This window comes from Vitis vinifera, chromosome 13 (assembly GCF_030704535.1).
Source record: "Vitis vinifera cultivar Pinot Noir 40024 chromosome 13, ASM3070453v1".
In the NCBI taxonomy this organism is placed as follows: Eukaryota; Viridiplantae; Streptophyta; class Magnoliopsida; order Vitales; family Vitaceae; genus Vitis; species Vitis vinifera.
In genome coordinates, this window is record NC_081817.1 from 21,350,347 (window position 1) to 21,422,435 (window position 72,089).

At 30.3% G+C, this 72,089-nt stretch overlaps 3 protein-coding genes across 3 annotated transcripts; 2 read left to right on the plus strand and 1 right to left on the minus strand.

Annotated features, from left to right (window-relative positions):
- The first annotated feature begins 10,749 nt into the window (after positions 1-10,749).
- LOC100267765 (65-kDa microtubule-associated protein 5) lies at positions 10,750-30,992 on the plus strand. The gene is made up of 11 exons (XM_010660754.3): positions 10,750-10,916; positions 12,060-12,263; positions 12,525-12,773; positions 12,872-13,087; positions 18,775-18,930; positions 19,067-19,226; positions 19,836-19,987; positions 25,483-25,570; positions 29,245-29,318; positions 29,402-29,476; positions 30,588-30,992. The coding sequence occupies exons 1-11, from the start codon at positions 10,845-10,847 to the stop codon at positions 30,828-30,830; spliced, it is 1,689 nt and encodes a 562-aa protein (XP_010659056.1). The 5' UTR covers positions 10,750-10,844; the 3' UTR covers positions 30,831-30,992.
- A 14,867-nt stretch (positions 30,993-45,859) lies between these two features.
- LOC100266045 (WAT1-related protein At5g07050) lies at positions 45,860-48,157 on the minus strand. Its single transcript, XM_002267335.5, has 7 exons — positions 47,836-48,157; positions 47,677-47,739; positions 47,438-47,554; positions 47,062-47,308; positions 46,786-46,947; positions 46,540-46,691; positions 45,860-46,299 (listed from the first exon to the last, which is right to left on the minus strand). The coding sequence occupies exons 1-7, from the start codon at positions 48,036-48,038 to the stop codon at positions 46,032-46,034; spliced, it is 1,212 nt and encodes a 403-aa protein (XP_002267371.1). The 5' UTR covers positions 48,039-48,157; the 3' UTR covers positions 45,860-46,031.
- Positions 48,158-66,511: 18,354 nt separating this feature from the next.
- On the plus strand, positions 66,512-67,504 carry LOC104881272 (uncharacterized). Its single transcript, XM_019224084.1, has 2 exons — positions 66,512-66,604; positions 66,983-67,504. The coding sequence occupies exons 1-2, from the start codon at positions 66,512-66,514 to the stop codon at positions 67,502-67,504; spliced, it is 615 nt and encodes a 204-aa protein (XP_019079629.1).
- Positions 67,505-72,089: the final 4,585 nt, after the last annotated feature.

Genomic DNA, 72,089 nt, shown 5'->3' on the forward strand with positions numbered 1-72,089 from the left:
AGGGTCCTTAATATGTTAATTGGGTTAAAAGGTGATAACTACTACTCAAAAGTGTTTAAAAGAGTTAATTAAAAGCTATGAAATAGCACTTTTTGAGTAGTAATCAAGGGAACATCCCTTTTTTTAGTGAAATATGTGTACAAATGGAAAAAAAATTGAAATATTGGAAGACTATTCCATCACTTTATTGTTTAGCTGCTTGTATAGATTCAAGGGTTAAGGTTGAAGATGTAGAAAATATTTTAAATTTCATAGCTATTTGTATGAACCAACCATCTCAATCAGAGGGTAAGATATACAAACAATTAAACAACTTATATAAATATTATGAGAATAAATACGGTATTGTCTCTTCAAATACTATAACTCCATCTAGATTTGGAAATTATCCATTCTTTAGACAATTAGCTAAGGGAAAACAATAAGTTGGTCCTTCAAGTAGGTGTGATCTTTCACAATATTTAGATACTGATTATTATTCATACCTATCCCCTAATGAAGTAAAAAAAATTGATATTATGAAGTGGTGGAAATCTCATGAATCCACTTTTCCTATGTTATCTAAAATGGAACATAATCTATTAATCCCACTGGTATTTACTATAGCATCGGAATCTGCTTTTTTTATAGTTGCAAATATAATAAGAGACAGGAAGACAACTCTTACAATAGAGATGCTAGAAGCTTTAACATGTTTGAAGGATTGAGAAGATGGACGCATGGGACTTCAAACTTTAGAGGATGAATTTAAAGAAGCCTTCGAGAACTTGGATCTCAATGCAAATAATGATGTTCAAGAGATTGATGATGATTGAAGATGAAAAAAGAAGAATAAAGATTGAATAAGAAGACAAAAGTGAATATGATAATTGAAGAATTATATGTTATTCGTTTATTTTAAATCTATTAAATGTAGCTAATTTTTAAAGGTTGAGTAATGCATGTGATTGATAGTTGGGTGGGTGCCAACCTAGTTGGGATGTACTCAAACTATAGTAATGCAATTCTCACCATTTTTTTTCTCCTTATTTTTTCATGTAATTTGTTGAAATATTGAATAAAAGAATTATTTTTTTATATTTCATTTCCTTTTATATTCTATTATTTTAAATTTATTGTTATTTTCATAAAAAAAAAAAATAAAACAAATTCAAATATAATTTTTTTTACTATTTTAAAAACAAAAAACTAACATTTCTATAAATTTTACAATTACAAACTCAATAAATATAAATATAAAAAATAAAAAGTACAATTATTAGAAATGTCTAAAAAATAAAAATAAAAATATAATTATTAGAGGTGTTTAAAGTAATAAAAATAAATTTTATTTAATAATGAAAAAACTTAAGACAAAATGACTTTAAAAAATTAAATTAAATTTTTAACAAAGAGAGTAGTCCATGGGCCACGGTCCGTCGGTACGGCATTGCCCTGCACGATTAGCTCGCGGGCTTAGGGGTCGTGTCAGGCCACCTATTTGGCTTTGAGGGGCCAGCCCAACTTGACATGATTTTTAAGTGGGCCATGTTGGCCTGGCATGTTGGCTCGGTCAACATCAGGTCATGCCAACCCGGCCCAACCCATTGGACACCTCTAGTCTAATGCACCATGTTTTTTGTCACATTATTCAACATGTCTTCTAAGATGACATGTGTCATCACTAGCTTTGCAACTATATGTTTTTTTTGCAATATTTACATTTTGTTAGATTTTCTACCTCTTCTCTTGAATTTTGTCTATTTATTATAGTGAAGCGATTCCATACTATAGATGTGCATTTACTAGCCCTAGGTATTTTGCCTGTGGGATTGGGTTGGGAAAGGTTAGTGGGAGGGACACTAAAGGAGGTAGGGGTCTCGTCATCTTCAAAAGGATTAAATTCATTACATGCATCAATACCAAAGTCAAGATTTTCAACATCTAGGTGATGAGGATCCATTTTTATTTTTAAAGGAAAAAAAATAGGAAGATAACAATTAAATGAAATATATAGAATTAAAATAAATAAATGAAATAACGAAATATAAATACCTCAACCTTGTAATGATGACCACTTGTAGAATTAGTAGATATCTTTAGCACTTGTAAAGTTAGTAGATATCTTTAGCACTTGTAGAGAATTTTAACTTAGAGAACTGTGGAAAGAAGAATTAGAGAGAATTGTAAACAATATAAAGAGAGAGAATGGAGAATTGTGTGAGAAAGAATTAAAATGAAGGGTATTTATAAAGAATTATTAGTGAGTCAATTACTTATTTACCCTTAAAATTAATCGTTATATAGTTGTTGAGAGGGGTATTATATATATTTGATATAAAAAATATTAATAGTGAGTGATTTACTTATTTATCCTTTAAACTAGTTATTATATAATTGTTGAAGGTGGTATTATAGGCATTTGATATGTCATAAAAAGGAAAAAGTAAAAAGTGAAAGTGAAATTTAAAAAGGCATGGTGGACCGACACGATGAGCCAACAATTGTTTTCTTTGGCCTAGCACGGCTTGCTCCTTTGAGCTGTGCCAGCCCAGTTCGCTACAATACTAGGTCGTGCCGGCTTGGCCCAGTCTTTTGGCGTGTCGAGCCACGGGCCAAAATGGGCGGCCCAACCCATTGGACACCTCTAGTCCTTCGGAGATTGGGTTTTTTTAATGGTGTCTTTTTTAAAGCCCGTACTAGACATCTATACCTGTTTCTTGCTTCTTATGTTAAAGATAAAAAATATTATGATAATTTTTATATAAAATGTAATAACTATTATAAAAAAAGGTATTCCTTTTAGTATTTATTTTTGACATTATGTATTCCACAGGGAATTTCTTCTTCCATAGTTTAAAAGAGGCCCTAATCTTGAGGATCCCTTTGAACTGATTGAGATAACTAAGCCTCAAACTCTGATCTTTTGAAGTTGACTTCGAACCACTTCTATGGATGTTTCGAAAGTTTGAGCTTGTTTAGGGTTTTTTGAAAATGGTTCCTGAATTTCAAATATACTTCTTCCAAATCTAACTCATTATTGATAGCAAAGACCATATCATCAACATAACGAGCATATTAAAAAGATAATAATTTTAAGGGTTTCTTTCATTGATCTCTCTTAAGGTTTTGACTATGTATACCTAACCCTTATTGGTTTGAAATTTCATTCAATACTTCTTATACCCTTCTTATTTATCATTTTCACTCACCTACTCTTCAATTCAAAATAATGGAAGTGTTTGATGAATTTTCTAAACCAATGGTGATTAGTTGTATTTATCCAAAACTTGAAGAAATGTGAGTGAAATTAACCTTAATTTTAAAAAAACATAAAAAAAGTTTATTTTTTTAAATCGATTTTTAAAGAAAGTTTTTATTTCTTACATGAAACTTGTTATTTTTTATTTTTAAAAATAAAAAATAAGAAGTTTATCAAGATGAACACTTAACTTCTCACTTTATCTTTGTAATGATATTTTTATTTTTAATGGTATTATGATATCTTACGTTGAATGGAGGAAAAACTTATTAGTACTGTATATGTATAGGCTTCTCTTAACTATGTAAGCATATTTTAAAGTCATGAGGACCCTTTGGGCTTAGAGTAAATAATATTTACACAGTTGAAAGTAGGTTGTTATAAGTAGTATTAAAGCATTAGGTTATAATCTTATTAGAACTTTGATTTAGTTTAGGTTGGGGATAAATGAGTTATACATTAGTTTAAGTTTTAACTTCATCTCATATAAATTTCAATTCTTTCTGTTATTCTAAATTATCTAATTAGTTTACTAGTGACTAATCTAGTTATATCTTATGCTTTATAGGATAACATGCCACCAAAAAGATGAACCTCCTCCATATGAGGTTTGTCTCTATGAATGCAAAAGGATTTTATAGATACCTTGGGACTTCAGTTGGTTTTGTTGAGCGTCAAGCTAGAGTTACTAAGAGCTAAGCTTAAGATCAATTCTTATTTTCTAAGGGTAGATTCTTTGATGACTTTAAGAAGTTAGGTTCTCTTTACTTTTAAAGAACTTCATATCCAATTGAGGTAGAGGCTTAGGTACTTAAGATTGAGAACTTCTTTGATGTTATTGTTAGAAAAATTAGGCTAATCCAACCTATGGTAATCATCCTAGAGAAAGAGAGGGGAGGGGGGTGAATAGGGTGATGGTCTCTTTTTGAAAATTTAAACTATGTGAATGTAAGAGACAATTATATGCAAGTATATAACAAGCAATATAAAGACAATTACATATAAATTAAAAGAGTAGGGAAAAGAAAATGCAAACACAAGATTTTATAATGGTTCAGCGCAACCCAGCCTACATCCACTCTCCTCTAGCTTCAATCCCAAGCTTGAGGTTCCACTAATTCAAGGCTTCCAAACCAAGCCTTTGAGCAATACAATTAGATTATGGTTCCAATTCACCCTCTTGGACTTTTGGCTCCAAGCATCCTTTACACTTTTCAAGAGATATCCCACTCTTGAACAACCCCTCAAGTGATACCCCACACTTGAGAAACTTTCTCTCAAAGATTTACAAATAAATGATTTCACAAAATCCTAATACAAAAACTTTAAGCTCAAATGATACAAGAAAACTAGGATTGAATGGTGCACTAAAGATATGCAAGTTTTAGAACAATGGTGCACTCAAAAACACTATTCCAAGGCTCAAATATATTCAAGAAAGGTTTGGGAAGGTTAAGCTCTTTGAAACAATGAAGATTGAAGCCTTTTTATAGAAGAGAAAAGCCAAACTAGCTGTTTGGGGGTTCGACTGGTCGAGTTAAGGGTCGACCGGTTGACTAGCTGTTAGCATTTAATGCTTGGCAGGTGACCGTTAGGCCTCAACTGGACCTCAACCAGTTGAGGTTCAACCTCGACCGGTTGAACAACCGTTCTAGAAGAAAGATAGAGTTTTTTTGCAACATCGACCGATTGAGCTGGGGGCCTACCCAGACCTGGACCGGTTGAGCTAGGGGTCGACCTGGACCTCGACCGGTTGAGCTGGGGGTCGACCTGGACCTCGACCGATTGAGCTGGCGGTCAACCGGTTCCTCATCCGATTCAACCGGTTGAGCCATTTTTTGTCTCAACAACCAACTTTTTCAACTTAAAACCTTTTAAAACAAATTTGAAAAACATTTAACATAAGGTTTTAGTTGAAAACATGAAATCACCCAAATTTTTAAATATTTAAAACAAAATAACTCTTGGATGATTTTGGTGCATAAGTAAAGAATGTAATGCGTGAAAATCTTATTGCACCAACAACCTTACAAAGAGATCTTATGAAGCTTGGGTCTTGAAAAACACTTCTCTTTGAGGTGGTCTTCTTCTTCATGATTTCTCATTGGCTTGATTTGTCTTTGTGATTGCCACTTTGGAAATAATCTTGTCTAATCACACTTGAAATATAATCATTAGTTCTAAACCTTGTTTTGTTATCATCAAAATCAAGATTAACCAAACCTTGGTTTCACAGTTATGGATTGTTTTGAAGAGTAGAAAGCCTTTTATGCAATATTTATGTTGGATAAAGACACAAATCATTGGTGGCATGTGATTAAGAGGCTTTTAGAGGTTGAAGACCTATAATTTGTGAACAATTCAAGGGAACTTTCTACAAGAAGTATTTCCTTGACAATATTAGAAGACATAAAGTGTTAGAGTTTATTCATTTGGAATAGGGGGATATGATTGTGGCCTAATCTAAGGTTGAATTAACAATGTTGTCGCGTTTTGTCCCGTAATTTATTGTTATAAAGGAGGAAAATACATTTACATTTTTGGATGGATTAAAACCCTACTTGAAGAACAAGATACCAATTCTAAAGCTTAATGCTCATTTAAAGGTTGTGGATGGAGAACTTGTTGCAGAAAATGATAATAACAAGCTTCAACAGTACAAGGAATGACAAAAAAGATGAGTAAGAGTGATAGTTCTCATAGTAGCCAAACATATAAAAGGTTTAGTTCAATTGGGAATTGGAATAAAAAGAAAATAATACAAAAGTCAGACATAATTTGTTTTACTAATGGAAAGAAGCATGGGGATAGTGTAAGGAATCCCGAATCACTCGGTTCCCTACCCCATTATTAGATTAGGTACATGATTTTATTTTTGGGGCTCTATATCCTAGCAACAAAAGCAAAAGATACATTTTTAAACAATACGAATCTAGATTAAAGTGCAATAGAAAATGTTACCTTGATTTGGATGTTCCCAAGTCAAATCTAGATGGTGAAAATGAAGTTTAAAGTCTTTAGAGGTCTCGAACACCCAAGATTTTTCACCCAAATACTCTTAACTTGATCTTGGCACTTCAAAGGTAGGACTTTGAAAGAGAGGAGGTTATGACTTCCTTCTTTCTAAATAGTAGGAAAAAGACTAACTTGAAAACTTTAACCCCTAAGGGGGTATTTATAGGGTTCCTTAATTGGCCTTTAGTCAAGAGCTTGAGTCACTTAATATAGCTCCAAATGGGTTATAATTGATTCATTAACCTAATAGTGTCATATAATTAATCAATTAGTCTAATCAAAAGGCTTTTTTCACTAACCCCTATGCAACCTTTAGCAATTACTAAAATACCCTTATGTACAAAAGTAAACCAAGAGTCAATCCAACCCTTATAAACCATGTCATCAAGGACCACTGAGATCCATATGACAATATTAGCTCCCTCACTATTCAATCCTGAAGTTGATTTAACATCCTACTATAGCAAATTAATTGCACTCCAATACCATATGTAAATAACAACAAAACACTAACTGCTTGAGTTAATGACCTATTATCCATTGCATTCAGTCTCCTTATGGAATGGTGTTTGTAGTCTAACAAGGTGAAATCTATTAGCCTTTCAAGACTACCTTTACGATCCTTAAGTTATAGATCCTCCTATTTTATGTTCAACTAACATATCTTAGTTTTTTAAGAACTTATGTCAAGTTCCACTTAAGGAACTATTATGGTCATATTTTATATGAACTTACTGTTAGGAAACCTCGGATTGCTTCGTTCCTAAGCCTTAGATCATTAGGGTCCATGAAATCATATCCTAGGCTTTCTAGATCTAAGCACAATGGAAATAATGACATTCAAGAACCAAAATAATATCATAGCTTCAAAGAAAAATGTCATACCTATAATCCAAATATTCCCATATCGATTCCTATTGATGTAGAAAACTCCAATACCGTAAATGATCTTGTAAAAGCAAGGATCTTCTACCCAATGACTCATCTTTGAGTCTAGGCACTAAGATGGTGGCAATCTTAAGGTCAAAGGCTAAGTTCTCTCTCTAAACTATAGGAAAAGAGTGGTAAGACTTAAGCCCAAACCTCCAAAAAGAGGTATTTATAAGCCCACTAGGCTTAAGTGACTTGACCCCACCGTAGGCTTGCATCACTTAACTTGCCCAAAAAGATTACTAATTAATTAATTAACTCAACATGAATCCCATTAATAATTAGCTCGGTCCAGAGGTATCGCTTACTTACCCTTATCCAACCTTCCGTTGTTACGAAAATGCCCTTATACACATAAGTGAACTAAAAACTCATCCAACTTTTACAAACCATGCCATTAATGAATGTGAGCTCGATGGGGAAACATTGGATAGGATAGTACTAGCTCCCTTAGAATCCAATTCTGAAATTGACTCAATATCCCACTATAGAAGTCAACTACACTTTAGTACTCTATGTATATTACTATGAGACACTAAGTGCTCAGGTCATGACCTGTTATCCACTGTATATAGTCTTCCCATGCATTGGCTATCTATAGTCAATAAGGTAAAAGCTATCAATATTTCAAGACTACCTCTACAATCCTTAAGTTACAAATCCTCCTATTATGTGATCAAATGACATACTCTAACTCACTAAGAGTATATATTAAATTCCACTAAAGGAATTACATGAGACTCATAGATTTCATGGTTACACGTCCTTAGGATCCCCTAATGGGACACACTATCTCAAAGTCCATGAGATATCATGGTCCCATTTTTTAAAATACCTATTGTTACCGTCTTCTATCAATAACAACCTAATTCATAGGGAATATATGATTACTTTAAGATCTCACTCATAGGTTAAAACCACTGTTAACTTTTGTACAAAGCTTAATATTTTCTCAAGATTGAGAGATAATATAATGTGACAGTTTGGTGAAGTCATGACTACCCGATAACCTTATGTCATGACTTACCTTAGGTCTTATCCAATATGTAACCATAAACATTAGTGCAGTCATTATTAGAGCCATAAATTATACTGTAATGGCACATATAAGAATGAATTATGCAAATCTAAAGGCTCAATCCACCCAACTTAACTTGAATTGTTGTTAAGTTGTTTACTTTTTATATGATAAAAAACAACATCAAAATGTACCCAGAAAAATAATTTTTATATTAATTTTTATTTGACCAAAAAGTAATTTAACAAATTTTTAAAAAGCTTATCTTTGAAAAAATAATCATAATTTTTAATTTTATTTTATATAATTAAAATAAAAGGTTTTAAAATTAAATGTGGTTATGTCATTGTTGTGTAAGTGAAATGAAAGTGGTGGTAGGTGGGATGTTGATAAGTAGTCATGGTGGTAATGGCAATAGCAGCATGATGTTAAAACACAAAGCACTAGGATGGGATGAGACAAGGGATGAGTATTGATATCAAGTTTTGCTGGGTTAAGGATTATGGACGAATAAGCTACTTTTTGCATTAAAAAAAAGTCAAATATTTTGGTTTTTCCTAAGTCTAAAGCAAATTACTTTCGACAATAAGTTAAAAAAACAAACAACACCTAATTCTCATTATTGTTCTTGGAATGGCCTAATATTGATTATCAATCATTGGGAAAGTGTTTTTAATACATCTTTGTTGAAAATATTGCATACCCATTTGTACATCATTAAAACTTAGTTTTTTTTGTATTCCATTGTGCCAAATTATATATTAGAAGTTATATTCTTATCGAATTTATTCATGCATCTTGTGAGGTGGGCTCCAATGTAAGGTGATATTTAGGGTTTTCAAGTATAATGTAGTACTTGGGGATTCAATATTTGTTCTCTTGAGGTATATGTAGAGGACCTTGAACCATAATCCAAGAGTGTGATTGAAGTCATAAGTCCAAGAGGGTTCATTGGAACTATAATATGATTATAATATTGGAGGTTTGGATTGAAATATTCGAATAGTGGACCTCTCACTAGGTTAGGAGCTTGAGAAAAGTGAATATAGGCTAGGTTGCACTAGACCACTACAAAAAAAAATATATATATATATATTGAATTTGCAATTTCTCTATTTTTCTCTCTCTTTATTTTCTATGCAATTTCTCTTCTATTATTTTATTATTATTATTATTATTATTATTGCTTAAATTGTCTCTTACATTCATCATAGTTTATATTTGCTAAATTTGTAAGAAGTGATCATCATCCTATTCACCCACCTAAGTTGATTATCTTAGGTTGATTAGGTCATAAACCTAACTTTGGACCTTCAATTTCAATTTTTCTTTCTATTTCTATTTGTTTTAAAGATTTAAATTTTCTATTAATCTTTTAAATTTTTGACACTTCAATTTTTTTCTAGGAAGATGCACATTAAATTATGGTTTTGATATACGTTTAGTTTTTGTGCATTTTTCCTCTTATATTGACATTATTTCTAGTCTCAGATTCTTTTGAGTTCACATGCTAGTAGTTTTTTTTTCTTAAAAGATTATCCTTATCTAATTTTAAATGTTTCTATTTTTTTTTCTAAAGTTTTTTCCATGGTAACAATATTCCCTTTCAAAAAGGACTTTTGTGTAATTTTGCAAACTTTGTTTTGAATTATTAATTATTTTCATTTCTTTTATTTGTTGAAAAAACTTTAATACTTTTACTTTTTTTTTTTTTAAAGAATGTTTAAGTTTTTATTTTCAAATTTTCAAACCATGATTTTGATGAAAAATATGTTTGATTATTCACATACTATATTTTGAATTATTATTATTATTATTATTTTGGGTTATATCAATTGTTATATTTTGTTTATTAGACTATGATTATAATGAGATGGACAATTTTTGTATTAGAAAAGAATTCATTTTAGTGGATCAAATATGCATAATTTGTCAATTATTTTATAAATTATACACATATATAAAATTTTCTACCACACTATTAAAAAGAAAATGAAAAAGAATAATGAACAAAGGTAACTTGTGTGTTGTTTAGATACACTTTTTTTTTGTTTTAAAAAATAGAAAACAATAGTAACTCTTGCATTAAATTTTTTTTTTAAAATAATAAAATAGATCCAGATAAAATTAAATATTTAATTTTTTTTCCATCTTAAATATATTTTAATAGTTAAATATTATACATTTTTTATTTAATAAAATTTATTATATTAGTATATTTATATTTATCATTATTATTAAATTTGATATATCAAATATATATAAAAAATATTATTAAATTTTTTAATAATATATAAATTATATATTTATTATATGATCGATTTTTCAACCGTCGGTGGATTAGTAAATAGTAAATTGTGAACCAATAAATTTTTTGGTTTAAAGATTTTTCGGATTTTGAAAAGATTGATAAGGAGAATCCTAATTTTCTAAAAAAGAAAAAAGAAAAAGAAAGTGTAAAAGAAAAGTCAAACTTTTTATTTTTTTAATCAAAAAACAAAAAAATCAAAATGATTTGGCGCCAAAGCCAAGGGCGTAGAAAACTTCTAAAAGGACGTTGGGTTCTCTCTATTCCCAAAATGGAACATAATGGAATGTAGATCAAAATCACGCTGTTGCTGATTTCTAGGTTTTCGAGAAATGACGACCATTAGAACGCCGCCGTTTTCACCCTCCCAAACCACTTGCGGATCTCTCCTTGTCGAGTTGCAGGTTCTCTCTCGCACTTTTGGTTATTCATGGACATTTGGTAACTTGTTTTCTGTTTGGTTACTGGGAAACTGTTGGAAAATAAGGGATTTTTGGAAATTTGGAAAAGTGGTTTTGGGAGAATGAGGAACTCGAGTTTACTTAATCTTCTGAACCTTTGATCATTGATGGATCTCTCGTCTAAATTCCGTTAATTGTCTTTTGTTTGGTCACTGAGAAAATGGTGGGATAATATAAATTTTATAATTTTAAGTGGTGGTTTTGGGCTTCCAGCATATCGCGGACTTGAGTTAACTTTATCTTCTGCACCTTTGATCATTGATGGGTCTCCTGGTACAAATTTTATTTCTTGTTTTCCACGTGGTTACTGAGAAAATGCTGGAAAGAAGGGAATTTTGGGGATCTGAAGTAGTTGTTTCGAGTTTTGAGAGAATCAAAAACTTGTGTTAATCCTGCACTTTTGACCATTAATGGATCTCTCCTGGAAATTTCATTTCTTGTTTTCAGTTTGCTTACTGGGAAAGTGGTTGGGACAGAAGGAGATTTTGGAAATTTGAAGCAGTGTTTTGGGTTTTCATAGCATTGAAAACTCCAGTCAACTTGGTCTTTTGTGACTGTTGGGTTAAACGCTGTGAATTTTCATTCTTCGGAACTAAGCAGCGGAAAATGAATGACTCAGAATTTGTTTTTTTAATTTAATTTTTTTTCTTTATTTTCTGGGTAATCAAACACAGGCATCTTGTTTCCTCACCTGGTTATTGTTTTCTTTTGGTTTTGTTATTTATAATTTGATTGAAGATATGCCTTTTTTTTTTTGTTTAAATACACTGATCAGTCTAAGGTTTCTTCTCAAATCATGTTTTATTCTACATTTTAATTAAATCGAATTTTTAGTGAAAATTGTTTTGTTTTTGGTTTTTGTTTTATCTATTTATTTGTCTATTTTTACCATTTTTCTCACCTGTGATGGAAAATAAAATGTGATAATGAAAATGATGGAACCTATTTTTGTTCTCTTGCTCTCAACAGCACTCAGTATTTTCACTTGATTGGATGTTCTTCTGTTTTCCCTTTTTTTTTTCTTTCTGTTTTTCTTTTTTTAATAATTGTATATAGTTCTAATTCTTTCTTGTAATTGGTTTTTAGAAAATATGGGATGAAATTGGGGAGAGTGAAAGTGAAAGAGATAAGATGCTTCTGCAACTTGAGCAAGAATGCCTTGATATCTATAGAAGGAAGGTTGAAAAAACTAAGAAGCACAGGGCTGATCTGTGTCAAACACTCAATGAAGCTGAAACTGAAGTTTCTAGCCTTGTTTCTGCTCTAGGTGAACATGCGAACTTTGTTCAGGTCGAGTCCTTTTTGCATTGTTGTTTTTGTTGTTATTGTTATTATTATTTACTATTGTGAAGAATGCTTTTAAGAAGATTCACATAGAAATCCAAAGTGAATTTTGTGGCATTGGAGTGTTTGAAATTAATGGAATGATCTTTGTCTTTTTCTTTTAATGAAAAGGAGAAAGGAATGGCATGGAAAAATCTTCTGTTCTTAACTTTATTATTTAACTTGCATATTATTTGTTCAGTTTGTTCCCTCTTTTGTTGTTTTCAGAAGGAAAAAGGCACTCTCCATGAGCAATTATCTGCCATAAAACCTGTATTGGAAGACTTGAGAATGAAGAAGCAAGAAAGAATGAAGGAATTTTCTGAAACCCAGTCTCAGATTGTTCGGATATGTGCAGAAATAGCAGGCAATATTCAGTCCATCAATTCTGTTAATGCACAAGTAAATGAGAGGGATTTGACAATGAAAAAGTTGGGTGGGCTGAAGTCATACCTACAAGAGCTTCAGAGTGAAAAGGTTTTCTTCAAAAATTTGATTCAGGATCAAAGTTAATATGAGAGCAATGGAAGTTTTAGTCATTTAATTTTGCCCATTCATTTGGTTTTGTTTTGTAGATTCTTCGTTTGCAGAAAGTCAATAGCCATGTTAATACCATTCATGAACTGTCAGTTGTAATGTCAATTGATTTTGTCAAGACAATAATTGAAGTTCATCCAACCCTGGTTGATCCTTCACATGGACAAATGAGGAGTATTAGCAATGACACCCTTGCTCGATTAACAGGCATGATTCATTCACTGAAGGAAGAGAAACTACAAAGGCTTCAAAAGGTGCATAATGACTGTTTGTTTTGCTCCTGCTATCTTTGTGTGCAAATTTCTTATCATTGATAAGTTTGTGTAGCAAATTACATACGAGTTTGATTAGTTGCTAATTGCTCAAGAGTCAAAATGGTAAGTTCGAGAGAAATTTTTTGGTGGAGGGGTTGAGATTGCCTAAGAGAGACCCTCAAACTGTAATCATAGTCACTTTGGTAATTGGTTTTGGAAATTTCCTAGAGAAGATGAATCAATGTGGTCCTTAAAACTAAAAAAGAAATGGGATTCGGGTTAGTAGTTAGGATTCTAACATGATTTGGAGGACTTCCATCTGTGCCCTTGGAAACTTTTATCCATGAGTACCTAGTTTCCTTTGTGATACAACATTTGTCATTGGTAAGGGATCTGTAGTTCCCTTTTGAGAGGACCCATATGGGATGCTCCATTTTGGGAGTACTTGCACTGTGATAGATTCTCCATTGTGAGAGGACCTATGAGAGGATACTCCCTTCATGATTTCTTTTCCCCGTCTTTTTAGTTTTGTTTGATAGATAGAGGTGTTGATTATCGAGTTTGTTAAATATTTTAATGGTATTTCTGCCTGGAATTTTTTCCTTTTTAAGAATCTTAATGATAGGGTTGAGCTATAATTTGATAGGTAATGGGCCAACAATGTATTTTAAGCTAACTTCTTTGAACCAAATCCCAAACATTGCCTCATTAGTAGTCTTCTCTAGGCTTTTAGGTGAAAATAAATAGGGTAATTAAATATTAATGAGGTTCAAATACATGATCTGTAAATCAAAACTTTGATACTATACATTAAACTACTTATTTGATAAAAAAAGCTTAAGTTGTTAACTTACATTGTATATCATGTCAACTTATTTGGGCCCAAGCCCTAACAAATATTGAGGTTAATTTTCTTATCTCCTTTCATCAATCTATGAAGGGCTCTAATCTTGCCTATCCTTCCCAAAAGAGCGAATCTAGTGTCTTGACAACAATTATTTTTTAAATTATTGGGCACATGTCCATATGGAAGGTGGTAGCTACATCGTCACAATTGGATTAAGTTAGGAAGGAGGTCGTTAAAATTGGGCACACTTACTTAAAAAGAATGCGAATCTTTACAGACAATTTCTTTGAATATTGAATGTTAGAGCTTTGATGAGGAAGAGAATTCTTAAGTCATGTGGAGCTCTATGTAGATTTTGCATTGGGAATAATCTTTTTGAGTTTGTTTTGATTGTTTTTTTCATTTTCTTTACCTTCTGATATAATTTTTCCCTATAATTTTCCTAGATGTCCTGTTTAGATCTAAATTACCTAATGCCTCTTTGAAGTCTCTCTTTCCATTGAAGAATCCTTTTGCTATGGTTTTTCATAGTCTCCATTTGTTCTAATGGAAATTAAAATCAAGATCAAAATAAATCATTATTGGGAGCATGCTTTAACTTCACGTGTTCTTAATTTTCTATTGATTATTTTGGTCTACGCATGTGATGTTCTCAATTTTTATTTATTTATTTTATTTATTTTATTTTTTAAAGTATCCAATGATGAGGAGATGGAGACTGGAGAGTGTTGTCGTTAAACAAATGTGCAATGTGTGTTTCAATATTTCTATAGAATCAATAGCACTATTGGGTAAAGGTAAAGTTTGTAAGACCTCTATAAGGCCTACAAGGTACAAAGGCTCAAATGAGGATGTTTAAGTGCATCATTTTCAAACAAAAAGGATAAAGTTATAGATATATATACTCATTAGAAGTCATAGCCAGCCCATTGAGAACATGGCATGACAAGTTTACAATGAGATGCTTATGTAATAAGGTTGTTTTCTTAGTGCAGGTTGTATTATGAAGTTATGATAATAAGGTTTGATTTCAATTAAAACAAAATTTTGTAATAATAGTAAGAAGTGATTTGGTTCTGAAGTCGAGTTAAGGTTATCCTATGACTTATGATTTAACAAAAATGGATTTGTGTAAGCTATCTAACAAGTTAGGGTGAAACTTTATTTAGCTGATTGAAACTATTATGATAAATTGGTAAAGTGAAATTTCTTACACAGTTGGTAAGTGTTTGCATTATGAAGTATGTTGCTTATGTTTTCAACATATAATATGACACGATTACAATAAAGCTTTTGTTCAGTTGGTTTGAAAATATTAAAATAAAATGGGAAGTGCACATAAATACTAAGTGTTTCCTTCATGAAACATGTTTATTTTTTCTTGTACATATGTTATTGCTTGATCTTCCAAGTTGTGTTGTTAGTTTGGTTTTGGCCAAATTTTATATCATTGTTTTGTGCTTGTAAAAAATGAATAGAAAAAATTATATGTTATTAAAAATTATAGAAAAAATATCATTGGCCAAATATTAAAATATTATATGTTATTCTTATACTAAGTTGTGTTGCTTGATTTTCCTTTTCTCATTTGAGAAGGTCTCTTCTTGCTCTTTAGTTAAGGTTTGGGAAAGTGAACCATAGAAAAAATTTACCAATTGCATAGTCTCAAATCCATTATGTGGGCATGCATGAATCAGTTCCTTACACCTTTGCCAAAATTGATAAAATCTCTCTCATCTTTTGGTGCAAAATTCATCATTTTCTTTTGAATGGTGGTTCTTCTAAGAAGAGGGAAGTGTCTTTCCAAAAATGTAACTTGCATCTCTTGCCATGTTCTTATGAAATGGGGAGACATCAGTGTTAGACCTTTGTCTTTTAATGGGAATGAAAACATTTTTAACTGAAATAATCTCAATGCTACAATTTTGGTCTTGGAATGTTGCAAATAGCTCCTTAAATTCTCAAAGACATACATAAGGATTTATGTTTTTTAAAACATGGAATTGAGGGAGTAGTTGTCTCATATTGGGTTTGAGATTAAAATTTTGAGCATTTAACTGGAGGAAGATACAAGAAGGGGCACTAGTCCATGGTGGTTGCAAATGGTCTCTTAAGTGTTTGGCCCGGTGGCTCTCTAGTATAATTGTAACATTCAATTGAAAAGAAAATATATCATATCATGTATTTAAGAGTGAATTAAAATTTTATTATTTAATTTTATTCACATTTAACAGTTATATATTCAATTATTTTATTATTTTAAAATTATTGTAATTTTTTAGCTATATAGTTTTCATTGTATTTATTATATTAGAAGTTAATATGTATAACATTTACTTTTATTCTAAAGTTTTATGAATAATATTATTTGGAACTTGGAGGCAAGTAGCTAACATAATCTTTATTAGTTTAAGTAATATAACGAAACAAAAGTGTGCTTAATAGTTGGCTCTCCTTTTTTTTTACAAGAAAGTTTTACCATCAAGTCCCCTCTAATTCTAGTCAAAAATAAATTTAAGAGCCAGCTCAGTTCTTTCAACATTAGCTTGGTTAATTGATCAAGCGGTTGGATCAGCGGGCCAGTTGGTTCGATGTTGTCCAACTTGATAAATGGCTCAGTAACCAAACTGAACGATAAAGTTAACCTTTTGAAAACGTTAATATGTGATGATGGAGCAAATTTCTATTTATTAAATTTTTTAGAAATACCATAATAATCTTTATCTTTAATAAATCATTTAAAAAAAAATATACAATTTCCAAACATAAAATTCAATTGCACCGCAATAATAATTATTTCTTCTTTTAATTCTAGTGTTAAATGCAGAAGTTAAACATTATCCCAAATAGGGCTATTGTATTGTAATTGATAGTGAAGAACTTTAAACTTCACCGACTATGTCATAGTGGCCATCCAATTAGCCTAACATGTCTTCACATAGTGATCTATGTTCAACTTTCTAATGAATTGTAAAGGAAGTGACTTAAAACAAATTGATTCAAAATGGTTATCATATTAGTGATTAAAAGAATACTCAAATTATACTTCAATTTGCTTCTCCTTTAGGAGAAAATCACTTAAACAAAAATTTTCTTCCATGGTGAATGATTCTTTGTAAAACAAATATGTGGCTTATGAGAATCAACCAAAGGTTGTGGAATAGTTGATGTGACTATGAATAGCCATTTATCATCCTCATCAAGGTATTCATCATAGGTTGGTGGAGAATCTAAGTCAGAGAAACTATTCTGATTATGGTTGCCTTCCAAAATCATCTTAGTCTTGCCTAATTTGTGACCTTTTTCCAGGGTTTTGGCTTTGAGATAGCTTGGCATAGCAAGCATGCAATACAACACATTGAGTAGCAACAAAATGCATCATCTTCTACAACTTGTTGATTTTCTTAGGGAAAATACTAAGAACTAGCCACCTAAATCCTTGTTGATTCCATTGAATTAAAAAAAGAAAAAAAGAAAAAGAAAAAAGAAACAAGAACAAAGAAGGCTGCCTTTTTGCTTTGATAAAATTCTTATGAAATTTTGAAAACTAATTTTATTGATAGAAAGTAATAATAATCTCCCCTAAGCCCTAACTAAAAACAATGTAAGAATAAGAAAAATAAATTGTAATTATAATGACCTGGTGTAAAGATGATATGAAAATAAATCAGAAACCTATAAGGTTAATGTTAACCTAATATACATTGTGGGGCTATATCCAAACGGATTAAGTTTTAGGAAAGTTGATGGATTAACATGTTGTCAGAGCTATGGTTAAATAGAGGTTGAGTTCTACTCTATGGTACTGTTTATTCTTCCATCTACTTATCTGTGATCTGTAAATGCTGCTAACAGAACTTTTCATATGCAGATGTGGGGTCACATGGAAGGAAGGGTGTTAGCCTGATATACATTTTAAGTTCATATCTAACAACTTAGGCTTGTAGGGAAGTTTACACCTTAACAGATAAAAAACCTGATAGGTAGGAAATCTAGATAAAATAGGAGCAGTTGTTAGTTTTGTATTTTACAGTCTCCAATTTCATGAAAAATAACTTGAAAGGACAGAGGTGGATTTCAGTTACTATTACACTTTGAATACATGTGATAGCTACTCATGAATCATGACATTGTTAGTAATCATGACAAAAGTTTCCCCTAACCAGTTTGTAATGATGTTAATCAATGAAAATTATTTTCATTTCTCACCTGAAATTCTGTCATTTTATACATTCTTGGTTGTGGTATCTATTCTTTGTTAGCAGGTTCTGGAGGGAAGCTAGTATTGCCATGAACTCATAAAGTATGAAAGTCGTGGCGCCTCTTAGATGAATAAGGAGATCCACATACTGGATAGCCAGAACTTCATATGATTTGAACACTTTAAGAAACTTATTCTTGTAAACTAAATGTAGTTATGAACTTCACTTTTGTTCACATGGAACATTTTCGTAGATCCCACATTTAGTAGTCAGATTTAGCAATGGTCCCTCCTTCCTCTCCTCTGCTTGCCTATCTATCCTTTTGCTTTTACTTTTACTGTATCTGCTATCACTCGCTTTCTTACAACAGCAATGTTAAGATACTCCTTTATAGTCCTGTATTTATGTTGCTATAAGACTTGATTTACCAAAAGAACTTTCAGCCTCTCTCTTGTCTCTAGATAGTTAATATTTTGAATGCTTGTCCTTGAGCTCTGTTTTCATCCGTTAACCTAAGGTGATAGAACAGCTGAATAATTTGATGCCATTGTATAGCAGATGGAGCTTCTTTTTTCTTCCTCTAATTGGATATCTGTTACTTTTGTCAATTTTTTGTTTTTGTTTTTCATTTTTGTTAGCTTCAAGATCTTGGGAGCACGCTTATGGAACTATGGAATCTCTTGGACACATCTGTTGATGAACAAAAACAATTTAAGCATGTTACTTGCTTAATTTCTTCTTCCATTGATGAGGTTGTAAGGCAAGGGTGCCTTGCTCTAGATGTCATTGAGCAGGTGATTTGTTTCTTTCTTTCTTTTTTTTTTTCCAAATATTTTTATCTTTTTCTAGTGATTGATTATGATTAGAAGATATGTTGCATGCATCACATTGCTGGTGTTCCTTATGGTTTTCAATTTCCTTTGTTGCTAGACTGAGGTTGAAATTGAGCGATTGAAAGTTTTAAAAGCCAGCAAGATGAAGGAGCTGGTACTCAAGAGGCAAAATGAGCTTGAAGAAATTTACAGAGGGGTTCATATGGATTTGGATACTGATGCAGCAAGACAAACACTTGTCAGCCTTATAGATTCTGGTCTTACTTGATTCCTTTCTAAGTTTTAGTTTTTTGTATTCAATTACACTAGCCCCTTTTAATTCAAAAACTAAAAAGGCATTTCTGTTTTGAGCATGTCTTTCTTTTCCCCCACTCCACAATATTCACTTTGTTTGTCATTTTCATATTTTTTCTATATTATTTCTAATGCAAATTCTGATGCGTGTTGATTTGTGCCTGTATAAATATCTATTCTATAATGTTCCAGAATGTTGGTCTTCCTCTCTGTTTGTTGCTTTTTTTGTTAAACAGTATCTGGTCCTTCTTTAAAACATCTCTTGAATACATTTCTTAATTTTCATTATGTCCTTTCACTTAGTTCTTTGATCCATAAAAGTTAATGGTAGTAATCCTTTTATGCTTCCTTATGCATTCTCTCTCTCTCTCTCTGTTTTTATTTTTCTTTCTTTCTCCCCTTCTTTCTTATTTACTCTCGAGGTACATATCAACCTGCACCATTTTTGTGTGACTGATGCTCTTAGGAGTGTTGGGAGTTTTATTTCAAATTAACAATACATCTTTCAGTTTCCAATGAGTAAACTGACCTAAAAAGATTCATTTATTGCTGTGTACATTTTCCATTCACAGGAAATGTTGATCTGTCTGATTTGCTTTCTGGAATCGATGACCAGATTGTAAAGGCTAAAGAGCAAGCTCTAAGCAGGAAGGATATTTTGGACAAGGTGGAGAAATGGAAATATGCATCGGATGAGGAAAACTGGCTTGATGACTATGAGAGGGTAAAAAAATTTTCAGATTTGCATGAAAATTGGCATATAAGTTAATATATGGGATATGGGGGCTTTAGTTTCTTTAGAAGCTATTATCATTAATTCTTTCTTGCACTGGAAATTGGAAATTGTTGGTGAACATGTCAAGGACCAGATCAGTTCGATAAATCCTAAAGTTCAAATGTTAGGACAAAATTCAATACAATTTCAATATATTTTTACTCCATTTCTTTCCTCATTAAGCTGTGACAATTTGTGTATGTGCTTGATCGTAAATACATGCACTTAGTACATGGTTATCATTTGTTTGGTTAGGTAATATCTAAAATAATGGTTTGGTGCAATTTTTTATACTGAACTATGGATCATGGTTTTGTTTGTTTGTCTATTTGCTTGCGCCCCCCCCCCCCCCCCCTCCCCCCCTCTTTTTTAACTCTATTTCTATGGTTATCACTTGATAAACTCCAAGCTTACTATGATTCTTGGCTCCCCAAATATTTTTTTTTGTACAAATGAATAGCTGCTGAATAATGCCAGTTACCATTTTGGGGATTAGGCCATATATATTTCCATTTGGGTTGTTGGTGGGGAAGGGCTCATGATTATGAAATAATGGAGTGATAGAAGTGTCATATAAAGAAGTAAGATTAGAAAATTTTATAAATCGTCTGATTTACATTCATATGCAGCTGGTTTAGTTTTAGTAACTCTTCACTCCACTTATTAATTCTCTAGGATTCTAAATTCTAGCTGCAATGTAAAGGCAGCAACAGACTATAAAAAGCATTGGTAATGTGTTTGTGAAATTCTCGTATTTCAGTGGTCCTTGAAATAAATATAAGCAATTTGAAAAAAATACTGCAATTGCCAATATTTATGATATTTGATATTTCCATAAATTCTCTCCTATCAATCTCCTTTTGGGGAGAACCTCACAAAATATCAATATTTTATCTTTTCGATTTCACAATTTCTCTAAAAATCTCCAAAATCTGTCCATGTAATGCCACTATATGTTCACTTTACTTCTTGTCTCTCTTCCTATGTTTTATGTTAAATAATTTGTTATTCAAGAAGTGAACATTATAATACTTAGTATTCAAATATATGGTTCTTTATGAATCTATAACGTATACATAATCGTCAGTACACAATTTCTATCCTAAATATCCATGCTTGTTATTTATCACTCTTTAAATAATGTTGACACTAATTGATGCATTGTATCAACAATTACTAAGAAGTTTCATTTCAACTTTTCTGTGCTTTTGTTGCTACTTTCCATCATTATTTTTCCCTTAAGAATTTTTTTTTTTCCTTTTGATATTTCCATACATTAGAAGAGCTTGAGAATTTTATCAATATTGGTTTTGATATATTATTGTGAAAGGCCATGATAAAGAACAATAGTAGAGAGAAGGAAAATAATAGAACAAAAACAAAAAACGGACAAAACATATAATGATTTACATGGTTCAATGTAAAGTCTACATTCATGGGCAATGACCAAGAACTTTCACTGTAGTTCAAGGAGATGACAATCTTAGAGCTCTCAAATCCCAAAGTCCCAATAACACCCAAAAAAGAAACTCTTTCAATCATAATCTCTTCCTATTTTTTTATGTTTTTGATGATATAGGAATATTCCTTAAAAGAAACTAATTATCTAATTGCTAAGGATTCCTGAGGTATTTCCTTTATAATAATAACAAGAGAGTCTCTTACAAGATTATATTGTAATAAGAAAATATCAAGACTTAAAATTGACTCAAAACAAGAATTTAAGATACTTATCAATAATCTCCACCTTGGCTCGAATGCCTATAATTCAATCAAACTTGAAAGTCTTCCATATCACCTCACTCCCACTCTCCTCAAGGACTTTTGGATATTGATTGTAGTCAAAAAGTAATTTCATATAATCCTTGAATTTAAATGTAGAACCAAATTTAGTATTCACATTTGTTGGACTCTCCTCTACAATGATCCTTTAATTAGTTTCTGCCACAATATGTGTGTAAACAATAATGCCTTCTCATTCTGTCTTTGGCTAAATTGTATTGTTGCTCCTATGGTGCATTGTCTTTATCATTAAGATGTTGCACTTCTTCCTTATTTGGTTTTAGTAAAAGCTTCTGGAAACTTTGGGCTTAAACTCTACCTTTTTTCTCACACTAGGATTATTTTTTGTATTAAATTGCTTCTTTGTTGGACTCAACATTGTAAGTGGCAGCAAGAATTGAGAGGTTGCAAAGAGATTTTTTATGGTCTGGGGTTAGGGAAGGCAAAAGAGATCATCTAGTTAGTTGGGATGTAGTGTGTAATCCGAAGACGAAAGGGGGATTGGGTTTCAGAAGGATTTCCTTATGGAATTCCGCTCTCTTAGGGAAATGGTTGTGGAGGTATCCTAGGAAGGGTTCAGCGCTGTGGCATTAGGTCATTTTAAGCATTTATGGATCACACTCTAATGGTTGGGATGCCAACACTGTTGTTAGATGGTCACATTGTTGTCCTTGGAAGGCTATTGTACAAGTCTCCCAAGATTTTTCCAAGTTTACTCGGTTCATGGTAGGAGATGGGGAAAGAATTCGGTTCTGGGAAGACTTGTGGTGAGGGGATCAACCTCTAGGGGTCCGTTATCCAAGACTACTTAGAGTAGTCACGGATAAAAACATTCCTATTTCTTCAATTCTTGGATCCACTCGCCCCTTCTCTTGGAACTTTAACTTCCGTCGTAACCTTTCTGATTTCGAGATAGAAGATTTAGAAAGTCTCATGCAGTCTCTTGATCGTCTACATTTATCACCTTCGGTTCCAGATATGAGATCCTGGTCTTTATCTCCTTCAGGACTTTTCATAGTCAAATCTTTCTTTCTTGCCTTATCCCAATTTCTTTGCCTTCAGTTTTCCCTACCAAGTTAGTCTGGAATTCTCAAGTCCCTTTCAAAATCAAGTCCTTTGTCTGGTTAGTGGCTCACAAGAAGGTAAATACTAACGACATGCTACAGTTGAGAAGACCCTATAAAGCACTTAGTCCCGACATTTGCATGATGTGCATGAAGCATGGAGAAACAGTAGATCATCTTTTTCTTCATTGCTCTTTGACGATGGGGTTGTGGCACAAATTATTTCAGTTAACAAAGACAGATTGGGTCTCTCCTAGGAGCATCTTTGATATGCTATCTACAAATTTTAATGGTTTTGGATTTTCTAAGAGAGGGATTGTTTTATGGCAAGCTGCGTGCATCGCTTTAATATGGGTGGTGTGGCGGGAAAGAAATGCAAGGATTTTTTAGGATAAAGCAAGGAATTCAGAGAACCTTTGGAACATGATTCATTTCCTTGCTTCTCTTTGGGCTTTTTGTTCTAAGGTTTTTAAGGGGATTCCCCTTAATGTGATACATCTTGATTGGTTAGCGGTGTGTAACTCCAATGGGTTGGCCTAACCTAGAGTAGTTGTTTGTTTCTACTTTGTATTTTCTCGCATTTGTTTCCTTGTAGTTTTGTTTTTCTATGGTGGGAGGATTCCTCATCCTTCTCTTGTACTTCCTTTTTATCAATATATTCCTTTGTCGTTTCCTATCAAAAAAATAAAAAAAAACATTGTAAGCTCATCAAATCTTACATCCCTACTAACTAAAAATTTAGAGGATTGCACTATTTGCATACGTTAGAAGTTGTCAATAGATCTCTTTCAACTTCTATTAATTGTAAGATTGAATGAATGTACTTTAAATTACCTATAGTCTTATGAACAATTGTATTGAATTTTACCTCTATCGTTTCTCAAATATATGAAGTTCAACAAAATCTAGCTTTCTTGTTTTTTGTCTACCAATCAAACATTATTTGCTCAAAATCGCTATCCCTCTTTCTCTCATATTTTAATCATTACCATGATCTCTTCCATCAAACTTTTCAACCTCAAACTTTGTCGTCATTCCATGTTTAACAACCTTAGCTTTGATACCGGTTTATTATGAAAAACCATGACAAAAAACAATAATATGGAGGAAAAAAAGATAATGAAAATAGAAAACACACAACATATTATGTGGCTTGGCCTAAAGTCTACATCCACCAGTGAAAACAAAGAAGAACTTTTACTCTTGTTGAAGGTGATTACAATCCTAGAACTCTCAAATCATAAAGCTCTAATTACATCCAAAAAATGTGTTCTTTTTCAGTCAAAATGCTTTCCTATTTTTTTCTTGATTATATAAGAATATTCCACATAATAAACTTGTTGGAGTGGCATATTCATTATGGATCCAAATCCTCCAAACTTAAGCTTTTAGGAGAATTGGTTGTACAACATGGTATTAGAGCCTTGTTTAGTGAAAGGTCATAGGTTTGACCCTCATTGCATGTTTATTTCATCACTTTATTAAGCCCAAAGGAGGCTGTTTGTGGTTTGTTTATCTTTAGGCCTGTGTGTGCCTAGGTGTCTCTCCATGTGTAGGTATGGGGTCACACGTAAGGGAGGATGTTAGGGTAGCATGATATTCATCATGGACCCAAATCCTCCAAGCTTAAGCTTTTAAGAGATTTGATTGTTTAGCAAAACTAATTCCCTTGTTATTAAAGATATCTAGAATGTTTCCTTTAGAATAGTAGGAAAGTCTCTCACAAGAATATATCTTATAGGAACATATAAAAAAACTTAAAAACTGACTCAAAAGGAGAATTTGACACACTTTCCAAATATATATACATATTTTGCCTGTGAAAATATGATGTGTATTTATTACTTGAAATTATTTCTTGCGTCTATATTTGTATTATAGATATTTTACCATAAACCATAGCATTTCTTTGCTGTGGAGTTATATTTTTTGCTTTGGGAAAATAAAGAGCATTTGAAAGACATCCATTCCTATTTGATGTGTGAATCATTTTGATTTATTTATTGGGTCTATAGCAGGGTACTAGATAATCTGCCATAAAAGAGTTGGTAATCCTTTCCAACTGGTGCCTACAATATAGAGAAAAAAAAAATGTCATTTATGTTATATTATATATATATATATATTTTTCCAGTATAATGAAACACCAAAATGATAAAGCTGAGAGACTTTCTAGGAGTGTGTAACCCACCACCATCTTAATAAAGACCCTAAAGGGAGATTGTTGTGATCACTTCTCTTGTGTGAATCTTTATTTCATATTCAAAGCTTCCACAAAGAAAGGGGAAGAAAGCAACACAGGCAATTTTGCATGTGTGAATCTTTATTTTTTATTTTTGTCTTTTATTTTTGTTCTGTTTTATTTGTTTGATTTTTAATATATATATATATATATATATATTATTATGTTATAGTCTCCATTGACTGGTTTAACTGAGCTGCCTCCTATAGTTTAAAGGAAAAGGTGATCGCTACTTCTACTGGAAAATTTGAAGTTATTTGTTGGATATGTAAAACATTTTGGACTTACTTTTTGGTGGTGCGATTCAATGGAGTTTCAGTTATTGCTGAATGATCAATCAGCTTTAATTTTTCCAGGATGAAAACCGGTATAGTGCTGGCAGGGGAGCACATAAAAATCTGAAACGGGCAGAGAAGGCACGGATTCTAGTCAGCAAGATACCATGTGAGCTTGTAATCATCATTCACTTGCATAATTTAGTTTTGATTAAGTGTATTTACATTTTAGACAATTATGTTTTTAGTAATAGATCCAGATATAAAAAGAAATGAATTTGATCATTTCTGTCAAATCTGGTAGAGATTTTGTGTGTTAGATTGGTCTATGGGTTTGTTAAAATTGTTGATGCAGGATGCAGGACAGTGCCTGAACTCTGAAACTGCTGCCTGTAATCTCTCCATTGGTGGGCCAGCTTTTTGAATGTTCTTTCAAGATTGAAGCCAATTGCTAGGATTTTAGGTTAGACCTCAGAAAGTGACTAGTTGCTGAGTTCTAGAAAATATTGTGCAGATTTTGTCAAAAGTAGCTAATTTATGGTTTCATGGTGTTTCGTAATGCCATAAGGGCCTAAAGAGGTTTAGGGTATAAAATTTAGGGTTTTAGATTAGAAAATGAAAGAAAATGGGAGCTACTTGTGTGTAAAAAGTGTGCTCAAACATCTTTCTTTGGAAGGACTTCCTGTCCTTCTGCACACATCTTTCTTTTTTTCTAATTAGTAATTCATGATCTTTAGATTTCCAGCACTATTCAAGTTTCTTGAGTATATAGAATGAGATGAAAGAGTGAAAAGATGGTAGAGAAGAAATAAATCCTTGGCAATCCCACCAACATTCCTACTTCCTAGGCAAACATACTTAGTGTTATTTAAGTAATCACACTTAAAGAGGACATTCACATCCTCGAGGATAATATAGTTTGATGCTGAATTTTTATTGAAATTCTGGCTCTCTATTTTGATCAACTAAACTGGTATACTCTTATGTCTCACTTCCATAAAAGGATACTTTTTGTAATTCCTTATCTTTCGTTACGGGAACACAAATTGATGTAGGAGAGAAATATTATTTAGAAACTTAAAGAATAAGAGCTTTTCTAATATAACAAGAAAAATAAAAGAATAAAGACTTGACACAAAGTCAACCACTACCTAAAATTAAACAAGAGCCTCAGTTTAAGCCAAATTATGGTTAGCAGCAAAAGGGACTTGAAATATTGTTAGTATCCTAAGTTAAGGCTTGAACATTAGAACCAATCTCTCTTTTTTGTTGTTGTTGTTGTTGACATCTTCAAAGGAGATCAACTATGATCACTATTTATGTTAAGAAAATAAATTTTGTGAAGATACAATTTTATGAATTCTAGATAAAACTCAATTGTGTCCCAACAAGAAACAACACATGACTAAACAACTATTGACCTTGGATACCAAACAATTCAAATCTTGATGATTTCCAAAGAATTCACATGTAGATTATAGAACATAATACAAATAAAATAACATATAAGCTCAAATTTTCCCATTCTTGTCTTTGTTCTCTTCATCGGTTATAGACCAAGTATTTAGCTATTGATTCATTATTGTTATTTTTTCCTTAATAGAGTTAGTAACAAAAAAGTATGCTCAATGTTGTTTTTGTCACTAAACTTGTAGCATTTGGATAAAATTATTAGCGTAATTTTTTTTCCATATTATTATTGATGTATGTGTGATCATACTCCTAGTATGATAAAAATTGGAATGATTAGATTAGGCTTAATGTCTATACAATTGACTCCCTAATAACTGATAATTCATGGTATATTTTTTTTTCTAGCATAAAGATTACTATATTCTTGAACAACTTTTAGTTCTTTGATTTATTTGATGGATCGTTTCTAGTATATGCAATCTTTGACTCATTAGAACTATCAAGAACTCTAATGTAGTTTGGATTAATCTTCATGAACAATTAATTTTTTTGCCTCTTTCTCCGTTTCTATTTGGTCTATTCATGAATAATTAGGAAGTAATAGGAATGATAATTCTTTTATTAGATATTAACATTTTATTTGTGTATGGAACTATAGGGAAGTTGATGCCTGGGAAAAGTGACTTGAGAATTGTGAATGGTAGCTTATAATAGAGATACCCGATTCCATAGGAAAATTTTAATTGTATAAAAAAATTGAATGTGAATTGTGATGATGAATCTCTATGTTTTGGATAGGACAACATGCATAAAACAAATGCCTATGAGAAATTACTAAAAGTCACAACTGGATACTTCTAAAAGGAATAAGCATGGTTGTTAACACGTAAAATATATCATGTATAATTTTTTCTATTTTTTTGTATCGTGTATCATATCGTATTGTGTATTATAAGATTTTTTATATAGAGAAAAATAAATAGAAAAATATGTATATGCGTGAATATCTAATGAAAGTATGAAATATAGAGTATTATATATCCAATTTTATGGAAGATAATAGGATTGAAAGAATTAATCTATGTCATATCATGTGAAAACATTGAATGTTAACGTTTTGACAAGTTCAAATTAACAAAATATAACTTTAATATATAGATTCATCACATAATTCACAAAAATTAACTTTTTCAATTTTTAACTATGATTTTTAGTTCCAAATTTTAATTAGGTATATGCATTTATTGTGTTGCTACTTGATATATATATATATATGTGTGTGTGTGTGTGTGTGTGTGTTTGTTTGTCTTTATGTGTTATCTTCAAATTCCTTTTCCACCAAAAAAAATAAAATAAAATAATACATTAAGTTAAAATTTTATTCACTAATCACCATCATTTTCATTATCAATATTCAAACCATTCAAATGAAAATTCTCCTATATTTATTGTAAAAATAAACTTATTTAACTTCTAATATAGCATTTGATAATATGAATGCAGTTTTTTATATAAGATTATTTTACCTATTTCTCCTTTTTATGATGAATTTTTAATCTTTTAATATATTTTAAACAGTTAATATAATACATTCTTTTAACAATAAAAGAAATAATTTGATTTTTTTTTTTAAAAAAATTATAGAAAATAGTTGAAGATGTGTGAATCGTTGTAGTGTAATATCATGTATTGTATATGTATCATAAGATGCATTTTAAAATAATATGCAGATTGTGATACATATTGATTTTCATAAAAAATGTATTGTATCATTGTATTGTATCGTGTATTATAAGTTTTAAACAACTATGAGAATAAGTGCTTCAACATATTATATTGCATTAAATCAGCTCTTGCATTATTACTGGCATCTCAATAGGTGAAAAAAAGTAAAGTTGATTATTTTACAAGCTTACATCCCATACAAAGAACTATTTCAGATACAACACCAAGAGCTTCTCTATGATTTGAGTATTTAAGTTCAGAACTAATTACATGATGTAGGCTGCACTAGTTTCAAGGGATGAATACAGCAATGAAGAAGACATGGCAATGCCCACATTTTTCTGAAATAGAGGACAAGTATTAGAGATGAAGACGGTCCAAGAATTATAGCTTAATAAATTTGCAGTGTACTCCTACCATTTTAGGTTGATAATTTTATATAACGAAAATATATATATATATATATATATATATATATTTTTTTTTTTTATGTAGTTCCAAATTCTTGGACTGTATATTTCATAATATATCCAAAAGTATGTGCACTGCCTGGTTTATTGCAACCTTATTTTAGTGCAAGTGATGTTTTAGTAAATGACCATTCTTTGTTGCTTACATTTTTCACTTTGAGTTTATGCTTAAACAAATATTTAGTTTTTGTACACTTAAACTAGCATTGAATAACTTTCTAAGCCTGTTGTCTAGCAATTGTTGAAAATTTGACTGCAAAAGTGAAAGCCTGGGAAATGGAGAAAGGAATGCCATTCTTTTATGACAAGGTGAGCAGCCAATTGTAATTGTTGTTTCCTGAAGTTACTTTACAGTAGATTCCAAGTTCCAACCACTAACTGTCTAATTTCAGGTCCCCTTGTTACAAACCTTGGAGGAATATATTGTGCTGAGGCAGGAAAGGGAAGAAGAAAAACGTAGATCTCGGGTAGGCTTACTGTTATTCTTCTTGATCACATTTCTATTTAGCTACTATTAGGATTAGATGGGAAGCTGGTATGTTAGACTGGTGCACCCGGTTCATAAATTTCAGATTGCTAGATTCAAGATACTAGCATGAAAACTACTTTTGATCTTATTCTTGCCATTTTAATAAGGTGGACATAGGTTTAGATGTGGCTGGCCTGCCCATTGTAACGGACTTAGGCTTTTTCTAAATTCATGTGCGGCACTAGACAACTCAAAACACTTGATGTTGCTAATTCGCCTTTCCCACCCACTTAGCTAGTTAGGTTAAGTAATGCACACGACCTTTCCCACCCACTTAGCTAGCTAGGCTAAGTAATGCATACGACTTGGAAACTAGAGCGCACAACAAATGCAATCCTTTAAGAAATGAAGCTTTGTATTATACAAAGTAAGCTTTACAATGCTAGGAAGCTCTCAACTTGCTTGGTGCTTCGACCAAATGAGGTCATCTCTTATTTATAGGCAACCAAAGAACTCTTTGGAACTCACAAAGGTTCCTTACATCTCCGGAATTCTCTAGAAACTCTTAGACATAGACTATGTACAAGTATTTGCAAGACTTGTCTAGAACTCTCTAAATAGCTCAACACTCTTCCCTTTTCTTCCATTTTAGTATAGAGATGTGTGGACATCTCTGGGCTTCTCTAGAACCTTCAATGTTCCTCCACCAATATATCCCAATGCACCTGTCTCATGTCTGGTGGTTGAGAAACCACCTCAACATTGGTATGCTTGTGTCTGTGTTCTACTTCAGATCAAGAACAAGTTGGCAAATTTTAGATGCACCAAAGCCATTTATTGATGCCAGCACTTAGGCTGTTGATATCAACATTGGGATCCATTTATTGATGAGTCCATGCCACATGTAAAACTGTGGGTGCTTAGTATATCAGTTTTGGTTCTTCTAAATAGCTTTGATTGTTGAAGCATTTCAAAAATTATGTGGGCAATTATTAAGAAAAAAAATCTTATAATCAAATGGCTCATTCTTAACATTGTCATTGATTGCATGTGGGCTGAATTGCAATGATAAAGATCATTATTCATTTTGTTTCTGTTGGTCTTAACAGGAGCAGAAACGGTTACAAGAACAATTTGCTACAGAGCAAGAGGCTTTATTCGGGTCTAAGCCCACAACAAAAAAGCCACTGGGCCAAAGCACCAATGCTAACACACTGGCAGGAACACCAGTCGGCCGCCGTGTTTCGACTCCTTCATCCCGTCATGGGGTTTCAGCGGGTAAAGAACGGAGGGATAGTGGCAGGGGAGGTACCACAATACCTCCAAACTATGTTGCTCTGCCAAAAGGATGATTCATCTCTCAGTAGAGTTGAACTAGACTCTTCGTCTCACAGACCATGACTTTAGTTTTTTATGATTCTGAACTTGTCAACAGGTCACCAAATTTGTTGACAACTTAATTGTGATTGATTCTGTTGTGTTGAAAAATGCATGCCTTGTTCATTCTCTTACAATATTTCTAGTTAGTGGGAAGACACCTGCATTTTTTTTTCCTGGGAAAATCCTCAGAGCTTGTAAAGCCCTTGAAATGTCAATCAGACATCTCTAAAAAATTTCCCCAAAAAAATTCTCAAACACACCGCCCCCCCCCCCCCCACTTTTTTTTTTTATGGTTTCCCACTTCAAAAAGTGCTTTTCACATGAAAATTCCCAGAACTTGGTTCCCACTTTGAAGGTGCATTTCACACTGAAGACTTAAGTTTTCCTCTGTATGAATTAGACGACTCTGAATGGTCAGAACCTCCCAGTGAGATATCTCTCAGACTTTTTCCTAAAGGGCTCTGGCATGCTAATCACAGACGTCTGTCTTTCTGACATTTACCCTAAAAATTCCCAGAGCTTTTGCTTCCACTTCAAAAGTGCGTTTCACAAAAAAATTCTCCCAACTTTGTTCCCACTTTGCAAGTGCATTTCACATTGAGGCCTAAAAGTTCTTACCCATAACTATGAATGGGAGCCATCTATGGGCCCAAATCCATCACAGTCCACCTCAAACCTTCGGCTATTAACATTTGTTTCTTTTCTTTATCATAACTGAAAAGAAAAAAATTCCATTGATGGCTGAGTAGAAGAACTTAGGGTTTGTTTGGGAAAGTTCTCAAAGAATATTTTTTAAGAACAAATCTCAATTATTTTTTGGAACATTTTTATTTTATTTTATTTTATAAAAAACAGTTTTTTTTGGGCTTATATTCTTTATGAAAGCACACACATTTATGTATAAGGTAATGTTTTGAAAGTATTTTTCATATTTTTAATTGCTACTCAGAATATTATAAAAAAAATAATTATCTACCTTATAACTTTTAGGTAGACGATTCTATGTAAAATCCTTTTGTAAAGCCTTATAATATGGATTTTATAACAATAATTTAAATGGATAGTATATTTATTAAACAAATTTGATTATGAAACACAATTATAATAACTCGCTCCCGATTGTGTAAATATTATCCGTTCTAAGTTCAAATGATGTTCACGACTTTAAAAACACGTTTACAAAATTAAGAGGAGTTTATACTTATTTAGTGTAAAAACTCTCTCACATCCGATATGAAATATAACAATTACAAATGAAACCATCTTGAATTCCAACAAGCCCTTTTTATTTTTGTTTATGTATGTTTTCTATTTCAAAATTTTCTTTTACATAATGATGAACATAAAGTGAATATACTAGAGTGACATAAGAAAGCAAATATTAGGTTAAATATGGTTGATGGTTTTAGCCCCAAATCTAGAGGGCATCATCATCATACATGATATTTCATTTTCTCCTCCATGCTTATGTTGTCAAAAGAGAAACATGATACAATCCAAGAGAATTTGGGTTGGAAGTAGTGTGCCTGGTCACACCCATTATCTCCATCCACCATTGGTTGCTTTTTCTTTCCTTCCTCAAATATTATTTGGGTTGCAAAAGTTATTGGTAATCCAACACAATTAGCAACCAAGTCCATTAACAAACCACTCTTATCTGCTCTCTACATGGAATTTTTTCAATTATTAGAGTCTCTACTCAAGAGAAGAACCAAAAAATATGTATATAATACTTCAAAAGGTGCTTGGGAGTCTTCAACTTGAGGGTTCTCTCTTATATAAAATGATATTAAGGAAAATGATGGTAAAGGTTTCCTACCGGGCTCCCCTAGGGGATGCCATTCTACTAGCTATATGGATAAAGTAGGAGTAAGATAGTAGCTTTTTTTTTGGAGTACTATGAAATTAGGGTTCTCTCATTACTTTATACAACCCTTCATCCCCTTTGGAAAATCATATAATACAGTGTGAAAGCACCCCTTTTGGTGTATATGAAGATGGGGGATCTCTTTTTATTATATGACCTCTCATGCCCCTTTTAAATAGTATAACATATATGAGAGAGGTTTCTTTTGGAGTACCCTAAATGAGAAAATGAAGCATTTATTTGTTAATATTTTTTAAACAATTTTTAAATATTACTTTTTAAAAATGGTTTTTAGAACCATTTTGAATTTTTTTAATTAATTTTTATAATAAAATTTTGTTTGAAAATTCAAATATGAAAAATTCAACTTATATTTTATGAAGATTCTAGGTATTTTAAATATTTTTATTTACTTTTATTTAATATTATCAAATAAAATTGTATTTCAAAAAATAACATCTGTCTTGTGAAAAAGTGAATGTATTTTAAAATATTTTTAAATAGACGAAGATAAAACTATTTTATAAAAGTTGATGTTCTTTTTTCTATATATTTTTGAATTAATGAGTCAAATCCCATTTTTCCCATTTTTAGATAGACAAAGATATCTTTGATTGTTTTTAAAAATATTTTTTTTATAAAAATACTAAAAAATATCTCTTTTTTTTAATAGACAAGCCCTTAAAAAAATATTTGCAATAAAAAAATTACCGAACATGTTCTTTCAATTCAAAAACTGTTTTAAAAACAATTTCCAATTTTTTGCCCCTAAAAGTATTGTATGGTATGATATAAGTTTTGACAAAATAAAAATAAAAAGGACTTAGTGCATTGTGATTAGAGAGACTAATTGAATAACTCAAAAAGAATTACTAAGTACAAAAGGCCTTGGATACTCTCTCAAGTTTCATTGATTTCCAATGACCTCATTTCTTATAATACATGAGAGAGAGGGAGAGAGAGAGAGAGAGAGGACTTAGTGCATTGTGATTAGAGAGACTAATTGAATAACTCAAAAAGATTTGCTAAGTACAAAAGGCCTTGGATACTCTCTCAAGTTTCATTGATTTCCAATGACCTCATTTCTTATTATACATGAGAGAGAGAGAGATATTGTATGGTATGATATAATTTTTGACAAAATAAAGATAAAAAGGACTTAGTGCGTTGTGATTAGAGAGACTAATTGAATAACTCAAAAAGAATTGCTAAGTACAAAAGGCCTTGGATACTCTCTCAAGTTTCATTGATTTCCAATGACCTCATTTCTTATAATACATGAGAGAGAGAGAGAGAGTCCATTATTTTCCATATCTTCAAACGTTATAACAAATCTGATAAAATATCATTTATAGTGGAAAGAATGTAGGAAGAACACAAACTTCAGGTGTAATAAAGTCATTCTCCCACCTAACTAAATGTCTCATTATGTCATTATACTTATTTAAATATGGTAGTGGAAGAATGTATGAGCAAATTAACAAAGTGGTTCTTATTCTCATTCCCTCATTAATCCCTATCTACAGTATAAATTAAACACATACATTTTCCTCCAATTGTCTTTAATTATTCCGTAATCTTCGTTATCTGAAACTTCTTCGAATATTACAAAGCTAAGCATAGAAAATAATACAATAGCTTCATTAATTAATCAAAGCAATCAAAGCCCATAAGAATTTATCTTATTAATGAATGTCTCCTTCAAGTAAAACAATGGCTAGTAGGAGCAAGCAACATACATAAAAAATAAGTATAACTTTATGTGGGGAATCGATCAATCACACTTGATTTTCTATAGTGATTTTCCATGCAGATTAAGGCTAGCTGCTTCAAGTGGCTTACATGCTGTATTCATTATCTTAAAAATCTGATTATTTAAATATGCATACATCATGATTTATCCATTTGATGATGAATATGACCTGCACTATATATGCCATGGTGTCTCCAACTTGGCCCTATTGAAGTAAAGCTTTCATTAATTTATTTTCTTCAATCAATGTCATAATAATAATAATAATAATAATAAAATGATGAGGGACTGCACTGATGGATGAACATGTTGGAAACTAACCAGATTTTCGTAGTGTCATGTTCACAAGGATGGGGGAAATGGCAAGTTGAGTTGAGGTATATGCAGCCTAGAATCCTTGATGGGTGCAATTTTAATGGAGATTACGTGTGGGAATATAGATGATGAAAAAGGGTTCGTACATATACTCGAATCTCATCTGGAGCAAGAGGGAGGAGAATATTCCATCTCAGTGGGGGTGTTTGGATACACAGAAAGCGAAGTGTATCAAGGTCTAAGTATCAAGGTTGATATGCTCTTTTATATTATATTTTCTCTGGGGATAAGTACTTACAAGCTGAGTCTCTCCACTAACATTGAAAGTAACCCATATTTCCCACGCTACCAACTTATTTAATTTAAGTAAAAGGCATTCATTCAAGAAAAAGGAAAATTATTCCCTCTCTTCCTAATTTTTCTCCTATTATTTTCTCTAACCCAGAAAATTAAGTTGATCCTACACACAAGAATCAACAAGCTTGTCAATCAGTCGTGAATTAGTTCAAAGTGAAAACTAGCTCAAAGAGGTTCAAAGAGACAAAGGAGTGTAGCTACGTATACAAATATATATATTCTTCCTTGACAGTACAAGACAACTTGGCCACTTAAGTATGCTGGAAACCATGATATCATATGAATCATGCTCTATGTTTTTCAGAGGGAATTCCTCACCAAACTACATAACTTTTGGGAACTAAGATATGATATGTGTAAGGAATTCATTCTTTGATTTAATATTCGATCGTATATATGGAATTTTCTATGGTGGGTATCTTTTCATTCTCATCACCCTTAGTGAGGAGTAAGGAAATTGCATTTAATCCATTCTTGGATTCACACTATATTAATATACTTTAAAGTTTTAGCTAAATATAATTAGTCATCATTAATTTAAAATTTATCAAATACCTCCCTTATTTTGAGTTAGAGATCATATGAGAAGAATAAAGGAGACGTGATGAAATTTTAAACTAGTGAGAACTAAGTGTATTTAAACAAAACCTGAAGGGAGGTTAAGAAAATTATCCTTAATATAAATTGTCAATTTCATAATGATTAAAATATCAATTATGATGAAAATATTAATGAACCAATTTTATGAAAATTAGATTAACAAAAATATTGATATTAACTGAAATTTCAATAAGAAAGTGAGAGAAATAATTATAGTAGTATGAAAAATTTGAGTAAAACTTGAAAAGAAAAGATAAAAAATCTATTACCCGTTATATAGTATTGAGTCGACACCTAAACAGAATCGAGGCTAATTACGATATGCCATATATATAATTTGATTTCTATCACTTTTTATCCAACTTGTGTTCAATCATTTTGTACCATGATCTCATCTTTTGTATTTTGATATCAATCATTTGCTTATACCGGTTGATATTATTTATTTGTATCTTTATCTAATTATATAGATTTCACTATATATTTTCAATAATCGATATTGCAAGTTTGATAGGTATCGAATCAACACCCTAAAATTATAGATATATATATATATATATATATAATGACAATACTTAATAATATAAAGTGTACAAATAATAAATATAATTGTAAAAATAAATACTTAATATATAAAAATTTTATTCTTTGAATTTTGTACAATGATAAATATAAAAAAATTTAAATAAAATTATGAAAGATAAACCATATTAAGAACACACATCATTTATGAAATTAGTAATTATAGTAAAACATTGGTAGAAAATAATATATAGATAAACTACATGTATATTTCCTATTAGTGAATTAGATGTGAATTGCAAATAAACAAAATATTAAAAAAAACAAAATTTTATTAAAAACCATTTCAAAATTAGAATTATATGTATGTTTTATTAATTTCAATAAATTAATAAGAATAATTGTATTAAAAGGTTTTGAAAATTTTAGTTGAAATTTTTATTAAAAAAAAATTATAAACACAATTATTTACTAATTTCAATAATTTTTAAAAATAGAATAAGAAAATGCTTTTAAAAAGAATTTTATAAATAAAAATTGCGGTTTGATTAAAAAAATTCAATCATTTCATTAGTTTATTTTAGCAAAGTCTTAAAAACATTTAACAAAATGTTTAATAAACTAATTAAAAATTTAGGGTTTTTTCTCCACAATAACAAAAAAAAAATGTAAATTAGAATGACAAAAAGAAAATTGAAAGAAAGAATGCATTTGTTATTTATGATTGTTTATGAAGTACTTAATTTTTATTAGCTATTCAATATTTAATCATCGGGCTTTTCCAAGAGTCACCACTTAGTAAATTATTTTGGGTAATCTTAGGTGGACATTTTTTTTTCTTCAAAATTTTGAATTGTTTTTCTTTTTTATAAAGGAGACTTCATTCTTAATATTCAAGGAATTAAGTACCTATATTTATATTGATAGGGATGCTATCTTAAGTCATTAAATAAATTTAAAAAATATATATATAATTAGGAATGGATGAAGTTGCCATATTGACCTTTTTTTTATTTTATTTCTTTCTTGAAAAACCGAAGAGAAATTGTTGATTTATCATAACATTCTCATGATAAACTTCCAAATATTTAAGAGAAACTTACTAATTCCAATTTTCATATGAAAATTTGTTGAATACAAACTCTATTTTATTTTTTATTTTTTTTGTCAAATTCTTCTTAAACATGTTTTGTTTTGAGGATATATGGTTATTAAATTCTTTGAGACTAAAAAAAATAGCCTCCAAAAACATTTCATTTTTAGGGAGCACAAAAATCTTCGATTTTTGAATTCCTATTTTATCGACTATATAAAAGGATAGTGATCAAAGTCTTCCATTAATTATATCAATTCTTTTTATCCACCACAAAAAGGAGAATATCTAAATTTGTTTTATATCTATCTATTATGAAGTGCAACATTCCTATCTAATTAGATCAAGGTTAAGTCGTAGTTGACATAAGTTGATGTAAATTAATTGAAGTGATGACTCACTTGATACAAATATCTATTTGATGATAGTTAAGTATTAATAGTTAGCAACATTTGATCAAAGTCATGTGAACTATTCTTGCCCCATAATTCAAGAAAATAAATAGTAGCAATGGTTATGATTTGAACACGCTTAAAAAAAAATTCAAGGGAACACAAAAAGCCCTAACCAGTTTGTAGAGTATTAAAAAGTTAAGTACTTATATATTGTTGCGTGCGTCATGAAGAAAATAGCAAAATGGAATGATCTATTAGTGACCAAATAAAAACATATTATATGTCATAGAACATATAACACAAGACATATGTATCAATATATATATATATATATATATATATATATATATATATATATATATATATATATATATATATATATATATATATAAATTGCAATTAGTAAGTACTTACTATCATATGAGCTTATAAAAGAAAAATACAAGTTATCCTTTATGGTTGAAAATTGTTCAATTATGTATCTCTAAATATTAGTTTTAATCAGAGAACAATATTTCAAAATGTTTGATATTATCCAAATCAGTCTTTTAGATCTTCTCATGTATTAATTAAGGAATAGTAATTTAAAATGTTGAAAATTATCTAAATATATTGTTCTCAATCCCTATAAATGGGGGGATACCAAGTTTTCATGACATTCTTGAGAAAACTTAAGAGTGGAGAAAGCTTACCTTAAAACAAGAAGACTTCTTTGAATCTAGTCTTTGAATTTATTTAAACCTAATTTTAATGTTTCAAATATTCTTTAGATCTAATTAAGTTAGCTAAATACCAAACTCTTATAATTTATGTTATGCTAGTGCCCGATAACTCTTATATGTGATGTTATCCCAGTAAAAGCTTTAATATCACATATTGCAACAACAAAGATAAATGGAATTTGGTACATGAGATTTCATGTGGCTTGGCCAACAAAGCCTTTTGTTGATAACAACTTCTATACTACAAGAAAAACAAGCTAGAATGTTGTTATCAATTATGGTGAGAATATTTTTAAAAAAATGGCAACATAAGTCATAAAATTGGTTATAGATAAGGTGTAATGCATGGAATAATTAATGTCGTATTTAATGTGATACTAATTTATTAGATCAAGATAGTTTTTGAGAACAAGTTCATAAAAAAGTCACTTTAAAAATAAGGTTAATATGTGAAGTCTTATTTTTTCAACTTTAACCCTTCGTAGTTCTAATTCCTTTCAATCCTTTCAAAACCCTCACCTACAACAACCTTAGATGATATTCTCCACTATGATGATTCATTCCATCAAACCTTTAATGATCTTTTTTGTTGACATTAATATTGGGGTTTGGCTTTGGAATGATATGAGAGATGGCTAGATTTCATATACTGAGGTTTGATTGAATGAATCATCAAAGTGGATTGGAAGGTATGTCTTTCTCTTGCTTTAAGAGTCCTTGAAAAGAGCTCTCAAACCTCTAATATTATCATCTCCCTTTCAAAACTTTGACCTACAACAACCTCAGATGATCTTTTCTACTTTGATGATTAATTTAATCAAACTTCTAATGATCTTCTACACTTTGATGATTCATTTAATCAAACCTCAATTTTTTTATGGAGGTTTTTTTTAACATTAATATTTATTTATTGGTCATGGTTTGAATGATAGGATGGATGGTTAGACTTTAGAGATTGGGTAGGGGTGTGACTTCATTTTTTAAGGTTTTTCCCAGCCACCAAATTTTATGGTTATATAGTCTCATGATTTTATGGTAAGTAAAGAATGACTAATTGATGACCTAAATTTGAAGACATAGATTTCAAAGTTGTTAATCAAAGGCATGATCTGGATTTGAATAAAGGTTAACAAATGATCTTTGAATATTTTTAGTATCACAATTGGGTTGGAATTTTGATGAGGAAAGGATATTCCATTTATGATTCTAACTAATATTGAATGTCATAATATCATGGGATTGCATAGGTCATTTTGTTACAAACAATAAAAATAGGTATCTAAGACTAATGGAAACCTAGTACTCATAAATAAGATTTGCACCATAGCATTCAAGCCCTGTTGCATTATACAAATGTGCACATGCATATGTAAACTTATGTGTGTATGGTGTGTGTGAACATATATGCCCATATATTGAGCTTAATATATGGACATTTTAACAATAAAATTAACATATAACTTAAATATGGTTCATTCAAGTAGTGAGAGGACTATTTAATATATTAACTAAATGTTACCTTTTTTTTATTATTGTGTTGACTTGAAGTTATCTCTACTGGTTGTGGACTTTGTATGTACATGATTCCCTCTAATACAAATCATAGCTATATTTCACTTGTTGCATGGTTAAATTCAATTAGTTGAGATGACAAAAAAACTTATAAACATTGTTTTATTTATTTTTCATAAGAAAGTAGATTTATTTTGTGAAGTAATTGATTGAAAATTGAGCTAATATACCATAGTTTAGATACCATTATGATATTTAACTTAGTGACTAAATCCATCACCTTTTGATCATTATCATCTTGTGAATAACTTATCATCTTGCGAGAAACCCATGACTTGGAACTTCAGTGCAACTCCTAATATACCCTAGTTATGTACAATGCAAGTGATACAACTTAAATGCTCAATAATGTAATCATTGATAGAAAAGTGGAGACAAAAATCATAGTATATAACATTACTAATGAAAATTTATTCTTTTACATCATTTCATACTTTTAAGAACTTTACCCTAATAGATTAGGCAACTTATCCTAATGATTAATGCAATATTGAATGATTTTGTGTCCTTGAAGATAACTTGGTCTGTTAGTCTTTGTCCAAATAGCATGTTGTATCCCTTAGTGGTACAAAGTTATAATTTTGAGCTTTAACAATATTACTATTGAACTTTCATGGTTTTGACAATATTACTATTGAACTTTCATGGTTTTGGTCCCTATTTTATGAGTTGTGTCTTGTTTTGCCTTCTATATCCTTGACAACAATGTTGTTGAGTGAAGAGTTTCATCTTTAGGAATGACCGCTCCCACTACAAATATGTATATTATCATCTATAAGGATAGTTCATATCCCTTTATTCCTTGAGTTACTCCATCTTTAGGATGGTGATAAGGCCAAAATCAAGATGAACTTAATCTTAGAGGTTGTAGGCTTACCTATGGTTCGCTCTTACTTAATATTTTGTAAGAGAGACTTTAAGATAATTTTGGTAACCTTCTTAAAATGAACTATTCATCATGAGAATTTCCAAAACTTTTATTTATTACTTGAATTATCCTCAAATTCCTTATCCTTGAATTTTCATTTCCAATCATAGTCCTTCTTTTCTTGGGGAAGGGGGAGCCCCTAGAGGACTACCATTGGGTGTTGTCCTTCTTCTCTCTGGAGAGGAGAGCTTGGAGAACCACTTAATCTATACTAATAAGAAAGCTTCAAAAGAAATCTAAAATTCAGTATACCAACAACCAATTCCTTAAATAAATACATGAAGGAAAATCCTCATAAAAATTTATTCTTTTAAGAATATCCAAAATTTCCAATTTTAGAAAAAATATTTTAGATATTTTCTAAAATTTTAACATACCATATAATAAAATATAATCCTAAAGGAAATAAAATAAAAGTGAATCCCATGGGCTTAGGGATCTTGATGCTAATTTGGTAACCCAAATAATTGGATTTCCAAAATCCAAAAATGCCAAATTGTACCTGCAACATAATTAGGGTTAGTGAAATTTATAAATGACCAAAACACCCTTAGGAACCTTAAACCTAACAAATGAGCCACCATAAACACTAGAAACAACTTCTATCGCATGTGAAAGGCTTCGGGCATTGGATATAGCTTACCACTATTGGAAACACTACTTAATCGATCGAAGCGCTCGAGCACTAATCCTATTCCTCAAGCTTCTACAATTTTCCAAAAACTAAAAGCAAGTTTTTTTAATCTCCAATAGTTGTTTTCTCTAAAAACCTCATTTTTCCGATAGGGTAATGTGTAAGACAACCTCGTGATGACCCAGATTGCTTCCATGCTTTCCAAGGGTTACATAGAAAGATAAAAACTTGGGTTTTTACATAAAATAAAAATAAATAAATAAACCTATACTCCAAAGATTTGGAGTTTACATATCAATTTATGAATAAAAAATGAATTTTTACACAAAAAAAAAAAAAATCCCATGCCTCTTATTGGGATTATAACCTCACTAGAAAATAATAAAAATAATCCCAACAACAATAATCATAATTTTGATCATCATATTAAAATATCACAATGTAAAACACACATTCATCCCTGGGGTTATGGGATGAAAAAAAAAACCCTGTAAAACCAAGGTTAACACATCTTATAAAGGTTCTAACATGCTTTTACTAACCTATGGCTATGATACCAATTGTAAGGAAACTTGGACCTCTCCATTCTTTATCATATGATTAGGTTAGGTACATGTAGATCTTCCTACTATTTTCTAAATCCTATGCACCGTAGAAAAAATGCATTTTAAAACAATAATAGGAATTTGAATGTGCATTAGAAAACATTACCTTATATTTGAACGTTCCCTAATCTACCTTTCAATGTAGATGAAGATTGAATCCTTCAGAATTCTTATATAAACAAGATCTTCTGTCTTATGGCTCTTTCTTGATCTCAACACTCAATTAGTGAGAAAGAATGGAGGGTGGAGGTTATGACTCTCTCTTGTTCTGGAGGTGGAAGACAACTCTCCTGAAAACCCTAACCCTTAAGGGGTAATTTATAGGGTTCCGTAATTGGACTTAAGTAACTTGAGCCCACCAAAGGCTTATATCATTTAATCTAACTCAAAATGGGTCTTAATTGATTAATTAACCTAATACAACCATCTAATTAATCAATTAACTCAATCCAGAGACTTTGTTCACTAACTCCTATGCAATCTTGTGTAATTACCAAAACGTCATTATGCATAAAAGTGAACATAAAGTCAATCCAACCCTCATAAACCATGTCATCAACGTATATGAGTTTGAGCGGGGACCACTAGGACCCATAGAATAGTATTGGCTCCCTCAAAATCCAATTTTGAAGTTGATTCAACATCTTACTACAAAAAATTAATTGCACTATAATACATTATGTAAATAACAACACATAGGGTAGTATGTGCTCCAATTCGTGACTTGCTATCCATGGCATTCACTCTCCCCATAAACTGGTATCCATACTCTAATAAGGTGAAAGTTATAAACTTTTTAAGACTACCTATACTATCCTTGAGTTACAAATCCTTCTATTATGCGTTCAACTAACATATCTTAGATATCCAATAGCTTATGTCAAGTTCCACTTAAGGAACCATTATGACCATAGTTTACATGAACACACCTCCTTAGGAACACCCAATAGAATACTTTATCTCAATCCCATGAAATATTATACTGCTTCTATTGAGAATACCTATTATTTTTTGTTTCCATCAATAATGACCCAATCCATAGGGAATATATGATCAACTTATGATCTCACTTGTAGGTCAAAGCTATTACTAATTTTAGCACAAACTTAATAGTCTCTCAAGGTTGAAAGATAATACAATAAAGCAATTTGGTAAAGTCATAACTACTTAATAGCTTTAAGTCATGACTTACCATAGGTCATGTCTAATGTGTAACCATACACACTAGTACACTCACCATGAGAAATTCATCCCGATTTCTAAGACTAATCATCCCTTTAATTAGAATTTAATGACTACTATAGCCTTTGATGGGTTGCTTAGACTCATGAAACGACTGTGACAAAGGACCCATGACTTGGATTCTCCATGTTACTCTTAATGCACACAAGTTATGTACAATACAATAAATGCAGGTAAGAATGATTACAAAGTATAAGGTATGGAATGGGGATAGATAAAAGTGAATTTGAAATTTATTAATGAATAATAAAATCCAAAAGTTTATTATATCATGTCATATTTTCAAGGGTTCTATCCTAAGGGTATACTCTCTATCCTAAGGGTATACTCTCTATATTCTAAGGCTACTAGATCAAAATGCAATGAAAGTAACAAAACTTAGATCTAGGTGCTATAAAAATCATATCTTTAATCTAGATGTTCCAAGATCCTCCTCTAATGAATGCAAAGATCTTAAAAATCTCACAATCTTTCAACTATTGGCTCTTTCTTTGATCATTGACATATGTGTAAAGTGACTACAGACCTTATGAGGAGAGAAATAAGGAGAATAGGTATTTGGGAGACTACTAGTTTGAAAGCAAGAGTTTAACCCTAAAACCTATGGAGTTTATGTAGATTCTCCTATGGGTTTAAGTGACTTTAGCCCAATGTGAATCACTTAATTTAATTCACTAGGTTCTAATTAATTAATTAGCTATAATGTGCCAAGGAAATATAAATTAATAATTGATAAAGTATAAGTATATATATATATATATATATATATATATATATATATATAGCATTGAGTAACTTTTTATAACTTCTATTTTCTCAATTCACTCTTTCTTCAAATTACCGCATATTTGAAACCTTCAAATTATTACATCTCATTCTTTTAGAAGTTTTTTTTTTATTTTTTACAATTAATAACTATATCTTATTTTTAGATTCTCTTAGGTTTCTATATTTTAACTTTTTACCATATTCATTCTATTTAGATTTATAAGTCATACATATACAAATACTATACTATAGAAATATAACACTCTTTATAAATTAATAAATATATATCTATTTGTCAATAAATTAATAAATTATTCATTTATTGATAAATTAATAACTTTGCTAAGATAATTTCTCTTGGTTTCAAGAGTACTATTTTATAAAGGTTTTTCTATAATTAGCTCAATAAAAAAAAAAATTAATCATAAATTTCTATGCAACCTTACTCTTTTATTAAAACATCTTATGCACCTAAATAATTATTTCTCTATTCAAACTTTTATGCCAACAAACCATACGACTATTAGCTCGAGCCAGGACTATTGGAACACAGAGGAATATCGGCTTCATCAGAATCCAATTGTGAAGTTAACTCAACACTCAACTAAAATAAGTCAATTGAGCTCCAATATCTTATGAAATTACATTAAGATGAAAATTTCTTGGGTTTGTGATATATTATAGATTGTATGCATACTCCCATGAACTCAAAAGGAAGATAACCACCACTTTTGTTGATTAACCATGCCCTTCATCTACGTTATTTACTTATCCTGATTATCAGATACTGACTCTCTGATATCTGTCTTATAAATCTATGTAAGACACATTGAAACCGTTACTTCTACTTTTGGAATATTTGTACACATACATGGCACCGACTGAATAGCACATAACAGGGATGGGCATCATTTTTATTGAGCGTTTATTCCATATTAAGCCATTGGAATCATTAAAACTCACACTGCTGTGATCCCATGGCTAAACTCATCACCTAAACCAGAAAAAGAAAAAGGAAATCTTTCCCAAAGCCACTCCTCCCACAAGGGGAATATCTTTGATCCATCTCCTCATTTTGAAGCCTAATCCAACAAATGCACAAGGGTTACTCAAAACACTTGGAATGACATCAACGTATCTTTACACCCACTAAAACCACAATTTTTTGTTGATGGGATTGCCCACTTATCCCACTAAAAAAACTAAATTATTATTATTATTATTATTTTTTATCAAAATATATATTTTAAAAAAATTGTATTTCCGTAGTTTCACTATTGACAAATGATCAATGACATCAGATTAAATTCTATTTGTTCTCTAAGTTACCCATGTAATATTTGCCAAATCTATGTAGGAATCAAAGGCGTGCTATGTTGTCTGTTCTTTCCTTTTCCTCATGGTTAGCTACTAGAATTCGGCAAGGGAATGTGGCATCGGATGCAAATCTCTGTATAGTCTATAGGTGCATTGAGATTCCACAACATAAACAAGAAGGGATCCAAGTGGCCAAAAAACCAAAAAAAGTCAACCACTGGGACTCTGAGTGGAATCTGCATCAGACGTCAGCAACTCAGTCACGTGTAAAATGGGAAAACTAATAATTCAGTGAAATGACACCAACCCAATTGAGAAAAGAGATTCTGGGATTCATTTTAATGCCACTCAGTCAAAGCCTTTTAGTATATTAACTTACATGCATATAGCACAGCAAAGCCCCATAACTCTTTCATAATTCAGAAAAGAAAAAAGGAAAAAAAGAAAAGAAAAGATGGAAAGACAAAAAAGCTTCCACTGTGATTAGGCTTTTGGGTCTTGGTTTGCCTTCATAGGAGGTTCTGGAATTGGCATGCTAATGGCGACAGAAGAGAGCTTCTTAGCTTCTGCTTTCTGCATTTCAATATCATTTGTTTGGATGTCGTCGATTATAGACAGCCCATTGCCGTTGCCCTGAGCGCCTTTTATGGCTTCGGGTATCTCCTCCTCCTGCTTCTTCTCCAAGTTCTCCTTGTACTTTCCCCATAGAACTGAGTAAAGGCCAGCAACAATCAAGATGGCCCCAAGAACACTGCAACCATGATGACAAGCGAAAAAGCTTTATATGATCAGTACAGAGGTCGATTAATAGCAAAAAATCATTGGACAAAATGGGAAAATACTTGGAAGATTCCTAAACCTATTAGTGGGAGGGGTGGTTCATAATTCATTAAAGATTCTAGTACTGGGAATGGGGAATTTCATTGTAGATAAGGATTCTGTAGTGGAGGAGAAGCTAAAATGAGATAAACAAGAGAAGCCAAAATTATACCCTCCAAGGAATATCTTTTCTGCGAGGATGAAGGAGCCCATGATGGCTACAATGATCATCATCAAAGGGCTAAAAGCAGTAGCAAACACAGGGCCTCTTGACTTTATCACCAATCCTTGGACATAGTATGAAATACTTGATGTCACAATACCCTACACATGGAAAAATAAACATATATTCAGAGAGAGCGAGAGAGAGAGAGAGAGAGAGAGAGAGAGAGAGAGAGAGAGAGAGAGAGAGAGATACCGCATAGGCAGCTGCAAGGAGATTCATGTCCCAGCCAATTGTCCAAACAGAGGTTTTATGTTCCATAACAAAGGTGACAGCAATGGCTTGTAGAGTGCCAATAAAGCAAATAAGGGTAGTGAGAGAGAGCTGATGGTGCTTGTATGTCTTCAATGCATGCGCCTGGTGATCAATGAAACAGAACAAATAAAGTTAAATCTATGGGAAATCAAACATGTACAGCTTGTTTTTCTTCTTTTATCTTCTGGTCCCATACTTGTTAACCAATTAAATTACCTGTAAAACGAACAAAGAAGCCCAGGCAAGTGTTGCAATGATGACGAAGATTGACCCCATGAACCAGTCTTTGTCGGTAGAAGTGGTGCCCGAACCCACCGATTTGGAAGTATGCATGTGCTTAGTCCACACCATCTCCATGATGGGTCCCTTGTACAAGGTCATCACCATTGCCCCAGCCACTGTCACAATAGTCCCAACAACCTTTGCTTGGCACCTTACTCTCTTCATGTCTATTTTCTCCATTCTTTTCAATTCCATCATGTCAAACATGTTACAAAATTAGCCCATGTGATCAATACACCAAACCCCGAAAAATAAAATGATCACAGCGATCATGACGATGATGATTATATATTGAGATTGATAATCGTACCGGAATATGACCGCCATGACGAATGTCATGGCCGGAAGCATATTGCTCATTGCGCATGAGAAGGTCGGGGAAGTCAGCTTCAAACCAGCATAATAAAAGTTCTGGTCGATCACAGGCCTATCAATCCAAACAAACTTGCTTTGATCAGATTGAATATCTACACAAGAGCTTGATTGATGTGTCTGCATATTTGCAATAATGCATGAAAAAGAAAAGGAAAAAAAAAAAAGGAGACTAACCCAAGAAGAGCCAAAACAAATATTTGCATGAAAACGCGGAATGTTATCTTTGGTTGCGCCTTCCTGGAACATAAAAAAAAACATGAAAGAATCAATAAATTTCCGAGGGAACTGATCCAAGAAAAGCTATTTTTTCTGATTTCAGTTCATGTAATGTACCTCTCAAGGAAGATAGCAAAAGGCGCAATCACGGCAGTGGCAAAGGCATGCCTGTAAACCACCAGAACATAGTGGCTCATCCCATGGTTGAGAGAAACCTTAGTGATAATATTCATCCCTGCATATCCAAACTGCAGGGAGATCATGGCCAAGTAAGGTTTGCTGGAGTGTAAAAAGCCGCCACAGCATCTCTTCAATTCCATTTTCTTGGGAAAGAAAATGAAAGAAAGCGTGGGCTGGGCAGGAGGAAGAAGAAACTAATGTGGGTGGATGAGGACCTGAGGTTTGAGCCTAGGAAAAAGAAGGCGAAGAGGAATCCAATTTATAGGAAAAAAGGAGGGAACTGGGTGTTGCAAAAAATGAGAGTGGGAAGGTGAGAATTGTTCTGGTGATGCTAGTGGATTCCAAGTGGCAGCAATCAGAGTGGAAAGGAGTGGGGATTTTACTCCTTTATTATTATAGTGGTAAGGGCATCAGCTATGTCACCAAATTTGTGAGTGATCACTCATCAAATCCAAATTGCTTTTAATTACCCCATCACCTTCAGGGTATTCAACCATATACAATAAATAATAATAATAATAATATTGTTGGATTGTGGAATGAAGAGTACTAATTATGCTTTGTCTTTGGATTATCCTTTATATATATATATATATATATATATATATATAGATATATACATATTTGTTTTAAATTTAATTAGTATATTACAAAAAGTAAATAGAAATTATTTAAAATTTTAATATTATTCTTAGGTTGTGTTTGGAATTAATGCTAGAATAAGGAATGTCAATGAAAATTTCATTTCATCCTTTATTTAATATTGGGTCTGGATTTAAATTTAAATGAGAAACTAAAATTCATGATAGAATTTTGATTCCTTTCTTACGTATGTTTGATTTTCCTTTTTACTTTATTTTTATTCCTACACACTAAAAACACCTTAAAAAGAGTAAGGAGTATATTTTGATTTTAATTTAATAATATTCACTCCCATTTTGATGACAATTAGGGATTTATTATTGTTGAAATTGGTTTGAGTGCCAAGTGGGAGAAATAAGGGAAACAGTTTCTCATAATTTTAAAACTACCTAGAAATTGCTATTATTAAATAAAAAAACTTTTTGCCTCTCTCTCATATAAGTGTCTCGTCTCTTCCTTAAAAACACCAGAGAGAAATACTTTTTCTTTTTTCTCTCTTTGAATACAAAAAGACACATATTTTTCTTTCTAAAAAAAGTCATTTTTCGAAGTTTTTATTATTTTTCTCTATGAAAATAAAGGTGTTTTCTTAGATAAAAACATCTTGGGCATTTCATAAGGTAACCCATAATATGGTTCTTGGACATTTCTTGGGCTCTTGTATTGTGAGAAACGAATATTTTTTGTATCTATAGTTTCATTCATGATTTGAGACAAAAAAAAAAAATTGGTTAGTAAAACAACCAATTAGAATTCTTGAACATTTCATAAGGTAACCCAAAAACCTTATTTTTCATCAATTTTTTTGTTCTCAATATAAGATAAAATACAAAAGTATTGTCATAGAATTTATATAAACCATGCATGAAGATAAATATTAATTGTATATAAAAAGATGGACTTCCACCTCACATGAAGTAACATACAAATGAGATTAATTCCTAGTAGAATTATGATAATATTGGTGGTGTAAGGGGATTTTGATCCAATAAAATTTTGAATGGCATTACAAGTACTAAAACTATCTTGCTTGTATTAGTGTTAACCAAATGAAATTTTAATTGTCTACATGCCATCTCCATTCAGCTCCCCTTCTTGATCTATATCTTAAATAAAAATGTTTATCATCATCATAATTATTGTTGTGCTATGAAGTTACTTAAGTTATGATTGAACATTGTGCTTAAAGCTTTAAGGAAGAAAAGGTGAACAAATCATCCAAAGGTCTTTACCATCTCATCTGAAAACCAACCTAAGCTTGACGCAAATAACATTATTACTCTTAAATTATCCTTCCTATTGTATGTAGGTCTTGTAACTCGAACTTATGATTACAATGATTATGATATAAAGCTTTAGGATCTGTTTGACAATTTTTTTTTAAAACAATTTTCTATTCTCTAGAACAAAAAACTTGAAAAATTCATTTGACAATCAAATATTATTTTCTATTTTTTGTTATTTAAGAACAGAAAACATGATGTTTTCATATAATATCTTTTAGTTGTTTCACTTATTTTCTGATGACTATTTTAAAAAATAATTATACAAATATTTAAAATAAAACAGTACACAAAAAATTATTTTTAAAAATATTAAAAACATTTTAGGTTTTTGAACAATTTTGAAAATTGTTCTCAAAAACCAATTTTTAAAATTGTTTTTTAAAATAGTTACCAAATAGACCCTTAATCATCTCATTTAAAAACCAATGAAAAAATCATCTTTTAAAATTATAGTCAAAATCTTATTTTAATTTCGTACTTATACTAAGCCCAAGCCTCTTTCTAGTTTTATGTCAAATAAGGTAAAGAAAATTAATTTAGCTTTTTAGCTTCTTTTCCTTTTCCATAAATGAGATTAGTCCAAAGAGCAACAATAATAGCAATAAGAAATAAAAAAAATTGTCACATTTCTACAAATAGGAACTTTCTTTCTATCCTAAGTCTGTCCACTTTCTGATCTCCAAACTCTTATAAATCAAACACCTAGAGAATTCTTTAAATTTTTTTAATCTTGGTCATTTTCTAAAATCCTAAAAAACTAAAAGCAATAGAATTCTCTATATTATACTTTTATTTTTTTCAAAATGCATGATTTTTTTAGAACCTTTCATGACCATGATAGGGAATCATGAATCAAATCATTTCATATTATTTAAGTATTAAGCAAATATTATGATAAGCATAATGGCCTACAAACAATTGAGAGTTGAGCAAGAGATGAATCAAATTACTTTTAAATTGATTAATTTGTTTAATCAATTTTTTTACCTAAAACTATATTTGGTTATCAGAAAATATTAAGAAAATAAAAAAAAATTTAAGGAAAATGATTTTCTTATGATTGGTTTTACCATGGAGAATACCAAATAGAGTCGAACATAATTAAAAACAATAAGAAACTTATATATTTTAAAATTATTTAATTTTTATATAAAAGAGTTAAATAAATTAAATGAATTTAAAATAAAAAATTAAAATAATTAATTGATTTTAAATTTATCTTTTATTTTTGTTACATAAGAATAAGTAATTAAAAAATTAAAATACATAGATTTACATGAAAAACCCTAGACGAGAAAAACCACGGACAGAGGAGAAAAGAAATCTACTATATCTAAAGATTGATACAAGAGGGGAGAGTTGCGAGCGGCTACACCCTAAAACCATATATATATATATATATATATATATATATATGCATGAGAGTAATTAACAAAATAGAATCATATTGTAGGGCCTAATACCGTAGTCCACCATTGACACCCCAAAAAATCTCACAATTATACCTTCACCACATATGTTACACCGCAACCTTTTCGGTTCAAATCAAATAGAATTCGAATTACCAAGTTCTACTAATTTGCTTTCACTTTTTTTCCTCCTACTTTTCTTTTTTATTGTCTTTTTCTCACATTTTCCCTCAAATTTTCTAAAACTAAACATAACCTAACTTTTTATATTTCATATATTAAACATTTTCTTAATACAAAAGGACACTAAAAAGGCTATACATATGTGTATATACATCATTTTTTTTTTCAAAACAAACACCTTTATTTTGGTGGGGACCAAGTCAGTCCCATTGATGAATTTTCTTTTCTTTTCTTTTTTGGTGGATAAATATGAAAAATAATATATATATATATATATATATATATATGTGTGTGTGTGGAGATTATATATCAGCCTATGGAAATTTAAATAAATAAATAAATAAAGAGGGAGAGATGAAAGTGGAAAAATATCATGTCAGTCACTATGAGTATGAGTAGGCCTCGTTTCATGGAAACAAGAAATTATGGCAGAAAAATATGTATGCTTGCAGACTCAACACACATTATAGCTTAATTTGGGACATGACGTTGGAATTTGCATTGCCTGGGGTCAAAAGTCATGAGCAGGTCTGCCCTCACATCATCATTTTTCTTTTTCTATTTTTTTTTTAAAAAAAAAATTAAATTTTTTATTGTTTCTAATCGTTACATAAATATAACATAAAAATCCTAGTCGTTTCTAGCGTTACTTATTATCTTAATTAATACATCGGGTGTCGGTTGACTGCAAAAACATTGGAAGATATTTAATAAGACTCCTAGCTAACTAGAGTAGTAATAATTTTTGTACTAAATTATAATTTTTAATATGTGAATATGTAAATTAAAAGACTTATTGGTATAATTTAGGTCTTGCTTGGATGGGCTTTTGAAAGACTTATTATTAGGTTAAGACCCACATTCTTTATAAGTGACAAAATTTGTATATATGTATTAAAAATTGTCCGGTCAGAAGTATAAATTTTTTTAACTTCAATATAAACATTTTTAAAAAATAGTTTGTGACTTGAAAAAAGGATTAATATGAAAAGAAGAAAAAATATTATTTTTTGATAAGACTATTTTATTTCGTATGATAATTTCTTTTATACTTAATAACACTTTTATTATATCAATATTACATTTTAAAAAATTATGCTTTTATCTTCAGCTTTAACTTCTAATTAAAAAAAGAAATAAAAAATTATTCCCAAGTAAACCTATTCTACCGAGGCTTGAATTTGATTTTAGATATTTTAATAAGTAAAAAGAATTAAGGCAGTTTAATCATATTTTCTAAAACTTATTTTATTTTTAAAAATAAGTTTCAAAAAACATAACAAAACGAATTCATATTTTTCTTTAATTTTTAAAACAAGTGCAAGCAACTCATATTTATTCTTTGAAAATTATTTTTTTCATTTTATTTTTAAAAATTATTTTCAAATAATAACAACTAAATAGTATTAAAAAAATTTAAATAATTTTTTATTTTTAAAAACAGAAAATTATTTTTAAATCACAGTGTTGTATTTAGATTATTAAACGCTATTTTAATTAAGGGCATTTTCAAAGTTTTTATTATAAAACTAAACTTTGTACTTCATAACTCATTTGTTAGAGTAATAAGGTTGATAATTTGAGAGGCATGATTGCTATTATTCAAGACAATGACATGTGAAGTTAATGTGGTAAATACACTTATTGCTAGTATTATAAGTAGTGAAACATAGATTTTAGTAAAGTTGAAAGGTGAAGTATATTGGCTTTGACCACCTGAGTGTGGTAAAAAGAGATGATAGAGTGGGAGTGCAGCAGAAGACATGGTGGGGTCAATTGGCTCAAAGGCCTGCCTCACAACGTAAGCTTTTATGCAGAGACAGTCAACAAACCAATTGTAGTGGATTTAATACCCCTGTGACAACCTTCCTTTTGACCCATGGAAAAGGAAAACAGGAGGTTAATGGTACAACTTTGAATTCGGCTTCCCTTATAATGTCATGCAACATTTATACTCTAGAGGAACAAATTTTTCATACATCAAATAATGATTTTTTTTTTTTTTTCAAAATAAAGAGCTTTAACCAAAGTACTAGGACGAAGGCCAATGACTCTCGTTGGGTGTAAGATTAAAAATATTAATTAGAATAATATAAAAAAATAAATTATTTAATATTAGGTATACTTATTTCTCAAGACAAGTATCTTCGAGTGTGTTTGATAATATTTTTATTTAAAATATTTTTAGTAAAAATATTTTTATGTGAAAGTTTTTTTTAAGAGAATCACCTATTAAAATGTTTCTCTAAAAAACATAACAAGTGATTTTTCCATATTATAAATAATTTTTTAAAATTTTAAAAGTATTTATCAAGCACCTATAAGACTCATTTGGTCATATGTTCTAAAACTTGTTTTTAAAAACTGGTAAAAACAACCTCTACTTGTTCTCTAAAAATTATTCTCTATTTTACTTTGTTTTTAAAAATTATTTGCAGAGATTAACGACCAAATAATGTTTAAAAAAATTAAAAACAATTTTCTATTTTTAAAAATAAAAAACTGTTTTTAAATCACACGACCAAAAATGACTCGTAATTAAAAAAAAAGAAGATATTTTTAGTTTAAAAATATTTCTTAAAATCTTTGTCAAATGAATTCTTCAAATGCTTTTGATAATAATTTTATGAAGCATTTTTAACTTTTCTAATACTTAAAAAAAATTTTAAATATCAAAAACATTTCCTAAAATCACCACCAAAACACACTTTTCACCTAGGTTTACATCCATATAAGTTGAGATTATTCATTATTGGCTTGATGGAGAACCGGATAAAAAGTGTCATGTTCTATTGTGTTGATGAATGCATTAAAAGTGAAAATATTTGGTGGTCTTGAAAAGTTTCAAAAAGAAAAAATAAAAGATAAACAGGCACGATCATTATTGTTTTATACGAAAAGCAACTTCATCTAGGTTTCTATCCACATAAGTTGGAAGCATCAATTACTGACTTATGGAGCACTCATATCCTTAAAGGACAATTATTTTGAACTATTATCAAATCAGTAAAATGTGTGTTGAAATCAATATCACACCCATTATTGATATCCGTGAAGCTTTCATATTTAAAGTTAGTATGTAGTTGATGCGTGTACACAAGATTGTAAGAAATATCATTTTCTTGGGTCTTCCCATCTAGAGTCTATAACTTCTATTAGGTACCTATATATTACTATAAAAGTTAATTGGTTAAAAAAATGAAATAATCTTCAAATCTATGAATCTAATCATTCTCGTGTTATTTTTATGAAAAAATAACTCATTTTTTATATAAATACTTTTTATTATTTCAAGTATTTATATAAGTCTAGCAAGAAAACGTTATTTTTATAATAATAATTAAAAAAAAAAAACTTAGGGCATGTTTGTTAAAATGAAGCCAAAAAAAAAATGAAAGAGTTGGAGTATGTTTGACAACTATTTTTTAGAACAATTTTCTATTCTCCAAAAAAATAAATCAAAAAAATACGTTTGATAATAAAAAAAACTATTTTACTTTTTTATGAATAGAAAATATAATGTTTTCAGAAAACATCTTTTTAGTTATTTTCTACTGTTTTTATTTTTTTTAAGAGTTGTTTTAAAAAATAATTATATAAACATGTAGAATGATTAAAAATAAAACATTAGATATAAAAATTATTTTTAAAATATATTTAAAACTATTAAAAATTGGTTAAAAACATTTTAGATTTTCAAATAGACTTTTGTTCTACAAAACATCATAAATTGTTCTCAAAAACTATTTTTCACAACTGTTTTCAAAAATAGTTATCAAACAGACATTTAAATTTTCAAAATTGGGTTTTGAATAACCCTTTTAATTAAATAACTCAAACAAAAGGTAACAAATGATAAAAATGATAAAAATATCGATGAAAAAATTTAAATCATAAAAATATCATTTTCCAATTTGATAAAATTAAAGATAGAATGAGAATGTGCAAATTAAATTAACAAGAAAGATAACAAAGAAGAGATAGAAAAAATAAAGGAGAAAATATCATTAAAGTAAAAGTAGGTGGCACTTTGCATACCTAATTTAGCATTTTGTGTACGCCACTGAGACAAAACAAGTGGTTCTTAAAAATAATGCAAGTAATGTAGACATGGAAAAGGTCCATTCTAAAAAGGAAGAAAGCAAGATCACAAACATGATCTACAAACATGATCTCCAAACTAGCAAATAATGCAAAAGGGCAGACCTCTTCAAAATACTTCAAACATGGACAATAAAACAAAGTAAGCATGAAAGTGAAAAGTGGGCATGAAGTTCTATCTCAAATGTGTCCTTCACCCAACGGAAATCATAAAATATGCTAAAACAACACAAACATCAAAGATATCTATTACATGATCATGCAAAATGACAAAAAAGAAAAAGAATAAAAAAAAAAAACTTGGGATGAAAAGAAAATATGCATCCAAAGACACATAAAGTTGAACTAAATTTATCTTATTGGAAATTAAGTTCAAGATGTCATTGATAGTAACTAATAGATAACTTGAACCATTGGCGGAGCTAGAAATGCATGGACAAGGTTTATTTTTTCATCTAGAGTTTAAATTATCTCAGGCATGAGAATAGATTCATATAAAAGTATTATTTAGATTTTAAATTGGGAAAATTATGTAAAGAGATCCAATTTTGAAAATTATGGACATACGTGGGACAAGTTATGTTGAGTTCATATCAACATAACTTGCATTTGTTTCTCATTTTGTCCTTATAAAGCTGAAACGGGAGAACTAAATCAGCTCATGTTGCTACTCAATGCTAGACTAGCAACTCAATTGGACACCAACATGAACAACACAAGGAGTCTTGTGGACAAAATTAAAAGAGGCCTCCTTCCCTGGTTCCTTTATCCCATTCAAATGCAAAGTCTTAAGAAATTTGTCGAAGTGTCGCCTCCTTTAATCACTCTATTGAACCTTAAATTCTCTTTCTTAACCATTAATCTTATTGTCGAAGACAACAGATTTCAATATTGGGATTTTGGTTTCGATTCTCTCCTTTATGTAAGCCGTTACTCCGAAATATTATAATTTTCTTAATGCAGAGCTAATTTTTTTTAAAAATAGGTATCATTCCTTAATATCACTAAAATTTAAGGGTTTGTTTTTATTATTTTTCTTTCAAATGTTGTGTTACAGGTTTTATGTTTTTTGCCTTTTTCCATTGAATGTGTTGTTAAAGGATTCCATTTTTATTTTTTAATTTCCTTCTATTAAATTAATTTGGGGTAGTTTGAAGAATGGTATGTTTCTATAATTTTAGAGTTTTTTCTTTTAATTTATTTAAAAATTTTTAATTGATTTGGAAAATGAAGTCACAATCCTTGTAATACATTGTTTGTTTGGTGATTTATGGTCTCATCATAGCTCACAAAGGCATATGAAAATACTTTAGGTTAGTGACATCCTCTACATAGTTAATATATGTGACATGTAATTGTATGCATATCAAAAAGTTGAAATGTAACAACTATTTACTTGGTTGAAAATAATGATAGCTTTTATTAATTAATTGGGAAAATAAGGAGAAGTTGTAATTTTTGTATATGAGAAAAGAATGTGAAATCTATTTCTAGCTCCAAGGGTTGATTGATGAAGCAAATGGATGGTAGTGTAAACTATAGAGTGGGTCAATGTGATGGCATATCAATAAACAAAGGTATATTTTTGGTGTACTTCATAATCTAAGTTGTCAAACAATGAATTTGAATATGAGTAAAATTAAAATTTGACCCTTACATGTTACCAAAATATATTAAATTTGTATTAATTTAGAGATGAATTTATACAAATTTACATATCCTTCTATCATGAAAATAGCCAAGTAAATGAAGAATCAGTTTGTCTTTAATTCATTAATTACCTTATTTTATTTCCATTGAAGTTATAAACAAAGAATAAACTATGGCAACATATATGTTACAAGGGTTTTTGAACCAATGGTTTGATCGATGTTAGTCTTAATCATAGAAAATTGGATGCATTAGAAGAATATAATCAATCGGTTTGTTGAAAAGATGTGCATAGTCCAATCATATCTTAAAAATACCAAACATACATCTTTGGAACGTGGTCAAACTAGAATTAAAAGAAAAAAAAGGGAAAAAAAGTTAAAACCTTTAACTCTGCATTTTGTAAAGAGAGCGAGAGAAAAAGGCAAATGTGCAAACCCCCACTAGAGCATTTGAAGGGAAATTAAAATAAATAAATAAATAAAACCTAAATTTTATCCAAACTCCTAAATTTTATCAAAATTTAGACTTGGATTAAGAAAACCACAACATTTTCAAACAAAAACTTCCACAAAAATTTGGGATCGCATTCAAAATTTCAATATTGGAGCTTATTCTACCTCTTCCTTGTTACCTTTTCTATCTTTACCTCCAACGCGAAGAAGATTAACGGTTGAATACGGATCATGAGAGGGCTTCATATTTGGGTGAGATGAAGGAACCTTGGGGAGGAGACCTCTTTTAATTTCGTCCACAAGGATTCCATGTGTAGGTAGTCCACGTTGGCATCCAACTGAGAGCTAGTGTAGGGCTGATGTGGTAAAACCAACTTTTCATCACAAAACAGCCAAAGATGTCTCACTCTTGCTTCTTGCATTATTTGGTCTTGAGTGTGGTAAAAAGGAGTGAGGTAAACAACTTGACTAGGAATGAATGCACCTTGACCATGGACTTTATCAATTATTAGGGCCATAGGGTCATGGGTAAGGGTGTATCTTTAAATAAAATAAAAAACACTATCCAACCCACACCTTAAGAAATTGAGTTAATTAAAAAAGGTACAAGCTTTGGTCCTCAAAAAACATTTTTTCAAAATGGTTATTAAAAGCAATTTTCAATTATTTTCAAAAATAAAATTTTATTTTAAAAGCTTAAATATGAAAAATTAAGGTTTGTTCGACAATTGTTTTTTAGGACCGCTTTCTATTTTCTAAAAAAAAAAAATTGAAAAACATATTTGATAACCAGAAATTGTTTCTGTTTTCTCGAAATAGGGTGTTTCATATAACATTTTCTAGTTGTTTTCATATTTTTTTTAGAATTATTTGTTTTTTTAGAACTATTTTTTAAAAAATAATTATACAAATATATATAATGATTAAAAATAAGTTAAAAATATTTCAAGTTTCTAAACAAATTTTGTTATACAAAACATCATAAAACAACTTTCAAAAACTGTTCTTAAAAACTATTTTTTAGAACTATTTTAAAAAACAATTACCAAACAAGGTCTTAGTTTTCATGATTCATAAAATTATTATGCATGCACTTAAGTGCAATATAAAATTTTCAAAATATGTATTTAATTCACAATATAAAAAATAATTAAAAATATCTAAATTTTGTTCTAAAAAAACAGGTTTTTAAAACAAATTCTTTTTTTTTTTCATAAAATGTGATTTGAGTAAAAAAAAAAAATCATTTTCAACCACATTTTCCAAACATACCCTTATTCTTCTATTTGTAATTTTTTTTAAATAAAAAAAAATGTCTCCATATGATGAGCAAAACAAATCCTATGATTTGTGAGCAACAAATTGACACGTCAAAGGGGTAGTGGCGCACCCAAAGTGGAATGGGGGTCTAATCATCTTCAATCATCTCAAATTATTGGTCAAGTGGGACAATATGCCCCAATTGCTAGGCCTTCAAAATATCATCTTTAACACCTTGCAATCACCAAACTAAAAAAAAAAAAAACAAATATAGTTATAAAAAAATATTAATTTGTATGGAATTATGATTTCTTTATTAAATAATATTTAAAGGGTCTATTATTGAAATTATTTATTATTTAAAATTATAATTAGTAGGAGAGAGATGTAGAGGCATGTCAATGTCTCCAACATAGTGAACAATGATACAGAAATCCAGTGAAATCGTAGACAGGAGTGGAGGAGGTGATGGGTTCCACATAATCAATGTGTTGGGAACTTCCTAGACACCTTGCATGAGCACAATTCTCAACCAAGCCCCATGTTCAACTTCTTTTCTCTCCTCTTTCCTTTTCCTTTTTTTTCTTCATTTTTCTTTGGTTATGTTTGGTTGTTTAAGGGTATGTTTAAAAAATGCAAGGACAAGAAAATAAAGAGGAAAAATAAAAAATAAAAAATAGATTTAAAATTAATAAATATTTTTATATGATAATTTAAAGTTATTTTACTTATTTTAACTTTTTGATATAAAGATTGAATAATTTGAAAATATATAAATTTCTAATTAATTTTAAATATATTTGAATTTCTTTCATATTTTCCAGAGTTTAACTAAATATGAAAAATAATTTTTCTTAATATTTTTTTTATACTTTTCAAGAACCAAACATAACCTAAAGATATTAATTAAAAAAAGAAAAAAAATGTTAGTCTATGTTTGATTCTCGAAAATTTAAAGGAAAATGTAAGGGAAATAAAATAGAAAGAAAAATTAAAAGGAAAATACAAAATCAATTTATATGTTTTTTCAAATTCCTTTTATTTATTTTCCTCTATTGTGTAAGAATTAAATAATATTAAAATATATAAAATTCTAACTAATTTTAATTATATTTGATTTTTTTTTTGTATTTTTCACAGTAAAATCAAATATCAGAAAATCTCTTTTCTTAGTATTGTTTTTTTCCTTTTTTAGTGCTTTCCAAAAACCAAACATAGCCTCAAGGAAAATAATTTTTTTCCTATTTGATTATATTATAATTAATACAAAAGAAATCAAATATGATTAACATTAATTAAAAACTTGTATATTTTTCAAATTATTTAATCTTTATATGAAATAAGTCAAATAAGTTGGAAGTAATATATAAAAATAATATATAAAATAATTTTTTTTTAATTTATTGAATTATCCACTTGGATATGACGATTTCCACCAGAGATTTGTATGGCCACAAGGCACAAAGCATTGACAAGTGGATTGATGTTTTCCAATTTAAACAAAAAAGAAAAAGGTAAACGTCAATATTCTAATGATTCATATCTTTATTTTGTAAGATATGATTGTTTGATGAGGAGGGAGAAATATGAAATGGGGGAGCTCTTAATATTCCCATATAGTGGGAAAAAGATTGGATTAAGGATGCAATTAAAGGTATCATAGCAAGCTCTCATCCATTATTGAAGCAGCTATATATTTATGACAACATTTCTTATATCATCCATCCATAAGCAAGGATCAAAATCCCATATATTTCAATAACTAGGGATGGGATTGATGACAAAGAAAATTTTAAAAACTCAAATCAAGGATGAGGCAGAGATTAGAAATAACAACGGGATGGGTTTGGAATAAGTTACCTCATCCCAATCATGTCTCATTTATTTATATCTATTTTCATCCACATAAATATATATATATATATATATATATATATATATTAAACAAAGTGACGGTATACAAAATTCTCATGCCTTCCCTATCTAGTCCCATTTAAAAATTTTAAATTTTTTAATTTATAAAATTTAAATTTTATTAAAAATGAATATAATTTATAAATAAAGAAATATTAGAAATATTTATAATTTATTTTTATCGAAAAGTAATATTTTATTTATATTCAAAAAGTTGAAAATGAAAAAAAGAATCTACTAAAATAATTTTTTATTTAAATTTACATATAATCATGATAGGATGGAGTATGACAAAATTATATTCGAACTCGTCTTGAACCCATTCTGGATTTTTTATACTTTTCGAACACGTTTCGAACTCATTTAACTATATCTCAAACCCTTTCCATTAGATGCGAGTATCCAAAACAAATAGCCCCATTCCCATCTTTAGTAGGGATGAGGATCATATTACCTATGTGATTGTATTATTATTATTATTATTATATTTATATACATTTTAAAAATAATATATTGTATATCATTTAATATTTAAGAAAATTAAATATAATATTATAAAATTAAAAACACTAATAAGAATTTCCCATTTGAAATAAGGAGTGTAAAATAAACGAGATGGAGAATAATTCTACAAACGTGGATGAAAGAACATTTCATAACCTCTTCCCACCCCCTTAACATCACCATTGATATACATTCTTGGTACATAATATCTGCCAAAATGGAAAGAAAAGAAATATATCTTTGATGACACCAGCCTTTCCTCCACTTACCCAACAATCAATTCGAAATAAATAAGATTTATTTATCAAATCACACTTGCTTCCACATTTTGGTAACAAACTCTCGATACTTCCTGTAGTTGCATCATGAGTTCATGGTAATGTAAGAGTTATTAATTAATTATTACATTAGAATTGTTGTCTTTTTAGGCATAATAGTAAATTACTCTTTTCATTTTCTTTGATTATAAACTTATTTAAACTATATTCATATTGTATTATTTTCTTCAAGTAGTGATAAAGAGAAACCCTAGATTTCCTTTTCTCCTTCTATATGATTCTTTGAATCTCACAAAAAAATCCTTCTAATTTTGAGAAATCTCTTGAGATAGCTTAAGAAATCGCAAAGTTTCATTAACATCAAATACTTACTTTATATTTTATAAATATGCCATTTTAACAGCTAAATCTATATTTCACTTACATGACCCATTTGTCTTCAATTTGATTTGAGATTTATTAATATTTAGATTTAATCAAATAATTTATAATTTATAATTAACAACATGATTATTTAGACATATATTCTTTAACTATTGATAACTATCAAGTGATTTGTGTTCAATTATTTAAAAAAAAAAAAATTAAAACTATTAATAAAATTATTGATTTAAAAAAAATATTTATTAAAAAGACTTACTAAAATTATTATTATTTTAAATGGTGATATTGCTTGCTATTTTTCAATGAAAAATTCCTTTGAATTTTTTATTCATTTTTTAATAAAGTTTCAAAGTTCTTTTATGCATATTTTTAGTATTTTTGTTATTTAAATTGATACATTGAAATTTTTTTCTTTTTACAATTAAAGTCAATAATTACTTGTTTTATTTTATTGAATAATACTAAGGGGGTGTTTGGTACACGAGAATAGGGAGTAAGAATAGACATCTCATTCCTTTTCTCCCTTATTCCTATGTTTGGATAAATGTTAAGAAGGCATAAATGGAATAAAAAAATTATTTAGACAGAAATCAAATCCAACTTATAAGTCAGATTTGAATTCATCAAAAGTAGGTGGTATTCTGATTCATTGAACTCATTTGATAATATAAAATAACCTAAATTTATTATTTTACCCTCTTATTTCATTCTTCAAACCCGATGCTTATCTTCTTTGCAAAGCTAGAGACCCATTCATCATCCACTTCTCTGCAACAAGTAATTCTCTAAAACTAAATCAATCAAACCTTCCACGACATTTAGAAAAAAAAAATTCAATTTCTAATTTCTAAGTTTTTGGATGTTCACTGCAACTAGGTTCTAAAAACTCTTTTCTACATCTCCAATCAGGTTTACCTTCTTCTCTCTTTTTTCTTCTACTTCTTTATCTGTCTTTCTTCTTCTCTATAAATTAATTGTTTTTTTTTTATTGATTTGTGTTTGGAATCTTGTATTTGTGGATCTTGTATTTGATGTTTTTTTATCTTGTATTAATGGAAACTAGAGAGGAAAATTGAAATGGTTGGAAAAAGATATTTTGATTTCATGTGTTTGCGATATTGAAAATTTTTGTTTCATACATGAATGGAGAATGGAAAGGAAAATTGAAATGGTTAGGAAAATGAAAAAAAAAAACAGAAACAAAACTTTTGGATTTCACGTGTTTGTGATATTGGAAATTTTTGTTTCATACATGAGAATATTGCTTAAAGCTTTGTTGCATGCTGAGAGGACTTAGGAGGATAAGGAACAAGTGCATCAACGAAAGTTAAAATTTTCAATCTCAAGTGTTTTGTGTTTGCCATATGATAGGAGAAAGGAGAATATGGCCTAATTCTCCATTTGGTTGCCCAGAAAATGGTTGAAATTTAGAAGAAAAACTAAAATTTTATTCTTGGGTGTTTTTATTTGTGATGTTGAAAGTTTTTGTTTCATTGAACTGACGGGAACAGGAGGATATTGCCTAATCCCCTGTTTGGTTGCCAAGAAAATGGAGGGAAGTTTGAAGAAAATATAAAATTTGCAACAATGCATGTCTTGTGTTCGTGAGATTTATAGTTTTTGTTTCTTTGAATTGATGAAGACAATTTGAACTTAACTTTTGAAAAACCGAAGCATCATAAAGCAAAAATTCTAATTTTATTTATGTTTAAAAAATAAAAAATTCTTACAAGAAAATTGTCAACTCAGTTAAAATTTGTGGTAGTGTGGATCTTGTATTTGATGTTTTGATCTATTTGCAGTATAGGGGTGTCTAGAGTTATTTAACATATTCTGACCATGTACAAAAATGTCAATAGAACAGATGGTTATGTTCAACAGATTAATTTAATTTTTGCTAGATTTCCCATGCAAGAGTATTGTAATGATAAAGTTTGTCTATTCGTATGTGCCCCACTTGCACTCGAAGGATATTGTTATAGCATCACGCCCTTACCTTGAACCTAGCACATTTTTATATTTAAATTACTGTTAAGCTACTAACTTTCTTAAAAGGTATGAAAATTAGTATCAGTTTGGTACAAATGAATTTGCATATATTAATTTTTCTTTGCTTATAGAAAATTAATAATGAGGTCAAACATAGAATATTTAATCTTTTTTTGTTCCTATTAAAAACACGGAATGTTTTTTTTTTCCTCCTTTATGATTAGGACTCTTGCACAGCCATGGACCTCATTGAGATGGAAAGAAGAGAACAGCTTATCCTGATTCTATATATTATAGTGAACATACTTAATATGCTTACTGCACTTTGTACGGCTACATGGAAATGTTATCAGATGCGAACATTGATGGAAAGACCAGCAAATAGAGAATTTTTGTGAGTTGAAAATCTTAATCAATTGATTTATGGGAGTGATATAGCATGTATGGAGCAACTTAGGATGGATAGACATACTTTCACCACGTTATGTTTTATGCTTCGTACTATTGGTAAACTAAAGGATTCAAAATATGTTGATGTAGAAGAAATGGTTGCATTACTCTTGCACATCATGTAAAGAATCAAGTTATAAAATTTCGATTCTTAAGGTCTGGAGAAACTGTTAGTAGACATTTCAATGCAGTATTGAATGCGGTCATTCGCCTACAAGGAGTATTACTCAAAAAATCGGAACCAGTCTTTAAGAACTCCACAAATGAGAGATGGAAATGGTTTAAGTTATATAAATTATAAATTAAGTTTATATAGGTTTAATTAATTCATATTATAGCAATACTAATACTTTTATTTAAATAGAATTGTCTAGGAGCTTTAGATGGAACTTACATTAGAGTGAATGTACCTGAGGGAGACAAGCCTAGATATCGAACAAGGAAGAATGAAATTGCAACAAATGTCTTAGGAGTTTGTTCTCAAGACATGCAGTTTATTTATGTATTGCCAGGTTGGGAGGGATAGACCTCTGATTCTCGAGTGCTTTGAGATGTAGTTAGTAGGAGAAATGGACTGACCGTTCCACATGGTAAATATGTGGTTTTTAGAAACAACTGATTTCTTTTTAATATATGATATATTTTTTAAAATATGTTTTGGAATATTCATTTTAGGTTATTACTATCTTGTTGATGCTGGCTATACAAATGGAAAAGGGTTTCTTGCCCCATACAGAGGGAAAAGATATCATCTCAATGATTGGAGAGAGGGACACATGCCAACAGCCCATGAAGAGTTTTTCAACATGAAGCATTCTACAGCAAGAAATGTTATCGAAAAATGTTTTGGTTTGCTTAAACTATGTTGGGCTATACTTAGGAGCCCTTGTTTCTATCCAATAAAGACACAATGCAAAATCATTCTTGCTTATTGTCTTCTTCATAATCTCATTAAAAGAGAGATGTGTTGGGAAGTGTCCCAAATTCCTAATTAGTATAGATTCCTTTTTGTAAAGAATATTGTATAGAATATTTCTAGGTTGATATATTATTGTAATATTAGACTTCCTTATAGAATAAGGAAGGTTGTTGGAAATATCTCTATAAATATTCTAGGTCATGAGGGGAAAAAGTTATGAGATGGAGATGGGCCTATAGAGACTATACGAGGTGGATAGAGATGTGAGGAAGAACAGGAGGTACCTGGTGGAGCGAGAGGGCTCGTAGTAAGGTATGGATACAAGGAGTGGGGAAACATGGGATGTTTCGGGAACCCAATAGTTGTATCTGGTTTTATCCTCTGTAATATTCTCTATTGTATAGTGGAATTATTCTCTCTCATCCGTGGATGTAGGCATGGTTGGCCGAACCACGTTAAAACCTCGTGTACCGTATGTGTGATTGTTTTATCTTTGTGTTCTTGAACTAACATTGTTGGCATCAAAGCTTTCGCTGGCACAACAAGATGCCTGTGGACCCATTGGAATAAGAGTTGGATGTGCAAGACCACCAAGTTGTAGGTGAACCAATAACTATAATTGAACCATTGAATCAATGGTGTGCTTGGCGAAGAAATTTAGCAATTCAAATGTTTAATGAATGGAGAACATTATAGTATGTTGTTTATTTTAGAAGAAAAATTATGTTTGATGTTTTAGACTTATCATTTGCAAATTTTGAATGGTTTGTATGGATTATTATATGATGAACTAGTTTGAATTGAATTTGATAATGTTTTTCTATTGTTAAATTTGAGATATAGTTAGACATGTGTTTATTATAATTGTCTTCATATTATATTTGTTCTTAAAATATAGTAATATAATTTGATATTTTTGAAACATAAGGTGGATTCTACATCAAGTGGTCAAATAAGGGGGCGTGGAAGAAACAAACGAGTGTGGACTCCAAGTGAGGATGAAAAATTGATTGAGTGTCTTGTTGAGTTGTGTGTTTCAGGGAAGGTAAAATGTGATAATGGGTCTAAACCAAGAGCATTTTTACAAGTGGAGAAGATGTTAGAGGAAAAACTTCCAAACAGTGGACTTAGAGCAAGTCCACATATTGAATTGCGCGTGAAGACTTTAAAAAAACAATTCAATGCCATAATGGATATGTTAACCCATGGTAGTGGGTTTTCTTGGGACAATGCAAAGAAAATGGTTTTATGTGATCAAGATGTATTTGAAGGTTGGGTCAAGGTAAATATATTTACAATACTTCCTATCTTGTATTTTTATTCCACAACATCTTGTTAATTTATTTGATACATGGGTATATTCTTTTGCTTTCAATATATTATGTATTTTATATGAATTACATTTTAATGCATGATCTATTCTTTCTTTTTGAGTATCTACCATTGATGCTTTTAGGAAAATAATTAGGAGTTATAGTTGGAAGTGATCATAAAAATTCAAATAGACCCTATTCTATAATTCATTTCATCAAAGGAAAGAAATGATATATATTCTTAATCATTTATCTTGTCTTCAAACCAATGTGGCATGAGATTAATATTTCTTTAAGTTAGTTACTTTTATTTTAAAGATGCTAATTATTTTTTGTATATTTTACAGGGGCATAAAGATGCTAATGGTTTGAGACTCAAACCATTTCCACATTTTGATGATCGAAGTCTTGTTTTTGGTAAAGATCGTGCTAATGGAAAAGGAGCAATGTCAGCTACTGATATTTTGGAAGAGTTAGATCAAGGTGAAGCAAGCAATGACATTGGAGTTGATGACTTAGAAGCCGAAACCGATGCCTCTCATACTAATACAGTTGCATCCACTCCAAGTAGAATGGAATGTTCATCACAATCTCGTAGAAAAAGAGTAAAGAATGATGACACAACTTTAATTAATGTGGTGGCAAGAACATGCAATGCATTAGAGAGCCTTGTTGGTAACTTCAACCAACAGACGAAAAGGGAAAATAGAGTGGTTGGTGAATTGGAGAAACTTCCTAATCTTAATAGGTTGGACATATTGAAATTAAGTCAAATTATTATGAATGACCCGATGAAAGTCAAACTTTTGTTCAATTTAGATGAAGATCTCAAGGTTGAATGGGTGAAACAACTTCTTCAAACCCCATGAATCTCCATGTTGCATCCTTGTTGATTTATTGTCTTTAGGTTGGATTGATAGAAATTTTAGGTTGGATTTTGTCTCATCAATTTCCTATGAACTTTTTATTGATTTGATGGCTTAATTTTGGAGGATATACTAGTTGTGGATTTTAGTAGATATGAAACTTATATTGAGAACTAGAATGAAGTTTGTGTTTTTTTTATTTCCTTTTTTGCAAATAAGAAATAAGTATTTGGTAACTTTGACAATTTATATGTTCTTATATTTTTTTTCTCCTTTTTTTTCTTTGTAAAATATAATTCTATAGCTTTTTTTGCATGACAAATTATTTAAATTTTTTATAAAAGAAAATACGAATATTTAAAATTTTTAAGGTTATGGATTTTATCGGATATGATACTTGTTGAAAATTAAAATGAAATTTGAATTCTTTTATTTCCTCTTTTGGAAATAGGAAAAACATTTGCTAGCTTTGAGAATTTAAATATTATAATAAATATATTTTTTTTCTTTTTTTTGGTAAAATATAATTTTATAACTACTTAAGCATGACAAATTATTCAAATTTTTAATAAAAATAATAATTGAATATTTGTACATTAGGGTTATATGATTTTTTATGGTTAATTTTTTATTTATTGAGTATATATTTTTTTTTAGTCTTATTATTTAATAACAAAAAACTCTCAAATTTTATTTTTTTAAAATAAAAATTATTTTAAATTATATATAAGGATATTATTGTAAATTTATTTCTTTTTCATTTCCATTCCTATTATTATCAAACATTGGAATTGAAACAAATGATCATTTTGCATTCCTAAATTCATCCAAATGTTAGAAATTGAATCATCAAATTTATTTCTATCCACTAAGAAATAGAAATAAAAACAAAATATTCATTTCCATTTCCTATTCTGATGTACTAAACACCCCCTAAGAGTAATGTTTCTAAAATATGAGAATTTATCCATATTGATTATAATTTATAAAAAGAAAAATTCTTAATCATTAAGTTGGGGAAGTATTTTTTTCTTTTTCTTTTTCTGTTTTTAATGTGAGAAAAAGTTGGCTACCATGCATAATGAAAACTTTTTCATATCCTGCATAGACTCATGCGAAAGGGTCCCACTGCATTATATGATAACAACAAAGAAGCATGAAGGACACTTCCATTAACCAACCTTGTTTCTTTCCTCCCACAATGGTGATTATTTTAGTGGAAGAACACTGTTCTTTCCATTGTCTTCTATGGCATGCAGCACCTGCCTTTCCAATCCATCAAAGCCCAGATAATCCTAATACTTCCATCACCTATCCACCCTTTTGTTGGCTTCCAAAGATCCAAAATTACAAAGCTTCTTTCTCCCTCTTTTTTCCTCACACACATTCTATTTCCTCCATTACTCCTTAATTTAGAGAAAAGAAACAACACAATATGCAGGGTGCCATCCCATTAAGCAAAGTGAAAGCAAATGAGGGCACATTTTGTTAGCTTTTTCCACTCATCATGTACTGAAAAAGCCTATGCCCTTGACCAGATCAAAAGCCCCCTATAATTGTATATATATGAAGTCATTTCATTCAAAAGCAAAACTCAAAAGTAGTTGGTCAAAGATTCAATTGCCCTTCTCACTAAAATGTGAATCTTTACATGTTCAATCAGTGTTAGATGTTCAGCACTTTTCTTTACAGCTTTTTCTAGTGTTCCAAACAACTAATACTTTGCAGTAATGGCAATGCTAAAAGGAAATGCAATAATAATATAGAAACAAAATGCATGCAGTTTTCCTCCTTACATCTAAAGCATTCTTGGATTCAATATTATTATAATCTTCAGAAATCTTCAATAACTAACATATACAAATACAGTGAGATCATAGGCTATAATGCATATGGAAAGGGACCAATGTCTAGTGGCAACAAGCATTTATAAAAAAACCAAAGGCGATTGATGAATCTAAAGGCACCGGCATTTTTAGTTGATTTTCAAATGGACTTGCATGAAGTGCAAAGTTAATTCATAAAAATTTCAGTACCAATTAAAGTAATAAAGATTTTCTTTCTAACATAAGTGTTTGCTAACACCAGCATGCATGCATGCATGATTTCATCTTCAGATCGATACGCCACTCATCCACGTAGATGACATACATTAATATATCAGTTTCAAAGATTAATTGCTACAAATTAAAATGCATTATTCCTAGGATTCATGATAAGAACACAAACTATGACTTTAATGGGATCTAAGGAACCTATTTTAGTATGTTGCAGTGCTTAAAACTGATTCATTGCCAACTCTTGCTGCTAATTCCTTACTCAATTGAATTTGATTGGTTTTTTATGTCTATTTTGTAGATTTCCGAGTATAATATAAGCTAAAATCTTAACTGAATGGGGTGTTCAAAGTTTATAAGGATCATGGGGAAAATCCATCAGAAAGTTGGAATATAGTAGCGTGTTTGGCCGATAAAAATCGTTGGCTAAACCTACACTGGCCAGGCAAGCTTGAGCTCGATCCAAGTAAGGTTAATCTGGGTTATGCTCCTATACCAACATTAGATGATAATATACGCAAAGGCAATGTTATAATTTAAAAATTAAGGATATGCACATCAACCTCCAAGGCACGTCCCTTATATAATAACTTAGTTTGATAAATTCATAAAGCATAACTTCTATCCATGGCGTGGTGCAATTGGCTTGTCAAAATCTACTTCATTTACCTACTAATTTAACATAGTTTATTGAAGAGAAATGTAACGTGTGAAGTAATGGCAAATGAAGCCTAAGAGACGTGCCACAAAATATATACTATGGTTTTTCCAATCTTGTGAAACCACGAAACCAAAATTGAAGTCATTACATCCATCACAAACTCAATAGACCAACCACATCACTTTCTTGCCTAATAGAAGCAATAAATCGACATAATCGCTTATGTATGAGCAACTGTTTGAGAGGTTTAAACTTTTTGAAAATAATGGACAGGCAACAAAACATCATTTTCTTGCGTATGCATGCGTACTAAAAACCAATGCGGGATAAGAAAACGATTCTTAAGAGTAATTAATATGATAATGCAAGTGGAATACACATAGTTCCACGTAAGTTTAATTCACTGAGCATTTATCATTGAGATAATTAAACAAAGACTAATTGTGTCTTAGTGGCATGAATGATTCACCCCATTATGGGCTTCTTTTTACAGGGGGGATTACTTAAATTTCCCCAATCAAGGGGAGTGACTTGTGGACAAGATTTCACCTAAACTAGCTTTTGAATGGAAATTATTATCATATGCGGCAACTAAATCATTATTTGATTAGCATTTATGAAGAATTACTTGATACCACATGAATCTTTGCAAGGTGATGTCCAACACATTCGTCGCAATTGAACTTTTTCGATCCTTATCCATTGAATGATCCAAACAAAATCAAGTTAAGCAATGAGAAGCATAGTTTTAACTAATCGGCAAATCAAATGAGTTCATCTTTAGCATGGAAAATGCGTAGTTGGACTCCCTTGGAAATGGTTACTTTGAGGAAATGTTTGTGGAAAACTGCTATTATGGAAATGGTTTCCGATTGGCCATCTTCTACTATGGCTGGGAATTACTTTTCCAACCTAAATTTGAATGGTTTTTCCATGAAGAATTGTAAGCATTAACTCCTATAAATTGCTTGGTTTCTAATGTGCCCCATATATAGTATTTAGCTGATCAAGAAACATTTCCATAGGCATTTGCAACTGAGGCTCCATCTTGCCTTGACTGCATTGCTCAAAACCTGAACTAGACACCTCATTCATTACCTCCACTTCTTTATTCTTTTCCATCTTCGGTTCCTCAATCCTTCTAGCCAAAAGTACAACATATTTGGCTTACATGAATAAGTTTGGAAAACCCAGGAAAGATGGTCTTCTAGATAGAGGGTTGTTGGATTTAAGGGCATGGAAACAAAAGACTAGCTCAAAAGATACAAATAAATAACAGAATGAATAAGAAGAAAAACTTATCAGTTGAGGCGTGACAAACACTGTCCTTAAAATAATTATACCCTCCTCGAAGACGAATTTGATGCATTAGGGTACCAGTAGTCTACCTCCAGGATTCAACAGCCAGATCTTGCCTTGGGTGCATTCTGTAAGCAAAATGTGTACAATTCGATTCTGAAAAAATTCTTCCAGATAGATGTATGAAAGACTCTTTGAAAAACTCTCTGAGACTCTACAAAACATGACTCAAAGTGGAAAGAGAATCTACTTATAAGTGGAATGGGACTTCACTAACACAATCCCAAAAGGACAATTCCCAAAAATATAAGACTAATAGAATAAAATAAAATAAAATAAAATAAAATAATTATTTACACTCTTCCTACAAGGGCAAGACCATCAAGTGTCTTTAAATTGAAAATGGTTTAAATGACTTTAGAGGAATGAAGCCCAATTACGATTTTGTGTTATGACCCAGAATGTTTATGCAATCTGATTAGCAAATGGTTGTAAACAGAAACTCGAATTCCTGTAAACAATTTGGACCAGAATGCATAATCAGTCTGAATGGAGAAACTAGTCTTAGCAT

Excerpts from the sequence above, each read along its gene's own strand:
- LOC100266045 (XM_002267335.5), bottom strand. The coding sequence starts at position 48,038 with ATGGAATTGAAGAGATGCTGTGGCGGCTTTTTACACTCCAGCAAACCT. Across the intron at positions 47,555-47,676 it reads TTTGTTTTGGCTCTTCTTGG|GCCTGTGATCGACCAGAACT; the intron begins GTTAGTCTCCTT and ends TTGGATTGATAG. Across the intron at positions 47,309-47,437 it reads GTCATGGCGGTCATATTCCG|AATGGAGAAAATAGACATGA; the intron begins GTACGATTATCA and ends GGAATTGAAAAG.
- LOC104881272 (XM_019224084.1), top strand. The coding sequence starts at position 66,512 with ATGGATATGTTAACCCATGGTAGTGGGTTTTCTTGGGACAATGCAAAG. Across the intron at positions 66,605-66,982 it reads TATTTGAAGGTTGGGTCAAG|GGGCATAAAGATGCTAATGG; the intron begins GTAAATATATTT and ends TATATTTTACAG.
- LOC100267765 (XM_010660754.3), top strand. The coding sequence starts at position 10,845 with ATGACGACCATTAGAACGCCGCCGTTTTCACCCTCCCAAACCACTTGC. Across the intron at positions 19,988-25,482 it reads GGCTTGATGACTATGAGAGG|GATGAAAACCGGTATAGTGC; the intron begins GTAAAAAAATTT and ends TAATTTTTCCAG. Across the intron at positions 25,571-29,244 it reads TCTAGTCAGCAAGATACCAT|CAATTGTTGAAAATTTGACT; the intron begins GTGAGCTTGTAA and ends CCTGTTGTCTAG.